Source organism: Humulus lupulus, chromosome 4, assembly GCF_963169125.1.
Source record: "Humulus lupulus chromosome 4, drHumLupu1.1, whole genome shotgun sequence".
Taxonomy (NCBI): Eukaryota; Viridiplantae; Streptophyta; class Magnoliopsida; order Rosales; family Cannabaceae; genus Humulus; species Humulus lupulus.
The window spans coordinates 123,285,605-123,357,693 of NC_084796.1; the positions used below are offsets into that span (position 1 = coordinate 123,285,605).

Consider the following 72,089-nt stretch of genomic DNA (forward strand, 5'->3'; position numbering starts at 1 on the left):
AAAATAATTACGAAATAAATCACTCAGCATGGGGTACAGCTGGTAGACAAGCACATGAAGAAAGTGTACAGATAGAATACCTAGCTAACTCTGGAGTGAAAAACCTGAGTTTTACTTGATAGCTTATGACAACTAGATAATCTTTAGATCACCTATTGCTCCAACAACCTAGTTCGAGATGCGTGATGGCCATATCGCCTTTTTGAAACTCTGAACTTAGACCGTGTCAGGGTAGATTAATTCAGAGGCATCCAGCTCAGAGGAAGTGACCAGCTCGCAGAAGCCTAGTCATAATGCATAGTGAAGGATCCCAAAAGACTCAGAGATTCTTTATACGATCATTTCCCATATTTTATTACGCATTTATTACCCGAGACAATAGATGTAAATTTTATAGGCAGTCATATCCTTATGTAAATGGGGTGTTTATCCAAATTTATTATTTACCATACTTATGTATGCGGTGACCCAAACCTGTCCAGGAAAACCCTCTATACATACTAGGGGATGGATGGAAAAAGTGATCGATTCTTTGTCTACTGAAACTCTGCTGAAATTGTCATTAAAATTTTCTCCCAAAGCCCTAAATAGATAATTATGATTGTCTCATGGACTAGGTGGATTTTAACCACTAGACCTCATAAAAGTGTGAGTATTTGTGATATGTTTCATTTGTTCAATTACGGTTTAGAAAAATCCTAGTATCTCTATTTTCGAATTTCATAATCCATTGCAACCGAGAAACCGCGTCAACAAGATCATAGAGGCAATCCGAGAGAGCATTGTGGATGTGATCATGACTTATGAGTTCATCTTTTTCTTGCTTCTTTTTTTGTTTGCTGACCTCTTGAGAGTCACCCTCCTTTTGTGGATCCATGGCCTTCAAGTCCTTATCCAAGATGTAGGAATCCTTTAAAGTGATACGGAGGAACTTTATTTCTTCTTTCCAATGAACAAAGTTAGAGCCATCAAATCTATCAAGCCACACAAAACCATGAGACATGTAATTGAGTGCCATCGTTGAAGATATTTCTTTCATTGTAGTGAGAATTAGGAACTTTAGAACCATAGGATTTAATGAATTGGAAACAAAAAACTCGATGAGAAGAGAGCTAGAGATTTTGATTTTTGGAAAGGATTAAAAGAATTCACAAAATTTTGTAATAAAAATAATTAATTACAATATAAACAAACAAAGAAGAAAATTTAAAGTAGAATTTTTGGAGAAGTAAATGTAACCCTAGTACATGAATTTGGTTAAGAAAATCAAATTTGAGAAGGCTTGACACAATTGAGATTGTTGTCCACACTCTCTATTCCTAGACACCCTCTATGAATTTCTTGAGGCTACAACAATTGTGGAATGAGAATAGGATTTACAAGCCTTGAAATTCAATAAGTCAAGCAAATCTTGATGTATTTCTTTGAGAAAATTAGCAATCTTGGAGAGCAAGAGAAAGAGATAAAGGTTAGAGAGTGAATGAGAGGTGAGATCAATTCCCGAAATATTCTAAATTAAATTTTATATAGTGTAGGCACTGTCATTTGTGTTCACCAATCAGATTAGAGCATTTTAAATTTAATTTTGGAGCCAAGAAATGGACCTGTACGGACATCATATATAGCAAGAAGAAGTAGCATTGTTATTAATTGCTTTGGAATCAAGAGTATACAATTTTATCATCCCATCACAAGTATACCCCGTTCCCACAAAATTGTTCCTATTGGATAAAATGAGTTTACTAGACATAAACACCACTTTAATAACCAGTTTACTAAACAAGGTACCATTTATAGGGTTTCTACTCATGTCTGACACATAGAGGACATTAGTGAGTTCTAATTTCTTTTCAAAAGTAAAGAAGAGATCTCACGCCCCTATACTTAGACTCCTCAATGGTCTTGAAGAATGACCTATCATAAGTCATACGAATAGTGTCACAAGTATCATACCACAACTCTTGTATTTTGACTTGGATGTCAACCACTTCACTCAAGGTTGCAACAAACTCCTCTTCAATTGCACTGGCCTTTGTTATTGGATTTCTAGAAATCACGCTCCCTAGCATAAGGACCACCATAGTTAAAACCTTGATTCTTTTTAGGGCCTACATTGTTGTTCTTTTTCCATTGGGGCTTCTTTTGATTCTTCCCTATTATTTAAAAAGGCTTATTAATGGCATTAGCGTCGAAGGTCTCTCCATTAGACTCTGCCACACATTTTTCTCTAAAATAAGACCCATCCTCAATTCTAAGGTGGTTTAGAATTTCCTTCAAAGTTATTACTTCATTATTAAGGAGAATATCCTTTCTATAGTCTCTCCAAGATAGGGGCAACTTGGCTATTATAGCACCTATCAAAAAAGGTTCCAACAAGGTTATCTTTCAAGTAGGAAACATGTTCACAAGGATTTATAGATCATGCACTTGAGGGAGTAAGAGTTTCTCATAAAAAAAATTTGAATTCCATGTATTGAGTTATGAGAAATTTCTTTATACCTTCTTCCTTGATTTTATACTTGTTTTCAAGCACTTCCAAAATTTCCTTTGTCGACTTGGTGTTTGTGTAGAAATTGTAGAGGCAATCCGAGAAAGCATTGTGGATGTCCCTACTACATTTGAGCTCATCTTCTTCTCGCTTCTTTTTTTGTTTGATGATGTCTTGAGAGTCACCCTCCTTTGGTGGATCCATAGCCTTCACGTCCTTATTCAAGATGTAGGAAACCTTCAATGTGGTGAGCAGGAAATTAATTTTCTCTTTTCAATGAACAAAGATATAGCCATTAAAATCTATCAAGCCTCACTAAATCATGGGACATGTACTTGAGTACAAAAATGAAGAGCTTTCTGCCATTATACTATGAATTAGAAACATTAGAAGTAAAAAAATCCTAGGAGAAGAGAAGTAGAGATTTTGATTGTTGGAAAGGATTAAAACAATTGACAAATTTTTGTAACTAAAAAAATTAATTACAATATAAAAAAAACAAAGAAGAGAATTCAAATTAGAATTAGTGGAGAAGTAAATGTAACCCACGAACATGAATTTGTTAAATATGAGAACCAAAGGCTGGACACAATTGCGATTGTTGTAAAAATTCTCTATTCCTAGACTCCCGATATAAATTGCCTGAGGATACAACAATGGTATAATAAGAGTACGATTGACAAGCCTTGAAATTCAACATGTCACACAAATCTTGATGAATTTCTTGGAGAAAATTAGTAATCTTGGAGAGCAATAGAAAGTGAGAAAGGTTAGAGAGAGAAAGAGAGTTCTGGTCAATTCACTAAAAACACTAAATGGTCTTTTAAATAGTGTAGGCACTGTCATTAGTGTTAACAAATGAGATTAGAGCATTTTAAATTTAATTTTGGATCCAAGAAACGTACCTATACGGACATCGTATATAGCAAAAGAAGTAGCATTATCATTATTGACATTTGAATCAATGGTACACAATTTTATCATCCCATCATAAGCATAACCCTTTCCCACCAAATTGTTCCTTTTAGACAAAATGAGTTTACCAGACTTAAACAGCAGTTTGATACCCTGTTTACTGAACAAGCTACAACTTACATGTGTTATACACATGTTTGACACATAGAGGACATTAGTGAGTTGTAATTTCTTTCTGGGAGGGAAGAAGAGATTATAATTGCCTTTGCCTGCAAACATGGACCTATGCTCATTGCCCATTTAGATCTCACATCCCTTCTTAGACTCCTCAAAGGTTTTGAAGAAAGACCTACCATAAGTCACATGAATAGTGGCACAAATATGATACCACCATTCTTGTATTTTAACTTGGATGTCAATCACTTCACTCAAGGTTACATGGATGTCCTTTTTCCATTGGGGCTTCTTTTGATTCTTCCTTATTAGGTAAGAAGGTTTCTAGATGACCTTGAAGGTCACTTCATTGGAAACTTCCACACATTTGTCTCTTCCGTATTAGTTAGAAAATTTTCTCGATGGCATTAGCCTTGAAGGTCTCTCCATTTGACTCTTCCACACGTTTGTCTCTAGAACAAGACCTGTCCTCAATTGTAAGGTGCCTTAGAATTTCCTCTAAAGATATTTCCTCATTCTTATGGAGAATAGTCTTTCTATAGCATGTCCAAGATGGAGGGGACATGGGTATTGTAGCGCCTCCCCAAAAAGGTTCCAGCAAACATTTCTTCAAAGTAGAAAATTTATTCACAATGATTTCGAGTTCATGCACATGAGCGATTAATGGTTTCTGATAAAAAAATTGGAATACCATGTATTGAGTGATGAGAAATTTTTGTACTTGCTTCCATTGTCTTATACTTGTTTTCAAGCACTTCCAAAGTTTCCTTTGTCAATTTGGTGTTGGTGTAGAGATCGTTAAGGCAATCCAAGAGAGCGTTGAGGTTGTGACAATGACATACAATCTCATCTTCTTTTCGCTTCTTTTTTTGTTTGATGATGTCTTCAGAATCACCCTCCTTTGCTGGTTCCATAGCCTTCATGTCCTTATCTAAGATGTCGGAAACCGTCAATGTGGTGAGCAGGAAATTGATTTTGTCTTTTTAATGAACAAAGTTATAGCCATTAAAATCTATCAAGCCACACTAAATCATGTGTAACGACCAAAAAATGCAATAGCGTTTAGTGCCTTGATTAGCGTGTCGAGAGGGCATAATTGGATATATATGTGTTTAATTAGTTAACTAAGTGACTATGTGGCATGCATAATTTATATGATTATGTGAGTATATTATATGCATGTTTATTAGTATTAAATATGCATGTGGGCCCTTAATTGTTTATAAGGGCATACCTGTAATTTTGGCCCGTTAGGGCATAAATGTGACAATATTTGTTATATTTGTAGTATATGGCTCGAGGCGATCCTTATTAGTAGATTAGCGGAATAGTCACAATGGGGTTTAATACCTGGCTTGTGGTGAGATTAGGGGTATTTTGGAAACTTAGAAAATAATTTGGGGTTTATTGAGTAACGAGTAAGTATTTGATAATTACTTGGACATGTTGGGATTGATAGGATGATTTATGGAATTAGCGAGAAATTGGGAAAAAACCATTTTAAACTTGGAACAATTAAAGGAGGCTGAGACTTTAGAGGGGAAATTTAGTATTTTTGGGTTAAGAATCATACAAAAACCTTACGAATTTATCAGAACCATCAGGAAGAATTCTGAGCACATTCCATCCCTCTCACTCACGTTTTCTCTCCCTTTCTTAAGCTTTGAAGTTAAGAAAACTCAGGAAGTCAAACTGAAGGATTTAGGCTGGAAACCAGGGTGAATTAGAGCTGGAATTATTTAATGTGCTTGTTGAGGATCCATCTACGAATTGAGGTAAGATTTCAAGTCCCAATCTGCTAAATTATTATTGAATTTAGAGCTTGCATGAATTCTGGGTTTTAACTAGTTTTGCGTGTTTGATGGGTGTAAGAAATTTCTAATAGGTTATTTATGATTGTTGGGATATAAGGACAAGTTTTCTGGGTTCAATTTTGAGATTGTCTGAGGATTGGGGGTGAATTTTGAGGTTTAGGCTCGAGGGAAACGTAGGAAAAAGACTGGATTTTATAGGTTTGGGCATCGCAGCCTGCGTGCTTGAAGAGGCTAGGATGCCTTTGATTTGCCAGGCGCACCACGACCCAGCAGGGGTGCATGTCGCAGCCCGTGTCCTCCAGCAGGGAGGGCTGGGCCTCTGTCTAAGGTGCAAGTCGTCGCCCTTCAGGGCAAGTCGTGATCTTAAATGGAAAATAGAGGGTAACCAAGGTTTTCTACTCGAGGATTCAAACCTAAGCGCTAGGGACAAATTCTACTACCCTGTTTAGTAGAATTCAAGGTCCCAGAGGCTAGTATTTGTTTCCAAAATAGTTATTTCAAATAGAGATTGATAATTTTCCATGGTTATTTGTGACTAGGATTATCCTTAAGGCTCAGGACAGAGGATCATGCTCGGGATGAAACCTGCACCCATGTGGTTGTGAACGAGACTGAGATTTTCTGTGATTGAATGTATGTATTCCTTGATTATATGGTTGTTATGCGTTATATGAAAGTACGATCTAAGGGTGCCCGGGCTGATGATAAGCGTACTGAACGCAGCTTGGCCTAAGCGAGAGCCAGGATCAACTAGTTAAACAGAGGGCTCGACCTATGGGCGCCGACACCCGAACAATTGTATTACTAATTGAGATGTATGCTTTAAAATACATGTTTGTCGTTGTTTAGCTTAGTGCTTGTACTCTGCTAAATAGTTGAAGCAATTGCATTAAAGTTAATTGAATGCTACTATTGTTTTATGTGTTTGTTGTTTATGGTTTCTTGCTAGGCCTTGGCTCACGGGTGCTACGAGGTGCAGGTAGAGGCAAAGAGAAACTGGACCAACTATGAGTTGGAGACCTCTGGCAGCGAAGTGTACATTACCAAATGCTCAACCACCACGACTGAGGGATAGTTACAGGATTAGAGCTCTAAATTGTATTTTGTCATTAGACTAGCTTTTGTTGTATCGACTTTTGAGAGTTGTATTTAGAATCAAATTTATGTTCAAATGATTTTATTAACAAGTTTTGCACTATTTTCAAATACACATTGTAACAGTCTTAGTTATCCAGGGCTTTACCACTTGGTATTATAACGATCTAGGTTTAAGGGTTCCTAAAGACTGGCTGGGCATGTACACTCGCCGGTAAAGATAAGCTTGACTCAGGGTTTGGTAACTACATATATGTGATTGTTTGCTTAAATGTTTAAATGAAATGTAAATGTTTTATCTACATGTTTAATAGGGAGCATGAGATATACTATAGGGCCTGGGCCTTGACTGCTATGTGATTACGATGAGGCATGCTACTGTATTTGAATAAATGTTTAAATGCTTGTTTGTGTCTTGATTGCATATTGTTGGTTGAATTTCAATGTTGGACCATGAAAAGAATGTGAACCTACCGAGTCGTTGATTGCAGATAGAATTGGACAGTTATGCATCCAGGCGATCAATATGACTAGCCGGCTCATGAGTTGAGGCTAGAGATGATGAGCAGGGCCAGAACCCTCCGCTAGTCCCGGAGAACTAGCAATAGATACTTGCTGATATGCAAGCCAGACTTTAGAGTCAGGAAGAACAGATTCACCTTCTGAGGCAATAGGCTCTGTCAGGGAGTGTTGCACCTAATGTCCCACCTACTATGGCACCAGATGTACAACCACCTGAGGTTGCGAATAGGTGGGAGCCACTTTATGAATGATTTAGGAGACAACACCCTCCATCCTTTGAGGGAGGACTAGAACCATGCAAGGCTGAACATTAATGAGTATGATCACCTCCATTCTAGACTTTATGAGGGTGGAAGCTAATGACAGTGTGGTGTGTGCCACTTATATGCTTGGACAAGATGCCCGCATTTGATGGGAGATGGCATCACAGACTTGAGAAGTTTCTACTTTGAGCTAGGATGGGTTCAGAGATTTGTTCAACCAGTTGTATAACAATGTTGCCATCAGGCCAGCAAAGGTGAATGAGTTCTTGGGATTGGTACATGGCAGCATGAAAGTTACTGAGTATGCCCTGATGTTTGATAGGCTAGCAAAGTTTGCATCGACCTTAGTGCCTACAAATGTAGCCAGACAGGACATATTCGTTTGAGGGCTTAATGCTATGATAGCCCGAAATTTGAGGATCACCTTAGTATCTGGGGAGACGACTTGTGCTTAGGTTGTTGAGAAGGCTCTTATTGCTGAGGAGGCAGAGAATAAGATCTAGAGGGAGAACGCTGCGAGATGGGATGTTCGTAGGGCAATGCCTTCATATACAGGGTCTGGTAGGGGTAGAGGCCCTAGTGATCAGAAGAGGAAGTCCCCTGACACCTCAACCACTGCTGGTCCTGATAGGACGGGCTGAGGTGTTCAGAGTGGTCTCCAGGGAGGCGGTGAGACATGGAGAAGTTATCAAGAGTGCACAAGATGCAAAAATTTCCATCCGGGCGAATGTCGGGAAAAAGCTTGTTATTGTGCGGGGTGGTTGGACACCTGAAGAAGGATTGCCCAACATCTATGAAAGAGGAACACGAGAAGGTGGACAACTTGACTTCAATTTGAGTGTTCACCTTGACGCAGGCAGAGGCCGAGGCTAGTCTCTCGGTATTGACAGGTCAGCTTTCTAGCGCTGGCTTTTCATATACTGTATTGACTGACTATGGTGCTACACATTCGTTTGTTTCTAGTAAGGTGATTGATAGATTGTGTAGACCTAGTGAGTATTATATTGTGGGGTTTGGGACTATACTGCCTACAGGGGAGCTGGTAGTTTCTAGGAGATGGATTAGAGCATTACGAGTGATGGTTGATAGTAGGGAACTATCAGTAGATTTGATTGAGTTTGTTATGGATGATTTTGATATGATTTTAGGAATAAATTGGCTAGTCAGATATGGGGCCACTATAGATTTCAGGGAGAAGATGGTGACCTTTGAGCCTGAGGGTGAGGACCCCTTTATCTTCATGGGTGTCGTGCATGGATCCCGCATTCCCATGATATCAGCATTGAGGGCTAGGGACCTGTTACAAGGAGGTTGTATAGGTTTTCTAGCTAGTGCGGTGGATACCACTAGAGTTATACCAGTAGGGTCGAGAGAGACTAGATTGGTATGTGAGTTCTTGGATGTGTTTCCTCAGGATTTACCAAGATTGCCGCCGCACGGGAAGATTCACTTCGTCATCAAGTTTACATCGGGTACAGAGCTAATGTCGAGGGCACCGTATAGGATGGCTCCGGCAGAGTTAAAAGAGTTGAAGATACAGTTACAAGAGCTTCTAGATTTCGGGTTTATCATACCTAGCTTCTCGCCATAGGGTGCTCCAGTTTTATTTGTGAAGAAGAAAGATGGGACTTTTAGAATGTGCATAGACTACAGGGAGTTGAACAAGTTGACCGCCAAGAACAAGTACCCCTTACCAAGGACTGATGACTTGTTCGATCAGTCGTAGGGAAAAAGAGTATTCTTGAAGAATTATCTTTGATATGAGTATCACCAGCTGAGGATCAAGGATGAGGAATTCTAAAGACGGCCTTCTGTACGAGGTATGGGCATTACGAGTTCCAAGTCACGTTGTTCGGTTAGACCAATGCCCCAGCAACATTAATGGATCTGATGAATAGGGTGTCCGAGGATTTCTTTGATAAGTTTGTGATTGTCTTCATCGACGACATCTTAGTTTACTCCAGTTCACAGGCAGAGCACAAACAACATATCCGATAGGTATTACGGAGATTGAGAGAGCATCACTTGTATGCCAAGTTTAAGAAAGTGCGAGTTCTGGCTACCAGAAGTGACATTCCTTGGACATATTGTTAGTGGATTTGGGATTAAAGTAGATCAGGCCAAGGTTGAGGCGGTTAGAGATTGGCCGAGGCCAAGGAACGCCTCAGAAGTTAGAAGCTTCCTTGGACTAGCAACTTGTTATAGGCGTTTCGTGGAAGGATTTTCGAAGATTTCCGCCACAATGATAGAATTGACATGGAAGAATCTAAAGTTCACTTGGTCAGAAAAGTGCGAGGGTAGCTTCCAGGAACTGAAGCGACGATTGATTACCGCTCCTGTGTTAAGTCTTCCTTCGGAGGGAGGAAAGTTTGTAGTGTATTGTGACACATTGAGATTGGGCTTGGGATGCGTATTGATGAAGAATGAGAAGGTTATTGTCTATGTGTCGCAGAGGTTGAAGGAATATGAGCAGTGATATCCTACCCATAATTTGGAACTGGCAGCGATGGTATTCGCACTTATAGTTTGGAGACATTACTTGTATGGAGAGAAGTGTGAAATATACACCGATCATAAGAGCTTGAAGTATTTCTTCACTCAGAAGGACTTGAACATGGGATAGAGACGTTGGCTAGAATTGGTGAAGGACTATGATTGTGACATCCTTTATCACCCAGGAAAAGCCAATGTAGTGGCAGATGCATTGAGCCGGAGGGGCCTGGGACAATTGTTTAGTTCAAAGTAGATATTGAAGGAAATAGGAGAAGAGATGGGCAAAGCGATGATAGAATTGGTTGTGGGCCAGTTTACCAATATTACTTTATAGTCTACCCTTCTAGAGAGGATAAGGGAGGGTCAATTAGATGATGTGCAGTTTCAGGAGGTTAGAAGGATGTCCTAGTTAGAGTGGCTAAGGACTATACCGTTTTAGAGACAAGTTTACTGCGGTACAAGGGTCAGATTTTTGTTCCGATGAATATGGGTATTAGACGAGAGATACTTGATGAATCCCATACCACACCATACGTGCTCCATCCAGGGCCCACGAAGATGTATCAGGATCTATGGACTTTATATTGGTGGCTTGGGATGAAGAAGGACGTAGTTGAATACGTGGCCAGATGCTTAACCTGTCAGCAGGTGAAGGCTAAGCATCAGTGACAAATGGGGTTTTTGCAGCCTTTAGGTATTCCCGAGTGGAAGTGGGATGACAACACCATGGATTTTGTGGGAGGTTTACCCAGGACAGTGGGGCTACATGACTCGGTGTGGGTGATAGTAGTTTGATACACCAAGTCAACTCACTTTTTACTAGTGAGGAGGACCTATACTGTGGATTAGTATGCAGAGTTGTATGTGAGGGAGATTGTACGTCTCCATAGGGTTCCTAAAACTATAGTATCAGACCAAGATCCCATATTTACTTCCATGTTTTGGGGTGGTTTGCAGAAGGATATGGGGACTCAGTTGAAGTTCAGTACGACCTTTCATCCTCAAACAGATGGGCAGTCTGAGAGAACAATTCATGTATTGGAAGACATGCTTCGAGCATGTGTGCTAGACTTCGAGGGGTCTTGGAGTAAGTATCTTTCGCTGATTGAGTTTTCGTACAACAACAGTTATCAATCAACGATTGGAGTAGCTCCATACAAGATGTTGTATGGAAGGAGATGTAGATCGCCCATACATTGAGATGAGATGGGTGAGAGTAAGTATTTGGGACCGGAGATGGTTTAGAAGACTAATGATGCTATTGAGAAGATCCGAGCTCGAATGCTTGCTTTATAGAGCAGACCGAAAGCTGTGTTGATCCTAAGCATAGGGACGTGGAGTTCCAGGTAGGGGACCACATGTTTCTGCGAGTTTCACCATTACGGAGGGTGAGAGGGTTTGGGGAAAAGGGCAAAGCTGAGCCCTAGATTCTTAGGAACTTTTGAGATATTGGAGAGGATCGGGCAGGTAGCCTATAGAATGGCTCTGCCACAATCGTTATCAGGAGTTGATGACGTATTCCACATCTCTATGCTTTGGAAGTACGTCTCTAATACGACTCGTGTTGAGATATGCGTATCTGGAGCTACAGACATATTTTTCGTATGAAGAGTGACCAGTTCAGGTCCTAGACAGGAAAGATAAGGTTCTACTGAATAAGACGATTCCTTTAGTCAAGATATTATGGAGGAATAGCAAGGTCGAGGAACTAACCTCGGAGCATAACTCAGCTATGCGGGATCAGTATCCCGATATATTCAGGTAAAAGTTTTAGGATGAAATTCTCAATAGGAGGGGATAGTTGTAACGACCCACAATTGCTAATAGGATTTAGTGCCTTGATTAGCATCCCAGGAGGCATAATTGGATAAATGTGTGTTTAATTAGTTATTTGCGTGACTATGTGGCATGCATGATTTATATGATTATGTGAATATATTATATGCATGTGTTATGAGTATTAAATATGCTTGTGGACCCTTAACTCTTTATATGGGCATATTTGTAATATTGGCCCGTTAGGGGATAAATGTGACTATATGGGTTAAATGGTTGAGACCATATTATAATGTGTATATATTTGCAATATATGGCTCGAGGTGATCTTAGTAAGTGGATTAGTAGAATTTTCACAATGGGGTTTAATACCCAGCTCGGGGTGAGATAAGGGGTATTTTGAGAACTTAGAATATAATTTGGGGTTTATTGAGTAAAGAGTAAATATTTGTTAATTATTTGGACATGTCGGCATTAATTGGGAATAGATAGGATGACTTGAGGAATTAGTGGGAATTTGGGAAAAGACCATTTTACCCTTGGAACAATTAAAGGAGGCTGAGACTTTAGAGGGGCAATTTAGTCTTTTTGGGTTAAGAATATATAAAAAAGCCTTAGGAATTTATCATAACCATCAGGAAGAATTCTCAGCACATTCGCTCCCTCTCACTCACTTTCTCTCTCCCTTTCTTAAGCACTGAAGTTAAGAAAACTCAGGAAGTCAAACTGAAGGACATGGGTTGGAAACCAGGGGGAATTAGAGATGGGATTAGTTAAAGTGCTTGCTGAGGATCCAAGCTACGAATTGAGGTAAGATTTGAAGTCCTAATCTACTGAATTCTTGAATTTCGAGCTTGCATGAATTCTGGGTTTTGACTGGTTTTGGGTGTTTGATGGGTGTAAGATATTTGTTATAGGTTAGTTATGATTGTTGGGATATAAGGATAAGTTTTCTGGGTTCAATTCGGAGATTGGCTTAAATTTGGGGTTGAATTTTGAGGTTTATGCTTGAGGGAAATGTAGGAAAAGACTAGATTTTCTAGGTTTGGGGGCTCGGGCTGCGACCTTGTTCTTCAGGTGCCACAGCTCGCGTGCTTGAAGAGGTTGGGATGCCTCTGATTTTCCAGGCATGCCGCAACCTAGGGGGGTTGCAAGTCGCGGCCCGTGTCCTCCAGCAGGGAGAGCTAGGCCTCTGTCTAAGGGGTCGGCCGCGACCATAAATGGAAAATAAAGGGTAACGAGGGTTTTAGGCTCAGAGAGGCTTGGGATTCAAACTTAAGAGCTCTAGATGAATTCTACTCCCAGTTTAGTAGAATTCGAGGTCCAGGAGGCTAGTATTTGTTTCCAAAACTGTTATTTAAATTATAGATCGATAATTATCCCTGGTTTTTTGTTACTAGGATTATCGTTTAGGCTCAGGACTGAGGATCGTGCTCAGGACCGCTCATTATGTATTAGTCGGGATTCAAGGTAAGAAAACTGCACTCATGTGGTTGTGAATAGGACTGAGTTTCCATGTAATTGAACGTATGTATTCTATGATACATGGTTGTTATGCGTTATATGAAAGTATGACCTAAGGGTGACGGGGATGATGATAAGCTTACTGAACGTAGCTAGGCCTAAGCGAGCTGGGATCAGCTAGTTAAACAAATGGCTCGGCCTAAGGGCGCTGACACTTAAACAATTGTATTACTGATTGAGATGTTTGCTTGAAAATACATGTTTACTTTTGTTTATCTTAATGCTTGTACATTGCTAACTAATTTAATTAATTGGATTAAAGTTTATTGAATGCTACTGCTGTTATTTTTGTTTGGTGTTTATGGTTTTCTTGTTGGGCCTTGGCTCACAGGTGCTACATGGTGCAGGTAAAGGCAAATGGAAACTAGACCAACCATGAGTTGGAGAGCTGTGGGGCAGGAGTCTACATCGCCAGCAGCTCGACCACCACGACCAAGGAACAGTTAAAAGAATATAGCTCTAAATTGTATTTTGCCGGTAGACTGGCTTTTGTTGTATCGGCTTTTGAGAGTTGTATTTACCACATAAACCTTATTTTTGGGATCCCATTTGTTAAACATATGTTTTAATGAAAATAAACCATTTATGATCAAAATCTTTTAACCCTAACCTGTTAGTGACTTTAGAATCATATTTATGTTAAAATGATTTGATTAGCAAGTCTTGCACTATTTTAAAATACACAGAGTAATGGTCTCGGCTATCCAGGGCATTACATCATGAGACATATGCTTGAGTACAAAAATGAAGAGCTTTCTTCCATTATAGTGCTAATTAGAAGCATTAAAAGTAGAAAACCCTAGGAGAAAAGAACTATAAATTGAAAAATTATTGTAATTAAACCAATTTATTACAATAAAAAAACAAAGATGAAATTTCAAAGTAGATTTAGTGGACAAGTAAATGTAACCCAAGAACATTAATTTGATTAAATTTGAGAATCAAAGGATGGACACAATTGCGATTGTTGTCAAAAGTCTCTATTTCAAGAAGTGAAGAAGAGATTCACATTGCATTTACCTTCAACCTTGGACCTATGCTCATTTTCCTATTAGATCTCATGTCCGACCATAGACTCCTCAAAGGACTTGAAGAAAAACCTATCATAAGTCACATGAATAGTTGCATAATTATCATACCACCACCCTTGTATTTTAACTTGGATGTCATCCATTTCACTAAAGGTTGCAACAAACTCTTCTTTGATTGCACTGGCCTTCGGGTCATAACTATTTGATTTCCAGAAATCGCACTCCATTTCCAAGAGACCACCTTTGCCACAAACAAAACAAGGACCCTTAGTGCCCTTGAATTTGTGCACCATTTTGGCTTCTTTTGATTCTTCTCTATTTGTTAAAAACATGTCTCAATGGCATTAGCCTTGAAAGTCTTTCCATTGGACTCTTCAACACAATAGTCTCTAGAACAAGACCCGTCCTCAATTCTAAGGTGCTTTAGAATTTCCTCCAAACTTATCTCCTCATTTTAATGGAGAATATTCTTTCTATAGCCTCTCCAAGACAGAGACAACATGGCTATTATAGCACCTACCAAAAATGGTTCCAGCAAGGTTATCTTCAAAGTAGAAAACTTGTTCAAACTGATTTGGAGTTCATTCATTTGTAGGAGTAAAAGTTTCTCATAAAAAAAGTTTGAATTCCATGTATTGAGTTATAAGAAAAGTATTGGTACCTTCTTCCTTAATTTTATACTTAATTTCAAGCACTTATCAAATTTCCTTTGTCGGCATGGTGTTGGTGCAATGATCCTAGAGGCTATCGAAGAGAGCATTGTGGATGTGACCATGACATATGAGCTCATTTTCTTCTCAATTCTTTTTTCATTGATGATGTCTTGAGAGTAACCCTCCTTTGGTGTATCCATGGCCTTCAAGTCCTTATCCAAGATGTAGGAACCTTCAATGTGAAGAGGAGGAACTTGATTTTTTGTCTTCCCAATTAACTAAGTTAGCGTATTAAAAAATATCAAGCCTCACGAAATTATGAGACATGTACTTCACTACAAAAATTGATGTGTTTCTTTCATTGTGTTGACGCAGTTTTCGGCCAATAGTATATTATGAAATAAAATGGGTAGATTAGTGCTTGATAGTAAACCGTAATGAAAATAACTTTTACGTGGTTCAGTGGTTAAAATCCACCTAGTCCACGAGTCAATATTATTATTGATTCTCTCTCTATTTTGGTAGAGTTTCGGTATATCAGAATATGGTCCCCTTCCTTATACAATATTCCAAGTATTTATAGGGCAATTCGATGGACAGGTTTGGGTAACCGTGTAAATAAAATGCATAATTATATATGGTATATAACTAATCTAGATTATTCCCATTTACATTGGGATATGATTTGGTAACAGAATAAACACGCTCCTGCTATCTCGGATAATAAATGATATAAATATGATATAGCCTGGTCATTAATGAGCGTATAAAGAATTCTCGAGTCTCTTGGGATTCTTCATTATGCGTTATATCTAGGTCCTCACGAGTTGAATGTCTCACCCGAGCTCGTGCTTGACAACTATCTGACTCTGAGCTCGTAGTAGATCCAGGACCCTAAAAATGGGTCTGTCCATGCTGACTCTTGAGCTATTCACATGGTTAATAACTATATTTTACTAGGTTATCTTTCCACATATTCAACTTCCAGATGTACCCGAGTTGGGCAAGTGAACTCGTGCTAAGTTTAGGGTACAACACATTGTAATGAGAATTAGATACTTTAGAACAATAAGATTTTAGGAATTGGAAATAGAAAACCCTATGATAAGAAAACTAGAGATTTTGAGTGTTAGAAAAGATTAAAACAATTCCCAAAATTATAGTAATTTAAATAATTAATTACAATATAAACAAACAAAGAAGAAAACTAAAAGTAGAATATGTGGAGAAGTAAATGTAACCTTAGAACATAAATTTTATTAGGAAAGTCAAATATGAGAACCAAAGGTTTGACACAATTGGGACTTTTTTCCAAAATCTCTATTCCTAGACTCCCAGTATGAATTCTATGAGCCTACAACAATTGGTACAATGAGAATAGGATTTACAAGCCCATAAATTTCCCTTGATTCTTTTTAGGATCTAGATGGCAATCCTTTTACCATTTGGGCTTCTTTTGATTCTTCCGTATTAGTTAGAAAATTGTCTCGATGGCATTAGCCTTGAAGGTCTCTCCATTTGACTCTTCCACACGTTTGTCTCTAGAACAAGACCTGTCCTCAATTGTAAGGTGCTTTAGAATTTCCTATAAAGTTATCTGCTCATCCTTATGGAGAATATTCTTTCTATAGCCTCTCCAAGATGGAGGCAACTTGGCATTTATAGCACCTACCAAAAAGGGTTCAACATAGTTACTTTCAAAGTAGAAAACTTGTTAAAACTAATTAGTAATTCATGCCTTTTAGGGAGTAAGAGTTCCTCATAAAAAAATTGAATTCCATGTATTGAATTATAAGAAATGTCTTTGGTCCTTCTTCCTTGATTTTATACTTGTTTGCAAGCACTTATCAAATTTCCTTTGTCAACTTCATGTTGGAGAAATGATCCTAGAGGCTATCTCAGAGAGCATTGAGGATGTGACGATGACATATGAGTTCATCTTCTTCTCACTTATTTTCCTCATTGATGATGTCTTGAGATTAACCCTTCTTTTGGTGGATCCATAGCCTTCAAGTCCTTATACAAGTTGTAGGAGCCTTCAATGTGATGAGGAAGAACTTGATTTTTTTTTCATGCAAATGATCTAAGTTAGAGCAATCAAATCTATAAAGCTTGGCGAAATTACGAGACATGTAATTAAGTAGGAAAATTTAGTGTTTCTTCCATTGTAATGAGTATGAGAAACTATAGAACAATAAGATTTTAGGAATTGGAATTAGAAAACCCTAGAAGAAGAGAACTAGAGGTTTTTATTATTAGAAAATATCAAAACCATTCCTGAAATTATTGTAATTAAAAGAATTAATTACAATATAAACAATGAAGATGAAAACTAAAAGAAGAATTTTGGAGAAGTAAATATAACCCTGGAACATGCATTGGATTAAGAAAATAAAATTTGAGAACCAAAGTTTTGATACAATTGAGATATTTGTCCAAACTTTCTATTCCAAGACTCGCAGTATGAATTTGTTGAGGCTACAACATTGGTAAAATGAAAATAGGATTTACAAGCCCTTAAATTTCCCTTGATTCTTCTTAGGGTCTAGATGGCAGTCCATTCGCCACTTAGGCTTCTTTTATTGTTCCCTGTTAGTAAAAAAGTTTACTCAACGCATTAGTGTTGAAAGTATTTCCATTGGACTCTTCCACACATTTGTCTATAGAACAAGACTTGTCCTCAATTCTAAGGTGCTTTAGAATTGAGTCATTCTTATGGAGAATATTCTTTCTATAGCCTCTCTAAGATGGAGGCAAATTGGCTATTATAGCACATACCAAAAATGGTTCTAACAGGGTTATCTTCAAAGTAGAAAACTTGTTCAAACTCATTTAGAGTTCATGCATTTGAGGGAGTAAGAGTTTCTCATAAAAAAAATTTGAATTCCCTGTAATGACTTTAAGAAATTTCTTTGTACCTTCTTCAATGATTTTATACTTGTTTTCAAGCACTTCCCAAATTTCCATTGTTGACTTGGTGTTGGTGTCGCGATCGTAGTGGCTATCGGAGAGAGCATTGAGGATGTGACGACAACATATGAGCTCATCTTCTTCTCGCTTCTTTTTTTCATTGATGGTGTCTTGAGTGTAACCCTCCTTTGGTGTATCCATAGCCTTCAAGTCCTTATCCAAGATGTAGGAACCTTCAATGTGACGAGGAGGAAATTTATATTTTTTCTTGCCAATGAACTAAGTTAGAGCAATCAAATCTATCAAGCCTCACGAAATTATGATACATGTATTTGAGTACCAAAATTGACAAGTGCTGCAAATGTGGACAAAAAGGTCATAATAGGAAGACATGTCGAACCTAACCACCAAGAAGTTAAAAATAATAACACAGCAACACAAAAAAAGATGCTAGTTTATCAAATCACCTTAATATATAACATTGGTTTCAATTTTTTTATTTTAAACACTTAAACATTGGAAGGAAATTAATTAACTCTTGTTGCTCCCTGGTTTTAAAATGAAATATTTTTTATATTGTCTTTAAAGATTTTGGGACATATGCATCATACTAATATTAAGTCATAATTATTGATGACCAGATATTCTTTTTAAAACATAATGGCTTATATTATGAGGATGTTGTTGTCTTGTTGCTTATAGTTGTAATAGTAAAACAAACAAAAATGAGAAAGAATAGAAAGATGAAAGCCTGGAAACATATTGAAAAGGAAATAGGACCTACAAGATAACTGTTACAAAAATAAACCAAGAAACTAGACAATTATCTAGAAAACTGAAATTACATAAAATAAAGTAATAAAACATAATGTTTGAAGTTGTTCTATTGTTGCTAAAAAGTTTTTACAAAGCTGCCGACAAAAAAAAAACACAATCATGAATCCTTCAAACGCAGTTTTTGCAATTTCTTTCAGCTTTTTACTAACTTTTTTAGGAGACTTCTTTCGAAGTTCAAGTTCACTAGCAACGTTCTCTATCTAATTCATTTTTCCATAAGAATAAAGAAGAACATCCAATCTTGAATGGTGATCTTCAACTGAAAAATTACTTGATGGAATTTCCTTGCAATCAGCAAAATACTCAGCAAAGAATGCAACAAAAATACCACACTCACTGCCAAACAGACACCATTTAATGGATTGGTAAAATGTAAACAAGCATTAAAAATATTAAATAGAACAAATAAAAAACATAGGATATTACTTACCTGTCCTCTTGTTGAGGCAATCCATCAACACTAACAACAGAAAAAAAGCCTTGGCATCAAACAAAAATTGCACTAGGGTCCTTTCTAATATTTTAAAAATTCATCTACTCAAAAAACAATGGCAGCAAGACAGAATATGACTCCATAGCTGCCATAGATGCAACTTCATACCACCCAGGTTAATGGGAGAGAAAATGAGATAGATTTCCATGCTTTTTATAAGTTAATAAACTCAGCCTTAACCCTATATTAAAACGATCCCATGTGACAAAAATATCCCCACTTAACCCACTACTCTCTCAACACGCCATAAGGGCAAAAATGTAAATTTCACTCTCAGGTTCCAATCTATACGCAAATTTCCTCAAATAATTCCGCAAAACCCAGAATATTTCTATGTCTTCCAGAATACGACTCACGCAACAATGAGTCCTGGTGACTCTCCAGATCACCCATAATACCCCTTGGCTCGCCCTGAGCCGGGTAGTTCTCCCCATTGTGACTAAACCACTACTTGCTCCCTAGGATTGTCTCGTGCTAGATAACCCAACTATAACCGCATAACAATCTGGTCTCACCCGTACATCACATATATGCACATATATTCCAAATATACTCGTAACGAACCAAATTACAAAAATTTCCCTTCCAATAAGAAACGGGACCACATGAATATTTAATACACCGAAACATGCATATCTAGTAATATTATAATATAACTCATGTAGTCATATAATGATGCACATATATATCACATAAACACATATTTCATAATTAAATCACATATATTCAAATTATTTTCCATAATTTGCCCTTTTGGCCTCCTAATCAATGCCCTAAGCCTTATTAGGTAATTTGGGACGTTACAACTATCCCCTCCTTATAGGAATTTCGTCCTCAAAATTTTACCTGAATTGTAATGTCCCAATTTACCTGATAAGGCTTAGGGCCTTGACTAGGGGTCTAGGATTGCCAATTATGGAAATTATGTGATATATATTTGTGTATAATTATAATATTATGTGAGTTATATTATAATATGACTTGATATGCATGTTTAAGTGTATTAAATATTCATGTGGGCCTGTTTCTAATTGAAAGAGCAATATTCAAAATTCGGCCGGTTATGGGTATATTTAGCATATATCCGATATATGTGTGGAACCACATTATTATGTGGATATATTTGGGTTACTCGGCATGAAGCGATTCTAGGGAGAAAGCTAGTTAGAAAGTCACAATGGGACCAATACTTGACTCGGGGTGAGTCAAGGGGTATATTGGATACTTAGTACATTACCGGAATCGGGTTATTGGGAGATTATTTGGTAATTATTTGAGGATATTTAAGTAACGGGAATTATAAGATGTCAATTATGATTAACGGGATAGGTGGCAAATGAAAAGTTTACCCTTGAGGGTCTGTGAGAGAGGAATTCGGCCCTAGGGGCATTTAGGTCATTTTGTGCCAAAATAGACACTTAAGAAATGGCTTCTTCAGCTGAAGGAAACCTCAAAACAGAGTATTGGCATACTCTCTCTCTCTCTCTCTTGATCATTCTCTCTCTTTCTCTCTACCATTGGTGTTTGAACTTTGGAGGAAAGCTAAGTAAATTCAAGGCTTGGCCTTGGGGTTGTTTAGCTGTAGCTAGGAGGATACAATCCATGCTCTGGTAAGTTTCAATTCTGGATTTAAGTGAATTCTTCCCTGTTATTATAGTATTCTTGAGCTTGAAGTTCAAGGTATTGGATTAGTGATTTGATGAAGGTTTTTGAGTGAGATAAACTTGGGTTTTGATGGTGTTAATGTGATGTTAATGTTTGGGGGTCTGAATTATGGTTTTGGAAATTGATTGGGATGATTTTGGTAAGGTTTTACCTGAAGAAAAAACAGGGATTTATGGGTTCGCGGGGTCATGCTGCAGCCCTGTTCTTGGGCGTCGCGGCCCGTGTAAACTCAGGTAGAAGAGGCGGTTCTATCTGGGAGGCATGTTGTGGCCCTCATAGTCATGCCACAGCCCGTATCTTAAATTTCATATAGGGGAGTTTCTGTTTAGGAGGCATGTCGCGGCCCTTAGGGGCATGTTGCGGCCCGCCTAGGTAGATTTGGCAAAAATGGGTTTTAATGATGGAAACTTAAACCTAAGGGCTCGGGATCGATCCTACTACCAGATTTAGTAGGATCTGACGTGCCGGAGGCTAGGACTTGGTCTGGAAGCTTGTTTTTACTCGTTATTGACAGGATTTATATTATGGTTATGGCTAGGTTATCGCTAGGGGGGCTCAGAACCGGGATCGTGCTCGATGGTCGTTCATTGGTAACCTGTACTTGGATCAAAGGTAAGAAAAATGCACCTAGTATGTGATACATATGATTATGGCTTGGCCTGAATTGTTGAACAAGAACATGAATAGGGCATGAACGTCTGAGTATGTGGATGATTATGAATACGCTTGTGATTGCTGTTTAAGCATGGTAAATTCTTTGTATCTGGATATTTGATATACGATGAATGCATGTTAGCATTATATAATTGAGAAAAGCATTGACTTATTAGTCAATATCAATATATGTTGGTGTGCATTATCTTATTGAGGAAGGGTTGAATTATTAGTCAATGATGACAATACTGCTGAGCGCTGGTCGTAAAGCATTGATTTATCGATCAAGGGTGGCAATAGCGCGCTAAGCGCTGGTCTATATTGTTATGTTTAACCAAGATCGTATCATACATTATACCAACCTTTTTGTCGTGGAAAATTATAGCGCGAGGTACGTTGGATCAACTCCAAGGCTGGTTATATAGAGGATAGGGAAATGGGCCTCGAGGTGACTTACTAGTCTCATATCCTTGGGCTGGGCCCTAGCAATGACTTATTAGTCAACGACGACCCTAGCACATTGACTGCTAGTCGTAAAGCATTGACTTATTAGTCAAGGATGACCTTAGCACGCTAAGTGCTGGTCATAAAGCATTGACTTATTAGTCAAGGACGGCCTTAGCACATTGAGTGTTGGTCGTAAAGAATTGACTTATTAGTCAAGGACGACCTTAGCACATTGAGTGCTGGTCGAAAAGTATTGAATTATGAGTTAAGGACGACAGTAGTGCACTTAGCGTTGGTCGATATGGTTATGTCTAACGAGAAGCACATAATACGATTGATCAACCTATTGGTTGGGGGAAAACTAGAGCGCTAGGTATGTTGGGCTAGCTCCAAGGCTTGTTATATAGAGGACAGGGCAAAGGGCCTCAGGGTGACTCATTAATCCCATATCCTTTGTAGTTGAGCCAGTATGATTTATTAATCTTGTGTTCGGACACTAAGCCCCAGTATGATTCCATAATCATGTATTTTGGGAATTGGATCACGATATGAATCATGGATCGTTTATCTTGGGCTATTGGCCCATATGACGCTGTAGTCATTATATCGACGGTATGTATGCATGAGTAGGGTCATTACTATTGGGCATGCTTATTATGATTTAGATATATGTTATTAACTACTTATGAGCATGTTTAAGTTTTTGCTAAGCCTCAACTCACGGGTGCTATATTGTGCACGTAAAGGGAAATGAAAGTTGGACCATCCTTGAGTTGGAGATCTTAGGTGACGATGTGTACATATGCGGCTGGTCGACCACCACAGTAGAGGGTTTAAAGAGGAACTAGGGTCAAACCCTATTTTGCCACATAGGTCGCAGGTTGTAACTTTTGTCAACGTAGTTAACCTTTTAAATAAAGTTTGGGATCCCATGTATGAAGTAAATGTTTTAAATGAAACGGTGGTACCTTTGGCCAAAAATTTTAACCCTAAACCATTAATCATGTTTAGTTACACGCTTATGACTAAATGGCTCATTTAGCGAGTTTAGCACTATTTGAAAAACACAGTGTAATGGTCCCTAAGTAGTAGGGCGTTACATGAACAACTCGGGATACTGATCCACATGTTTCACTCTAGCTCATAGGTCGCTTCCTCGACTTGGTTGTTCCTCCATAATACCTTAACAAGAGGTATAGTCTTGTTCCTGAGGACCTTGTCATTCTTGTCTAAAATCTGAACTGGCTGCTCCTCATAGGATAAGTCTGTCTGCAGTTCCTGATGCTCGTAACTCAACCCATGAGTGTCATATGATACATACTTCCTAAAATGTAAATATGAAATATGTTGTGCACAGTACATAGTGTCGGGGACAAGGAAAACCTATAGGCCACCTGACCTGTCCTCTTCAGTATCTCAAATGGTCCAACAAACCTAGGGGTCAACTTGCCCTTCTTCCCAAATCTCTTCGCCCCTCTCACTGGTGAAACCCTAAGGAAGACATAGTCTCCCAATTGGAATTCCACGTTCTTCTGCTTTGGGTCTGAATAAGTATTTTTTCTACTCTGAGAAGTGAGCATCCGAGCTCTAATCTTCTCGATAGCCTCCGTGGTCCTCTAAACTGCCTCAGGACCCAAATATTTCCTCTTACCCATCTTATCCCAGTGAATGGGTGATCTACACTTCCTACCATACAACATCTCATAAGGTACCACTCCAATAATCGACTGGTAGCTGTTATTATGGGAAAACTCTATTAGAGGAAAATATTTACTCGAGGACCCTTCAAAGTCCAATACACATGCTCTCAGCATGTTCTCCAATATCTGGATAGTCCTCTCAAACTGACCATCACTCTGAGGATGATAAGTTGTACTAACACGATAGTCCTCAGAGTCCCGTGAAGGTGTACTATGTCTCTCACATAGAGGTCTGCATACTTGTTCACTGTCTAGTTCATCCTCACTATTAAAAAGTGAGTTGACTTCGTATACCGGTCAACGATGACCTCGACTAAATCATGCTGGCCCACTGTCCTCGGCAACCCCACCAAAAAATCCATCGTGAAGTCCTCCCACTTCCACTCTAGGATACCCAAATACTGTAGTAGCCCTACTGGTCTCTAATTCTCTGCCTTGACCTGCCAACAGGTCAGACACTTTACCACGTACTTAACCATGTCCCTCTTCATCCCAGACCACAAATATAAAGCTTTTAGATTATGGTACATCTTCGTGGTGCTCGAATGTAAAGAATAAGGGGTAGTATGAGATTCATCCACAATCTCCCATATGATCCCAGTGTCCATCAGAACATAAATCTGATCCTTGTACCTCAATAAGCCCACGTCTGACACTGTATAGTCTTTAGCAACTAAAACTATGTTGTCCTCTCTAATCTTTCCCAACTGCAGGTCACTTAACTATTTCTCTTTAATCCTCTCTAAAAGAGCAGACTGCAAGGTAATGTTGGCTCACTGGCCCATCGCTAGTTCAATACCTACTCTAGTCATATCCTCTTCCAACTCTCTAGATATCTATCTGACCATATAATCCTTGGACTCTTGCATGTCGATTCTGTCACAAACTCTATCTCCCTAAGTGGTGGTAACCATGGCATATCCTCTAGAAAGACTTCCAGAATACTCACACACCAATCTAGTCTGTCGTGTTTCCACTGGTAATACCTGAGTGGTATCCCCCACACTAGCTTAGAATCCTAAGCACCCCCCTTGCAATAGGTCTCTAGTTTTAAGTACGGTTATCATAGGTATACGAGGTCCATGGATAATGCCAACAAATACAAAGGGGTCCTCACACTTAGGCTAAAAAGTTACCATGTTCTCCTTGCAACCTATCATTGCCTCATACTTTGCCAACCAATCCATACCCAAGATTATTTCAAAGTTGACCCTCACCAACTCTATCAAGTCAACTTACAGATTCCCTACCATCCATTGTCACTGGCAATCATCTAACCCATCTCTTGGAAACTACTGACTTCCCAGTGGGCAATAAGGTTCTGAACCCCACAACATAATAATAAGATGGTCTACACAATCTATCAATAATCCTTCCAGCAACAAAACATTGTGTAGCACCAGAATCGATCAAAATAGTATAAAGGGTCCCATCACTAGAAAGCTGTCCCAGCGAGGGACTAGCCTCGGCCTCTGCCTGAGTCAGGGTGAACACTTGAGCTCACGTCAGGCTGTCCGCTTTCCTTGGTTCTTCTTTCTTTATTCTTGGGAAATATTTCCTCAAGTGACCCACAATCACGAAGAGAAAGCAGACCTTCACTTGACATTCCCCAATATGGTTCTCCATACACCGAGTACACTCTAAGAATACTCTCTAGGTCTCACAGCCACCGTGGGAGCTTATTCGTACGCCCTGTGGCCTCCTATCTTGTCTTGGAGCTGAGAATGTATATGGAGTCTTTCTCTTTTGGTCACTAGGGTCTCCATCCCTACTGAAGATTACAAATGGAGGTCTAGGCCTCCTAAAATCCCTACTGGCTATACTCTCGCGCCAGATCTTTATCTCTGCCGTCTCAGCTATGAGTGCCTTCTCAACAACCTATGCTTAAGTAGTCTCTCCTAACATAGTAGCGATACGAACATCCTAGGCTATAAATAGGTTGTAGCCCCTAGAGAAACCTCTCCCTTCTGGTGCCATTAGTGGGCACAAGATCCCTGGCAGACTTTGCCAATCTGTCAAACTTCAAAGTATAATCAGTCACTCACATATTGCTCTAAACTAACTTGCCGAACTCTTTGGTCTTCACTGCTCCAATTGCGTCATCATAGTATTTATCATTAAAAAGTGTTTTGAATTCTTCCCATTCAAAAGTATTTACATTCCTGGTTTGGGATTCCACCTCCCACCATATTTGGGCATCCCCTCGAAACATATAAGTGGCACTGGCCAGTCTCTCATTACCGCCCACCCTCATGAAATCTAGGATGGCGGTTATCATTTGCATTCATTTCTCAGCCTTCAGTGGGTCTAAACTACCCTAAAAAACCAGAGGGTTTTGTTTTTTTTCTTTGCTAAACCTCTCATACAGGGGTTCCCATCTGTTTTCCACTGCTTAAGACTATACTGCCGCTAGTTGTATCACTGTCGGTACTACGGGTTGTAGGTTCCCTGCTTGGACCTGTTGGTGTCTCAAGAGGCAAATCTCATCTTCTTGCCTCTACAACCTAGCTTGCATATCAACAAGCACCCTTTGCCAGTTCTCTAGAGCTGGTGGTAGGGCCTGGCCCTTGTTATTCCCTTCCTTGGCATGTATCTCTTAGCCAGCCAACCTCTTTGACATTCAATGAAGCATACTGACAAATGTCTCACTCTGCATTGATCAATTCAGTCGTTAGGTAAGAAAAAACTATTCATCTTGCTGCCTAGCAGTTCAAGACATAATATATTCAACCATGGTGCTAATAAGCACTTCTTGATATTCATAAGCGAATAGCGATGCTAATAAGAATTTATAGCATTCCTAAGAAATAATTATACAAATAAGCAAGTTCAAGCATTTATACATATCTAGCAATGCTCATAAGCATGTCAGTTTATATTCATGTTCAATCAGGGTGCTAATAATCACATTATTCTCAATATTCATAATGGTAATAGTGCTAATAAGCACATCTCTTATCATACAAAAAACAGTCAAGGGCCAGTCCCTATCAGTATAACTCATGCTTCCTAATCTAGCATGCAAATAAAACATTCCTATGTCAAATAGGCAAGTAAACAAAATTTAACATAAATAGTTATCGAACCTTGAGTCGAGCTTGTCTTCAACAGCGAGTGTACATGCCTAGCCAATCTATAGGAACCTTTAAACCTAAAGCACTCTGATACAAAGTTGTAATGTTCCCCTAATCCAAGAACGTTACATTGTGTAATTTAAATTGTGCTTAGCCCATTAAACGAGTCATTTGGGCTTAAATCATGTAATTAAAATTAACCACGGGTTTATGTATTAAAAATTGCAGTCAAAAGTCAACCGTTTAAGTAAAAGAGTTTGATTTCCATACATGGGATCCCAACATAGTTTAAATCGGTTATCAACACAAAGATGTATACAAAGTGGGCGAAATCAGGGTCCAACCCTAGATCCAACTGATAACCTCGGCCGTGGTGGATGAGCAGGCTGCTTATGTACTATCCGCCCTTGAACCTCTCCAACTCATGGTTGGTCTAGCACTTCCTTTCCTTTTCATGGACCATTTATCACCCGTGAGCTGAGGCTCAGAAAGAAAGCATAATCATGCTTATAAGTAGTACATTATGAGATCGCAGATTAATAATTTGCATACCTAGAAGTAATAACCCTACTCATGCATGGAATTAACCCAAATGAGTGACCATAGAGTCACACTAGGGTCTATTGCCCATCTTTCATATAACATGCCTCAGTGTTGGTCAAGTAGATCTAATACTTAACATTCCAGATGACCCTAGGGGCGTTCAAGGATATATCTCGCTTTTGGGTTGTCTTAACCCTATTAGCCAGTGTTTAGCACATTAATGCAGCCCTCGACTCTTAAGTCGAGGATTTAGACCCTCGACTTATAAACTAACTTCCTTAACCTTCGACTGATAAGTTAAGCCCTTTAGCATTTGACTAATAAGTCGAGTCTTTAAAGTCTTTATTGACAAGTCGAGTCTTTTAACCTTTGACTGATAAGTTAAGTTGTTAACCTTCGAATGATAAGTCGAGTATGTAGCTTTTGACTTATAAGTCGAGTTCTTAAACTTCGACTGATAAGTTGAGTCTTTTAACCTTCGATTGATAAGTCAAGTTCTTAGCCTTTGATTGATAAGTCGAGTCTGTTGCCTTTGACTGATAAGTCAAGTTCTTAACCATCGACTTATAAGTCGAGTCTTTTAACCTTCAACTGATAAGTTGAGTCAGTAGCCTTTGACTAATAAGTTGAGTCATTAACCAATGACTGATAAGTCAAGTTTGTAGCTTTTGATTGATAAGTCGAGTCATTAACCTTCGATTGATAAGTCAAGTCTGTAGCCTTCGACTGATAATTCAAGTCCTTAACCTTCGACTAATAATTCAAGTCTGTAGCCTTCCACTGATGAGTCGAGTCCTTAATCTTTGACTGATAAGTGTAGTCTGTAGCGTTCGACTGATAAGTTGAGTCCTTAACCTTTGACTAATTAGTCCAGTTTGTAGCCTTCGACAAATAGGTCGAGTCCTTAACCTTTGACTGATAAATCGAGTCTTTTAAAATTTGACTGATAAGTCGATTCCTTATAAAAACAACAGATATGTCCTTGACTATTAAGCCAGGCTCTTTATCAGATAATCATAAACAAATCCTCAGCTTATGAGCTAGCCTACCCAATCAGACATACAGTTAAGTGGTTACTACATAACGCATGTAGACACCATACATTTAATATGTTTAATAAAACATTCTCAACATAGTAATAATCCTGTATTACAACTTGGCCAAGCCCTAAACACAGATAATCACATTTAACATGTACTGGGTGCATTTTTCATACCTCAAGTCCAAGTGCAACATATAATAAGAACGACCCTCACGCACGATCCTAGTTTTGAGTACCTAGTGGTAACATAGTAACAACCATAATATAAAAGCCTCGTCAATAACAAGCGGACAAAGGCTTCCGGACCGAGTTATAGCCTCCTTGACATCGAATTTTATTAAACCGGGTAGTAGAATCAATCCCAAGCCCTTAGGTTTGACTCCCTAACACTCAAACCCCATATTGAGTCGTGGTTCCCCTCACAAGCACCATGACTCTCCATAAGTCAGAGAGCCCAGCCTCTTCTTTCTCTTGACATGGGTCAGGCGCTACCCAGCAGACGTCGCAGCGCGATGGCGGTTCAGGGAACCACCCAGTCTCCTGAGTTCATGAGGGTTGCGGCTCGACCCCGCAAACCCCAACTTTATTCGACCCAAATCCTCCCAAAACTCACCCCAAAATAATACTAAATCCATAATTCAATCCCAATATGTATATCCCAGGCAATAAAACCTAACTTTCAAGCGGATTAAAAATTCGTCAAAACATAAATTACAGTCAAAACTTAAGAAAATTAAGGGAAAAAAAACTCAGAAACGTAAAAGATTAAATTACATCTGATAAGTCATTTTCTAGCTAACTCTCCAGGTTATCAAGCTTCTAATCTTTCCTATAATCGTTATGACTCTAACCTCGCTTGAATCCGAGCTCTAAAACTCACATTTCCTTCAAAATTGCTAACAAGGGTAATTAGAGAATGGGAGAGAGAATGAGAGAGATTTTTGTACTTTTTCTCAATTAATAAACACAACCTTAACCTTATATTCGAATGGTCCCAAGTGACCAAAATAACCCCACTTAACCAGCTACTCTCTCAACACCCCATAAGGGCAAAAATGTCATTTTCACTCTAAAGTCACGCTCTATACACAAATTTCCTCAAATAAATCTGCTTAACTTGGAATATCGCTATTTCTCCCAGAATATGACTCACGCTACAATGACTCCGTGTAACTCTCTAGATCACCCAAAATACCCCTTGGCTCTCCCCGAGTCGGGTATTTTTCCCCGTTGGGACTAAACCACTACTTGCTCCCTAGGATCGTCTGGTGATGGAGAAACCAACTATATCCACATAATAATGTGGTCTCACACGTACATCACATATATGCACATATATTCCAAATATATTCGTAATGGGCCAAATACAAAAATTGCCCTTCCAATAAGAAACAGGCCTACATGCATATTTAATACACCTAAACATGCATATCTAGTCATATTATAATATAACTCTTGTACTGATATAATGATACACATATATATAACATAAACACATATTTCATAATTAAATCACATATATTGAAATTATTTGCCATAATTTTCCCTCCGGGCCCCCTAATCAATGCTCTAGGCCTTACTTTGAGAGAGAGCATTGAGGATGTGACCATGGCATATGAGCTAGGTAATTTAGGATGTTACACTATGAGAGAGAGCATTGAGGATGTGACCATGACATATGAGCTCATCTTCTTCTCGCTTCTTTTTTTGTTTGATAATGTCTTGAGAGTCATCATCCTTTGGTAGATCCATAGCCTTCAAGCCATTATCCAAGATGTAGTAAACCTTCAATGTAGCGAGCAGGAACACTGATTTTTCAAGCCAATGAACAAAGTTAGAGTAGTCAAATATATTAAGCCTCACGAAATTATGAGACATGTACTTGAGTAGCAAAATTGAAGACTTTCTTACAATAAAGTGAGAATTAGAAACTTTCGAAACAACACATACCCCTCACTTTTTGAAGGTTCGGGATCGTCAGGGAGCCCCTAAAAAATAGGATTTTAGGAATTGGAAATAGAAAACCCTAGGAGATGAGAATTAGGGGCTATTTGGTATGCAGGAATCTGGACACGGGAATGGGAATCTGAACACTTTCCCATGTTTGGTACTAAGTTTGAGTTTTTCTAACCTAGGAATCTGTACTCCAGGGGTTTTAACTTTTCCTAATTCTAGGTTCAAGTGAAACACATCTGACATGTGGTTTTCAGATACCCAGGAATGTGAAACACTTCAAAATTATTTTTATTATTTTAAAAAAAAATAATCTTAAACCAATAATTTTTTAGTTAATGACTTATTTTATTTTTGAAGCTTATAATATAAAATCAAATATACATATATCAAACTATAAAATGATAAATAATATTTGTTTATTTAAATAAATTGATTTGTAGAGCCTTTATATCATTACTTTAGTTTAAAATAACAAATTAAATATTATTAAAAATAAAATAAGGGTACTTTTGTAAATTTAAAAATTATTCATGATTCTAGTATTCAATAGATGTATTTTTTTAATTCTGTTAAAAAATATGTAATGAGTAAAATTGTTTATAAATTATTTTGATGAAATATATTATTATATTAATTTTATGAAAATATGAAAAAATATATATATATATCAAACTATAAAATGATAAATAATATTTGTTTATTTAAAGAAATTGATTTGTAAAACCTTTATATCATTACTTAAGTTTAAAATAACAAATGAAATATTATTAAAAATAAAATAAGGGTAATTTTGTAATTTTAAAAATTATACTTGATTCTAGTATTCAATAGATGTATTTTTTTAATTCTGTTAAAAAATATTTCATGAGTAAAATTGTTTATAAATTATTTTGATGAAATATATTATTATATTAATTTTATGAAAATATGAAAAAAAAAACAAATATATATATATATATCAAACTATAAAATGATAAATAATATTTGTTTATTTAAAGAAATTGATTTGTAAAACCTTTATATCATTACTTGAGTTTAAAATAACAAATGAAATATTATTAAAAATAAAATAAGGGTAATTTTGTAATTTTAAAAATTATACTTGATTCTAGTATTCAATAGATGTATTTTTTTAATTCTGTTAACAAATATTTTATGAGTAAAATTGTTTATAAATTATTTTGATGAAATATATTATTATATTAATTTTATGAAAATATGAAAACTTAACAGATTCCTACGCACAACGAAACACAGAAAGTGATATTCCCAGGAATCATAGATAAGATTACAGTGCATTATCAAGCACAATGATGTTAGTTTCTAGACTATCAGATAACCCTCTTCAACTTTCCCAGTAATATGAAAACTGTAAACTCCTCATACCAAACGGCCCCTTAGAGTTTTTGATTGTTGGAAAATGTTAAACTATTCCCAAATTACTGTAATTAAAAGAATTAATTACAGTATAAACAATCAAAGAAGAAAACAAAAAGTAGAACTTGTGGAGAAGTAAATTTAACCCTAGAACATGAATTTGAATAAGAAAATCAAATTTGGGAACCAAAGGCTTGATGCAATTGAGATTTTTTCAAAAATCTCTATTCATAGAATCCTAGTATGAATTGCTTGAGGCTACAACAATGATAGAATGAGAATAGGATTTACAAGCCATTAAATAGAACTTGATTCTTCTTAGGGTCTAGATGGCAGCCCTTTCGCCATTTGGTCTTCTTTTGATTCTTCCCTGTTAGTCAAAAATTTGTCTCAATGGCATTAGACTTGAAGGTCTCTCCATTTGACTCTTCCACACATTTGTCACTAGAACAAGAGTCTTCCTAAATTCTAAGGTGCTTTAGAATTTTCTCCAAAGTTATCTTCTCGTTCTTATGGAGAATTTTTTTTCTATAGCGTCTCCAAGATGGAGGCAACTACCCTATTATCGCTCCTATCAAAAATGGTTCCAACACGGTTATCTTCAAAGTAGAAAACATCTTCAAACTAATTCTGATTTCATCAAGTTGATGGACTAAGAGTTTCTAATAAAAAAATTGAATTCAATGTATCAAGTTGTAATAAATTTTTGGGTACCTTCTTGCTTAATTTTATACTTGTCTTAAAGCACTTCCCATATTTCCTTTGTCAACTTGGAGTTGGTGTTGCAATTGTAGTGGCGATCAGATAGAGCATTGAGGATGTGACAACAACATATGAGCTATTCTTCTTCTCCCTTCTTCTTTTGTTTGAGGATGTCTTGAGTGTCACCCTCTTGTTATGGATCCATAGCCTTCAAGTCCTTATCAAATATTTAGTAAACATTCAATGTGGGGAAGAGGAACTTTATTCTGTCTTGCTAATGAATAAAGTTAGAGCAGTCAAGTATATCAAGCCTCACCAAATTATGAGACATGTACTTGGGTAACAAAATTGAAGAGTTTCTTCCATTTTAATGAGAATTAGAAACATTGGAACAATAGAATATTAGGAATTGGAAATATAAAACCCTAGAAGAAGATAATTAGAGATTTTGATTGTAGGAAAAGAATAAAACAATTCCCAAATTATTGTATGTAAAAGAACTAATTACAATATAAACAAACAAAGAGTAAAACTAAAAGTAATACTTGTGGAGAAGTAAATGTAACCCTAGAACATGTATTTGAATAAGAAAATCAAATTTGAGAACTAAAGGCTTGACAAAATTTAGATTTTTATCCAAAATCTCAATTCCTAGACTCCCAGTATGAACTGCTTGAGGCCACAACAATGATAGAATGAGAATAGGATATACAAGCCCTTAAATAGCCCTTGATTCTTATTTGGATCTTGATGGCAGTCCTTTCACCATTTGGGCTTCTTTTGATTCTTCCTTGTTAGTTAAAAAGTTGTCTCAATGGCATTAACCTTGAAGGTCTCCATTGGAGTCTTCCACACATTTATTTCTACAACAAGACCCGTCCAGAATTCTAATTTGCTTTGGAATTTCCTCCAAAGTTATCACCTCATTCTTATGGAGAATATTCTTCATATACGCTCTCCAAGATGGAGGCAACTTGTCTATTATAGAACCTACAAATTGATTTGGAGTTCATGCATTTTAGGGAGTAAGATTTTCTTATAAATGAATTTGAATTCCATGATTTTAGTTATAACAAAATGTATTTGTCCCTTCTTATCTTATTTTATACTTGTTTTCAAGCACTTCCCAAATTTCATTTATCGACTTGATGTTGGTGTAGTGATCCTAGAGGCTATCCAAGAAAGCATTAAGGATGTGATCACGACATATGAGCTCATCTTCATCTTGCTTTTTTCTTTGTTTGATGATGGCTTGAGATTCACTGTGCTTTGGTGGACCAATAGCCTTCAAGTCATTATTAATGATGTAGCAAACCTTCAACATGATGAGGAGGAACATGACTTTTGTTTTTTGCCAATTAACTAAGTTAGAGAAATCGAATCTATCAAGCCTCATGTAATTATGAGACATGTACTTGAGTACCAAAATTGAAGAGTTTCTTCCATTGTAATGAGAATTAGAAACTTTAGAACATTAAGATTTTTGGAATTAGAAATAAAAAACTATGCGAGAAGAGAACTAGAGATTTTGATTGTTATAAAAGATTAGCACCATTTCCAAAATTATGGTAATTAAAACAACTAATTACAATACAAACAAACAATCAAAGAAAAAAATAAAAGTAGAATTTTTTGAGAAGTAAATATAACCCTAGAGCATGATTTTGATTAAGAAAATCAAATTTGAGAACAAAAGCCTTGACACAGTTGAATTTTTTGAGGCCAACACAATGGTAAAATGAGAATAGGAATTACATGCCCTTAAATAGACCTTGATTCTTATGAGGGTTTACAAGGCAGTTCTTTCGCCATCTGGTCTTCTTTCGATTCTTCCCAATTAGTTATAAAATGGTTTCAATGGCATTAGCCTTGAAGGCCTCTCCATTTGACTCTTCCACACATTTATCTCTAGAAGAAGACTCGTCCTCGATTCAAAGGTGCTTTAGAATTTCCACCAAATTTATCTCCTCATTCATATGGAGAATATATTTTTTATAGCCTCTCCAAGATGGGGGCAACTTGGTTGTTAAAGCTCTAACCAAAAACGGTTTCAACACGGTTGCCTTCAAAGTTGAAAACATCTTCAAACTGATTTGGAGTTGATGCATTTTAGGGAGTTAAACTTTCTAAAAAAAATTGAATTTCATGTATTGAGTTATATGAAATGTCTTTGTAACTTCTTCCCTTATTTTATACTTGTTTTCAAGCACTTCCCAAATTTCCTTTGTCGACTTGGTGTTGGTGTCGCGATCGTATTGGCTATCCGAGAGAGCATTGTGGATGTGACCATGACATATGAGCTCATCTACATCTCACTAATTTTTTTTGTTTGATGATGTCTTGAGAGTCACCCTCATTTTATGGTTCCATAGCCTTCAAGTCCTTATCCAAGATGTAGGAAACCTTCAATGTGGTGAAGAGGAACTTTATTCTTTCTTGCGAATGAGTAAAGTTAGAGCAATCAAATCTATCAAGCCTCACGAAATTATGAGACATGTACTTGAGTACAAAAAAGAAGAACACTAAAAATAAAACTCGTGGAGAAGTAAATGTAACCCTAGAACATGTATTTGAATAAGAAAATAAAATTTGAGAACCAAAGGCTTTACAAAATTGAGTTTTTTACCAAAATATCTATTCCTAGACTCCCAGTACGAACTACTTGAGGCTACAACAGTGATAGAATGAGAATAGTATATATAAGCCCTTAAGTAGCCCTTGATTCTTCTTAGGGTCTTGATGGCAGTCCTTTCACCATTTTGGCTTCTTTTGATTCTTCCTTATTAATTAAAATGTTATCTTAATGGAATTAACCTAGAAGGTCTCTCCATTGGAGTCTTCCACACATTTGTTTCTACAACAATACCCATCCTCAATTCTAATGTGCTTTAGAATTTCCTTCAAAGTTATCTCCTCATTCTTATGGAGAATATTATTTATATAGCCTCTCCAAGATGGAGGCAACTTGGCTATTATAGCACGTACAATTAACGACTTTAGCAAGGTTATCTTCAAAGTATAAAACTTGTTTAAATTGATTTGTGGTTCATGCATTTTAGGGAGTAAGAGTTTCTATAAAAAAAAAATTGAATTCCATGTTTCGAGTTATAAGAAATGTCTTTGTACCTTCTTCCCTTATTTTATACTTGTTTTCAAGAACTTCCCAAATTTCCTTTGTCGACTTGGTGTTGGTGTATTGATCATAGAGGCTATCTAAGAAAGAATTGAGGATGTGACCCAAAATATGAGGGCATCTTCTTCTCACTTCTTTTTTGGTTTGATGATGTCTTGAGAGTCACCGTCCTTTGGTGGACCAATAACCTTCAAGTCCTTATCCAAGATGTAGGAAACCTTCAATGTGACGATGAAGAACATCATTTTTTTTCTTGCGAATTAATTAAGTTAGAGCAATCAAATATATCAACCCTCATGAAATAATGAGACCTTTACTTGAGTACCAAAATTGAAGAGTTTCTTTAATTGTAATGAGAATTAGAAACTTTAAAACAATAGGATTTTTGGGATTGGAAATAGAAAACCCTAGGAGAAGATAACAAGAGATTTTGATTGTTAGAAAATATTACCACAATTCCTGAAGTTATTGTAATAAAAAAAAACTAATTATAATACAAACAAATAAAGAATGAAAAAATTAAAAGTAGAATTTGTAAAGAAGTAAATGTAACCCTAGAGCATAAATTTGATTAAGAAAATCAAATTTTAAAACAAAAGGCTTGACATAATTGAGATTTTTGTCCAATATCTCTATTCTTGGACTCTATTATGAATTTCTTGAGGCTACAACAATGGTAGAATGAGAATAGGATTTACAAGTCCTTAAATAGACTTTGATTCTTCTTAGGCTCTAGATGGCAGTCCTTTCGCCATTTGGTCTTATTTTGATTCTTCCCTGTTAGTTAAAAAGTTGTCTTAATGGCATTAGCCTTAATGGTCTCTCCATTAGACTCTTCCACACTTTTGTCTCTAGAACAAGATCTGTCCTCAATTCTAAGGTGCTTTAGAATTTGCACCAAAGTTATCTCCTCATTCTTATGGAGAATATATTTTATATAGCCTCTTCAAGGTGGAGGCAACTTGGCTATTATAGCTCTTACCAAAAACGATTCCAACACGGTTATCTTCAAAGTAGAAAGCTTTTTCAAACTGATTTGGAGTTCATGCATTTTATGTAGTAAGAGTTTCTCATAAAAAAAAAGTGAATTCCATGTATTTAGTTATAAGAAATGTCTTTGTACCTTCTTCCCTTATTTTATACTTGTTTTCAAGAACTTCCCAAATTTCCTTTTGGTGTTGGTGTCGCGATCGTAGTGGCTATCAGAGAGAGCATTGAGGATGTGACCATGACATATGAGCTCATCTTCTTCTCGCTTCTTGTTTTGGTTTGATGATGTTTTGAGAGTCACCCTCCTTTTATGGATCCATAGCCTTCATGTCCATATCCATGATGTAGTAAACCTTCAATGTGGCGAAGAGGAGCTTTATTCTGTCTTGCTATTGAATAATGTTCGAGCAGTAAAATCTATCATTCGTCACGAAATTATGAGACATGCACTCAAGTACCAAAATTGAAGAGTTTCTTCCATTGTAGTGAGAATTAGAAACTTTAGAACAATAGGATATTAGGAATTGGAAATAGAAAACCATAGAAGAAGAGAACTGGATATTTTGATTGTAGGAAAATATTAAAACAATTCCTAAAATATTGTTGTTGACTGATGATTTAGCCAACGATAAAGAGTGATTAAAATGATAAGAATTTATAAGATGAATGCAAGAACTAAACTATTCAAATGTTTTATAGTGGTTTGACCCCCGAGACTGGTAATAACCTACGTCTACTTTGTGATTTCATTGATGTATACCTTGAACCCTGCAATCGGCTAACTAGGGTTCATTAAGTTTCACAAGCTCCAAAGTGGAACACAAAAATCATGTACAAAAACACTCGTTCTCTCTGAATACCAAATTCTTGCCTTTTAAATTAATTTCATGAGTCATATTTATAGTCTCAAGGATGTACATATGGTCCAATGGGCTGTGTTTAAACTTTGTTACAAGCATCTTTGCATAATAACACATTTCATATAGTTCAACATAAAGAGGGTCAAATATTTTATAAAAATCCAACTTATAACTGTATTTGAACGCTGGCTCTATTTCTACGATCAGACCTGGTCGCATATATCAACATAACTTCTGTCATACTGTTCAGCATCTTTCTTGAATCCATCAAGCAGCTTGCTATCCTAGTTGTTGGTCGACCAGACTATCATCACTAAATAGTCACGTGCTATCCACGTGCACCCCGATCATGCCACGTCAACAAGAAAATATTTTTTGGTTAGACATTTGCCCGAGTTTATTTTAATGCTATCATCATTTAATAAGCTTACTCGACCAGCAATCCATCTGACCTGTCACATATGTCAGTATTTACTTTTTCAAAAAGGCAAGTAATCATGACCTTTGTAGTATCCCAAATTTTTTTTGACGGTTTTTATGATTCCCCATGCATCGAAACCCTATTCCCATTATTACCTTCCACTACTTCCCCTAGTAGTATAAATATAAGCCTCTTCACCTTTTTTTCATATTTTTCCAGAAACTTCTCTCTCTTCAAGAATACTCAGAAAAACCTTCAAGAAAAAAAAATCCCAGAGATTCAAGTGCAATCCGAGACATTTTCGAGCAACTACGAGCAAAATTATCGTGATTTCTCCCAAAATCCGTACTCCAAGTAAGTTTTCGAATCCATCATCTTTTCTTTCTCGCAATTTTCATGTATTCTAGTCCTCATTCATGAGTTTTTGTAACTGGGATTTTACTATTCTTGAGAATTTTTTTGGGTAATTGGGTTTATGGAAAAAATACATCAAACAATTATGCTAGAATAGAGATTTTAGGTAATATATCATACAAAATAATTCTTAGAAGGAATATGGGGTATAGGAACACCGATTTTGGGTCCAAAATCGAAGTGAAAATTCAATTTTGAGTATTTCGGAAAAACTAGGTTTTTCCCTCCTATTTTCGGAGTTCAAAATTTTTTCCGAGAAAACTTTTCACATTCACTTTGCGATCTATTTTGCCAACCTGCTCACATGTTCGCTCGACCAATATTTTTAAATTTACGATCAATATTTTTAGCTCGAACTTCTTTGCGGTAGATAGAAAGTGTAGCAATATTTCTTTAGATAATGTAGCGACCAGTAATAATAGTTCGGGTATACTACTTAGAATTTCTTTTTAGTTTGTTTCTTTATTGAGCCAAACTATTTCATGACATATCTGCTCATTTGTTTTTGTTTTGTAGTCATGTCATCCGATGATGCCTGCGATATCTATGCTTCTGTAGACACTCCAGTGAGCAAGAAGAAGTAGAGTAGAAGAAACCCTGGAGAAGGTAGTGGGGAACCTGCATGAAAAAGGGCTCGACCTGATGCCCCTCCAGCTCCCATTCCTTCTAGATCAACTACATCTCCTCCTCCTCCTTGCACTGATCCCTCCATCGACCAAGCAGGGAAATATTTAGCTGCAAAATTGTTGAGCTATGCCTATAGCTCAACACAAGACAAGTTGCAGAGATTGAGTAAGCACCATCGCAGCCAGGAGGCCTTTGCCTGTCTGGCTTAATTGAAACCCAGCCAGGTCCTTGCTCGTTGGTTCAATGAACTCCTCAGTGTAAGTTTCTTCTGTATTGTGCTTTAGTCGAACAACATTTCCTTTGATTAGCTCTAAAAGCTTCATTATTCTATTTTTCGTAGGGTATCTTGACCATGATTAATGGCTGGTGCCACGTTGAGGAAGTCGATGTAAATCATACCGAGGAGATAAAGGCATTGGAGGCAAGGGTTAAGGTATCTACCAAGGAGAGAAGAAGAGCCAAGACGATCTAACCAAGGCTGTTGCTGCCAAGGAGAAGTTTAAGGAATCCTCCAAGACTAATTACAAGGAGGCAGCCAAGCTTCAAGAGGATCTGGAGGCAAGCATGAAGGAAGCCACTTGCTAGAGGAGCGAGTCAAGCAGCTCGAGGAGAAAAACTCCTAAACTTGGAGAGGTTCCGAGGAGCCACCTTCAACTGCTTCTACATGTTTTGGAAGAACAATCCAAAGGCAAACTTTGAGTACCTTCCCGAATAGATAAAACAAGTTGAACTCACCTAGTGTGCTGCTTGCCTAGAGGAGGCACTATAAGAAAAAATGCTTTTAATAACACCGAAAATGTGTTATCAAAACATACCATAACACTTTTTGATGTGTTAAGACCGACTATGTTATCGTAAGTTAGGGTACTTTACATAACACTTTATCATTGTTATACAAATGTGTTATAATATTGTCAACGATAACACAATTTCTGTGTTATTTTAATAAATAGATAAGTGTTTAATTATGTTATTTATAGTCGATTATATAACACATTTCAATACTTATAAATTTGTGTTATACTACACTTTAGTATAACACATGTGTTATATTAGCTTAGAGAAACATAATCTTTTTCTACTTACACAAAACTAGGAAAACAAATATGAAAGTTGAAGCCAAATAAGGTAACATAAATAGATTTTTATTAATTACTCAAATGTAATTACAATATTCAGTCTACTAGTCTAGGCTTAAGAAATCATATTACAACATAATTTATGCCTAATTCAGATTCCTGTATCACTAAATAGAAAACAAGAAATGTATACAAAAATTAGTGAAATACATTCTTCCATTCTAAAGGCCTCAACTACAAATGTTTTCAAGAATTGCTCCAAAGAAATCATCTCAATATACCTGCACATTGTAAAAAAAAAGTCATTTTATTATTAAGAACACAGACTTAAGCTAGTTTCCACCTGTGAGCATATAAAGTAAATCAACTTGAAAGAAATTATCTAGTTTTCTCCAAACTCACAGGATTAAGACCAAGCAGCTTTTGATTGGCTAGAGGTACAACCTAGAGAGATGAAGGACAAATATAAATGAATGAAAAAAAATGCTTACTAAATCAGGAACAGTATAGGGATTACAAGTACTAAAATCTTACAGAAAACGCTTCATTTATTTCATAGTAATCAATCTGAGAAGCATCTAAACCAACATTTGAAATAGCTTTAGGTATCACAAGGGCTGGAGCAGTTGTAACGAATTCAGGTGCCTGCAAAGACAATCTTCTTTGAGCTATGTTTCAGCAACAGTAAAATAAAACTATGAAGCCAATTCATTGGAGTACCTGAGCTGCATCAGCATAGCCCTTAATCTTTGCAATTACTTGCAATCCAAGTTGAAGTGCCTTCTCTCCACTCACTAGGAGTTACCTCTTAATATTCTAAGCTCAGCTTTATTCTTTGCATCAATATCTCGATGGCTTTGCAGTTTCTTTGAAAGTGTTATGCTTCAAAAACAGGTCAGTAAATGCCACCCTCAAGTTCTTAACCTCTCTTTCTAATTCACTTGGTGTCCTTTGCCTGGAAGATCCTAGAAAATGGAGTAGGATCCACCAAAAACTGAGATAATTCTACAGATCAGTGCTTGAAGTATCATACAAAAATAAAACTGTAAAACCCACATAGCTCTTACCATTTTCTGAATGTTTTTTCAAGACTACAGTATGTATTCCATCTTTTAGATACCACAAATTGTCAACAGCACCAACTAAATTACTTAAGATGTTCTTAGTCTGTTCAGAGGCTCTCTGTTGATCACCTTCCATCTGTTTAGGAAGGTCACATAAAGATGAACTTTCTGTTGCACCAGTTTTCGTAAGACGACTAAGAAAAGCCTCATGAAAAGTAGATTCAGATTCATCTAAAATACAGTATAAAACTTCCTTATCAACAAACACTTCAAACACTATTTCCCTGATGTCACTTCCAGTTTGCAAGCATGGGTTATAGAGCCCTTATAGGTGCAAAACAATTAAACTTGTAACTAAACTATACTAAATTTCTATGACTAGAATGGTAGTAAATGTAGAAGCAAATATTACATCCTTATGTTAATAAAACAGATCTAATGATCCATAGCACAAAACCAATTGTTATCTTAAAAAATAAAAACCAATTGTTATCCACAACTTAAAATACAACAAAAAAAATTTAGTCTCATAAGAAAAAGCATTCACTGCCCAAAATACATATATCAATTCATTATATGTTTTGGGTTAAAGCTTTACCTCAATAAAAACATTCACAATATTCCCCCAGCCGCAGAGCAATCAAAAACATATATGGAGGGTGTCTTCAACCAAGAATCAAGGTCACTGATTGGCAAAAGGATATACTGTGTATAACTCTGCAGTACCAATAACATTGGTGAGAAACCAAGCAAGACTCTAGTGATTGACCTTAAATTAAAGAATCATAAAAGAGTTTCAAAGAAATAGAAGACCTTATTGAAAACCCAAATTTCACCACTAATGTTTCAAATGCTAATTAAATAGAAATTTACAAAGGAACAATGTTGCATAAATATCCAGTTTTGACATTAGACTCCAAATATCATAAAGTCAAATTTATATAAGAGGATTAGTTAAAGCCAATGCTTTACAACCTTAATTAACAATCAGAATACCTTAAAGACAGACTGCTTATTAGCTTTCTGAATGTGAATATTGGCAAGGAGAAGAATTAGATGTTCCCTCTGGTTGGCAACATTGCCTTCCTGATTAGAAAACACATTATCAAAATTTAGAGAAGCATCAAAAGATGAGCAATGCAGAAGAAAGAGCACATAGTCCAACCATGGAAAACAGAAATCAGAAGTACTTGGAAAAATAGCCTGAATGGACATGTAAAGTCATATCTCAACCTTTTTCTAGAGATTGTCTAGTCAGAAGCTATCTCCTTTAACATCTATTTTTTTAAGAAAAAAAACCTTAGAGCAATAAATAGTTTTCCAAACCATGAAATAGTCTTAGGAAGGGTACAATAATCAAATTTAGAGCACCATAACACTAGCTGCGGAAACTATTGTTAATTGGACATTTTTTGCCTTTGAAAAAGAGAGTAATGAAAAAATATTATTTTGTCAGTTAGGGACAAGTGAAGACAACCATCTAATAGCAACAATGAAATAACAAAATAACCATATTTTGCTCTCAGAAATGCAATATGAGTTTTGCTCAATACACCAGAGCATACATTTAGTTCAAATATTGTTAGATATTAGATGTTTCATGATAGCCATATATGTGATAATCAGGAAAACCCCACTCTGAACTTTGTCACAGTTGTCTCAAACAAAATAAAGAAAAATTTATATAAGTTTCATGCAAGTCAATACCTGAAATCAAGAATTTCAACATCTAGGAGTAATTATACACAATTATGTTAGGAAAAGAGATCCTTACCGCCCATGTAAAAAGAAGGTTGACTTTTGCCCTTTCCTTTCCTGTGTTCACCAACTGAAAACAGACAAAGTCTACTAAGTAATTTCTAACAACAATATCAAATTCGTAAATTTATGACTAAAATATCATATTCTAAATCATGCTGAAATATTCACATACTTATTTAAGTTACACTTGTATAGAATTTAAAAATTAATAACAAAATCAATTCACACAGGAGAAAATACAAGGAATGATATTCAGCATATAATCACACCGAACAACATACATGAGCAGGGGAATTAATTTCAATAATAAAGAAGGGCGGGAAGAAGCATCATCTTTTTAAAAACTGTAATCAAAGGACTCATTTAACAATATACCCAAGTAGTAACCTAATACTCGTTTCTCTACTTATGCTTGACATAAACAACTCAGCAGAAATTTTAAGCAACTTACTGATTGTTCAACATGGATCCAATTCATCTGCCATTGATCCCATTTTCTGCATGAAGAAGTAAGCAATCCAATTCATGAATCAAGCTTTTCAAACTCATGAAACAACATTAGTTACTAGTTCAGATCACATCAAACAAATTAGTTTCAAACACTACTATAAATAAGTAAGCAATCCAATTCACCAACATGCACTACAGTAGTCATTATAGCTAATCCACTTACAAAAAATCTGAAGAAACACAGAAAGAGAAAGAACAAAGAATTTATTAATAAAAAGAAAGATAACATCTACCAATAATAAAAGCATCACAAGACGAACACGAAATAAGGCTAGATAAAAAAAATAACATTTATACACTTCTTTGCAAAAGACAAGAAAAACATATAGCCAAGCATAAGACCCTATAATGGTGAACTTCATTTGCACAATACAAAAATATCAACATTCAGGGCATTAAAGTATAGCAGAGGACAAAAAGAATGGAGAACTTACCCTTCCAATAGAGTAGACTATGAGACATAGTTGACCAAGAACTTTAGAGATTACTAGAGACACTCAAGATGACCAGAAGAGAAGCAAGTAGGGGCAGATCTTCAATGGTGAAATAGAGATTTTCTTTTCCTAAAATGTTGATATCGGGAAAATATAAAAAAGAAAAAACCCTTACAGTTACACTATTTATCTCCTTCACTTTACATTTTTTTAAAGAGAGTATTTATTTGGCCCTCAAACTTTAAAATGACACACTTGAAAGTTAAAAGGGCCAAAGGTAGAATGGTAGTGTATAAAAAAACAAGGGGAATGGAGACCCGAGTATATCGACAACAACAAAAAAGCCACAGCCAACAACAGATCATAAAAACTTCTGTAATGCTTTATTTTAATGCAAAATGAATGTCCAAAAAGCAACATGCCACCTTCACAGATCAAAACAGGAAAGGGAAACTTTTCTAGAGCAATTATCATCATATTCGTCATCTATCGCATATAACGGTTACATGAAAAGACTGTAAAGCCAAAGCGGTAATCATAGCTGGTTTGTAGTTATGGTGTTCAGCCAAAGATTGGTGTGTTTTGTGTAAGAAGAATTCTGAAAATGTAGATGGCTTGTTCTTCCACTGGCCGGCCTCAATCCAAGTTTGGTACAAGAATTTGGAAGAATTTAAAATGGTCTGGTGTGTTCCAGCAAACTATCTAGGTGCTTTTTGTTTCAGGTGAGCGGCTCAAAGGCGAAGAAGACTCTTTGGCAGATTGTAGTATCAGCTATCTGTTGGGTTATTTGACTAGAAAAGAATAAGAAAATCTTTGAGGAAATGGAAAACAGGGTGGAGAAATTTGGGATAAATTTATAATGAGTGGTGCTCTTTGGGTCCACTCAAATAAGGACTTCAAAGACTTTTGATTCACAGATTGGTTGAGAGAGGGAATTTTTTGTTGTAATGTTCTGTTTTGTATATCATTGTTGTGGTAGTTAAGCTACCTTTTTATTTTTTCTTAGTTTTTGTTTTTCTTGAGTTTCATGTGGTTGTTTTCTCCACTCACTTGTATTATATATTCTTTTATTAATACAAGTTGTTTTGTTTAAAAAATAAAGAAGAACTATTTCAGCTAAATATTACCTGATTGTGAGAGCACCTTTCATAAATGAAGATAAATTAAATTCCATAGCATACACTAAAGACAATATTATTTATATCTTTTCTGCTAAACTCGTATTAAAAATAAAAATCATCTTTTTAAAATCTTAACATGCATTGCCATCTGATATTAAAGTAGACTCATAAACTATATACCATTGGAAAAAACTCATAAAAGGTGCAGCTGAAAAAATAAAAGTGAAAACTTACCAGAAAAACCAGCATAGATTGCTGCCATTCTGCACTTTGTTGCTCTTTGTGAACCAGGTGGCAAAACAGTACCAACAACTATATCCCCAACTTCACTTGGGTCCAGATTTGTTTTCTCTATCATGGCCTAAATTGTATATTAATCACATATAAGAAAGAAAAAAAAATCAATAATCCTGTGTATATAAGCCAAATCAGAACAAAATCATATGCAGTAATGGTATTACAAGCCAAAATCAATGGGCTCTTTACCTTTTAAACAACTGCAAGTAAATCATCAGCGGGAGTATCCTTATACCCTTCTCACTTAGCTTTGGAAATTGGAGTCCGGTAAGCCCTGTTTGAGAAAATTTTCAAAGGAAAAAAGACTACATAAAAATATTAACAAACGCTTAAAACAAATCAAACGTTCATTTTGTTGAAGCAAGAAATTTACGCCACAATCACTATATCGTCTCCAAGAAATTTTACCTGATTGAACCTGCTACCACATCAAGGGTTGTCTTCATCTAAAGGAAAATTAAAATTAAACTTCATGAAAATTTAATGACTGACAGCATTTAGCTACATTAGTCTCACTGTTTAGTAAGATTTCTTATGTCTTAAAATAAGGTGTCAAAAAAGCAATTAATAAGATTCTTACTGTTGATTTTCTCCTCTAACTCAAAGTTCAAAGAGTAAATTTAAGTAGAAGATGAAAGGAAACTACAAACAAAGAATAAACATTTTTCTGAAACAGAATGGACCACAGTTCAATATAAAAGGCATCATATTGCAACTTCAGTTAATAAATCAGTTGTTAAAAAAACATCAACGAATGAAGAAAATATTGAATTCAACAAAAACATTGTCTAATCTTAAAGCATAAATGATGATTGTTAGAATGATTTAGAGGGATTGAAAACCAAATAATTAAAAAGAAACTAAGATATACCCAATTACATTTGATCAAAATGGAAAGTAATCAAGATATAATATAGAATTTGTAAATAATTTTGACTGAACTCACCTCACCTGACCAAGAGAAGAGATAACAATTTCAGTCTAGTCCACCACCATGAGCAGAATAGAGAAGGTCCCAATTTCTTGTGGTCTGAGCAAATCAAAACTCGAACCTGTACAATAGCCATTTTTTTACTGAACTATTAAATAGAGCATTTAAGAGTACCATAAAAAGCTTACCCCATCCAAGCATCTTATCTTCCACCTTCTTAATTTTTTTTTTCTTCTTGTTGTCAACTTTCTTGGAAATAAATGTATCCCCTGTGTTAAGAAAAAAATGAGATTACATAAAAAGCCTACTCTATTGACTTTTCTCTATTTGATCTAAATACTTTACCAGTGTTGAGAATTACAATGCTTCCAATTCCAACACTATCTACAATTGAGTAAAACAACTTAACAGAAAGCTGATTCTCTAAATTTAGCAGAACCAAGACTCATTCTTCATTGTATAGAAACTTTGGTAATACATAAGAAAACAAACATCCCAGGTATGTTTTGGAATGATACTCAAAAACTATAACATAAGTTGACATGTTTTTTTTTTTTCTTTTGGGGGAAAGTAGAGAGTAGTGCCATAGCCAATCGCACACGGTATCTTGATTCTATATATTTATTTTGCATATAAATGGTTTATAGAGTCCAGTTACCACACCATAGGGGGGACAAAATATGATGTATAGTATATAAATTAATAAAGTAAGAATTATTACGTTCGTGCTCGCCCCATTTGCCATCAGAAGGAGCTTTGTACAGCATCCTGCCTAGTGGGGTAAATTGATCAACTGGCACATCTTCAGCAGGAATACCCAGTTCATCTAACAACTTCCTCTGTGCGGCATTCCTTGCTCCTGGTGATTTAAAAAGATAATTATAAGATTTAGAAGACATAAGATTTGAATGGATAGCCAAATATCTACTTTGCAGAAATATATTACCAAGGGCCTCCTCAGCGATAAGCTCAGATTCACAGTAGAGTGGATGGCTGCAACAGGTGTTTGTCCACACAAGGGGAAACATTACCTTTGTTGCAGAACATTGCTGTACAGATAAACAGACAGAATATCATATCTTGAGACTTATGTTACCGAATAGATGTGCACAACATATACGAATTGGCCTTCAATATAACTAGCCACACACAAGACATTTTGGGGAAAGGGAAAAAACATAGAAAACAAGAAAACATATGTAGACATGGTCATGAGTGCATGAAATTTCAGGAATATAGAAAACTAAAATGGGAAATAGAATATGACACAATTATTCAATTTATGCCCTCCTAATAGATCTAGATCTTGACTTGGTTCTTCACATGACACTTATTACTATAAATGTAAGCACCTAGGAGGGTAGTTCAAACAGTCAGGTCTGTTGTTTGCTCCCACAAGATCTAAGGTTCGGGTACCTAATTGGAAAATCATATAGCTTGATGTCCCTCAAATATTGTAAGCAATGCCTGAAGAAGCAACTCGTATTTCGAGTTGAACAAAAACACACTGAAAGCCCTGTGTAGCAAATTTTCGTTTTCAATCTTTTCCATCTAGTGACCTACAGGGTACAAAAGCATTAGCAAATCACAGAGGTCCAACTGATCCAACAGAATGAACATGATCTATATACAAAATATATGATTTGAACATGTAGTAGAATGGCCAAAACATGAATAAACAGTTCATTTCCATAACATGAAGGTATCCAAAATCAAAAGAGCGTATAAGATTTAGGAAGGATAGAAAACCTTGGAGTATGCAAAATGCAAAGTACCATAAAGACATGACATAATACCCAAAAAGAATTTTGCAGATCAAATTTTACTTACAATTATATTTTGTATCATGACCAACACCCTGGTCATTCTCATCCACTAGAATGCATCTACAGAAAGTTCACATAAAGAAACATAATCAGCTCCACTACAACACAAAGAAAGATATGTAGACCAATATACCAAACAGTAATGCTATTTTTGTAACAGTATACCAATATTTTAATCAAACTGATTTCTTGACTCTTCCTTTCGATAGAAAATTATACATAGGAACAATGTTAGAACAAACAAGTAAAAAGCCAAGGATTTTTGAGATGTGAGATTAGCTTATGGGACACAGTAACAATAAAAATGATATAGTAATTATCATAATATTGTACAAATTAAAGGCACTGTTGACGGTGAGAACTCATCAACTAAGTTGAGTTGGAAAAAATTATCAAGTAAAGATAGTCAATGAAAAAGCTGTAGAAATTTAAGTAATAACTCAAGAACAATGACAGAACAGCAATGGAGAAATCAATCTTTCATTCACTCTCAAGCACTTGCTACAGTAAATTTTCCAACCCCCTCCCATGTGGAAGAGGGGTCCTTTTTATAGTAGGCTCTGATGGCCTGGGATACATGGTGGTCCAGGAGACCAAGTGGTACATAAGTACTCTGCTAGGAGAGTGGTTTCAGAAGCTGAGGTCGTGCACCCAGTACAGGGGCAGGCATCATGAGGATGTCTCCACTACTTGTCCGTACTCATGTCAGTGGAGTGGGGACAGACATAGTGGCGCAGGTGGTAGTGGTGTCGACTCTGACTCCTGGCCGTAGACGTACGAGCCACAACTCTTATTCCAGCACTCCCACTACCTCACTGGTACGGGTGTCCGTACTCGACGTACAGGGTCTTAGCGGCCGTACCCAGTACTAGATCGTACAAGTAGGTTCCATTCGATTCGTACTGGTGCCTCTGATCATTGGGGTCTCAAGGTATAGCGAATGGGACCCTTGGTGCGTGTAATGGTCGTGGCTGAGTGCAAGGCGGGGCAACGATGGGTTCGTGCCTGGGCACGGGCCTTGCTTGCAAGGCGCTAGGACGCCGGGCCTCGCGTGGCCGAGGCTGAGCACAAGAAGGGCCTCGCGTGCATGGCCGAGATGGGCCTCGTGTGGGTGAGGCGCGAAGCTGAGACGGGCCTCGGGCGCATGGCCGAGGTTGAGCACGAGAAGGGCCTCGTGTGCATGGCCAATATGGGCCTCGTGTGGGTGAGGCGCAAACTGAGACGGGCTTCGTGCGCATGGCCGAGGCTGAGCATGAGAAGGGCCTCGCGCGCATGGCCGAGGCTGAGAATGAGAAGGGCCTCGCGTGCATGGCCGAGATGGGCCTCACATGGGCGAGGCACGAAGCTGAGACAGGCCTCGCGCGCATGGCCGAGGCTGAGCACGAGAAGGGCCTCGCGTGCATGGCCGAGATGGGCCTCGCATGGGTGAGGCGCAAAGCCGAGACGGGCCTCACGCACATGGCCGAGGATGGCCTTGCATGGACGTTGTGCGACGCCGAGAAGGGCCTCGCGTGGGGAGGCGCGATGCTGAGACGGGCCTCGCGTGCATGGTCGAGGGTGGTCTCGTGCCTAGGCGCATCTTGGATCTTTTATGGGCGCGGAATATTGAGCGTCCACACTTGCCCCCCAGTCTAGGAATGGACCTTTTGGTGCTCTTGTAGACTATTCACCTTGATTCTTATAAATAGGCCTTCATGCATGGCCTAATATTTTCACCTTACTTCCTTGGCTTAGTGGTTTGGAGAACCCTTCCTTTTTCAAGAGGTAAGGGGTTCAATCCCTCACAACCTGACTTTTGCCATAGCTTCCTTTATATTATTTTTTCATTTCATTTTCATCATTTTTTTTTTTTACAGATGAGCTAATTTTTTGGGGTATCTATTTGGTGGCTAACACATCTTTCAGGTCTATTCTTGCAGACGCGTACCTTCGACCCTTTGGTGCTTTTTGGCCCTCAACCTCCTTTCGACCTCGACAACACTCCATCTTATCTACTTGAGGTATATATATATTTTACATTCATCGGGTCCAAATTAGCATTACTTGGGATGGGATACCTTAGCCTGAGCTTGTAGTGAGTTTCACCATATGCATGCCCCTCTTTTTTATACCCTGTAGTGGGCCATTTAGGACGTTTGCATCTGGAGATATTAAGCCTATTCCTTTGTGTTTTGTAGCCATCCCCTCATTTATACGTGAACCCCTTTTCACTTTCGGGACGAGGTTTCATGGAAAGTGACGGCCCGTCCGACATCCCCCCGGGGGCTGAGTTTATTGACCTATCCTCAGACTCAGAGTCCCCTGAGGGCAACCCTCACCAGGACTATGACTCCTTAAGGCAGGCCCGCATCCGCCACCTTGAGTACATGGCTGAACTTAGGCGTAAAATTTGGGTGGTGGAGAGCGCAATTGACTCGGTGTCGAGAGGAGACGGAGCACCTCCCCCCCAAGACCTTAGTGACCATGTAGCGAGCCTTAGGATGACCCTTTTTGAATTGCAGTGGGAGTTAGAGTTTATGGAGGGACACCTTTCGCCAGAACCTCCCAACCCATCCTCGCCAGATGACGGTCATGGGGCTGCTACTGCTTCTCCTCAGCCCCTAGTCTCAGTTTTTCCTAGCTCAGCACTTCCGCCGCCGCTCCCTCGATGGAAAACTCTGACTAGGAAGAAAAAATGGAGGGTCAAGTGTTCTGTCTCTTCCTCACATTTTTCTTTTGGTTTTGCAGATATGCCGAAGGCACGTCGACAGGTATCTATCCAGGAACAGGACGACACTCTTTTACTGGCGTCCAAGCTGGTGTCGCATGTGTCTGCGAATAAATTGAAGGAAATTGTGAAGCACTATCGTGTTCCCCCAGAATACGCCTTATATGCTCCTCAGGAGGCATGTCGGGCCGACCGCCCCAGGAAGGGTCTTGTGGCTTTGAGCGAACACATTTTGAAGGCGGGTGGCACCATTCCCTTGCACCCGTTTTTCGTAGCGGTCCTTAACTACTTCGACCTCGTCCCCCTTCAGCTGTCGCCCAACAGTTGGTTGACCCTAAGTTGCCTTTTTGTGGCGTTCAAGGAACTGGTTAAACGCACTCCTACAGCGCAAGAGGTGCACTTCCTGTACAACCTCATGGGATCCCCCAAGTCCAAGGGCTTCTACTATCTGCAAAAGGCCAATAACGGGCTCCCCTTGATAGAAGGCTCAGTGTCCAATACGGGGTCTTGGAAGCAAGATTTTTTCTTCGTGGAGGGCCCTCTCTCTGTCCGTGAACACTTCCGCGCCACCCCCAGTAAGTACCCTGGTCCATCTTTTCTTCTTATTAGAACTTACTGTTTTGTACTCACGCTTGCACTGACACTGGCGTGGATCATGTAGAGCAGTTTGCGGTTCCTTCGGTCATTGGGTCGGAGGCGGAGGCTGTGAATGACCTCATTAATGTTGACTCCGCCATGAAGAAGGCGGCATTCTTATTCACCGTGGAAAATCTCAACCGCCACCAGTTGTCCCCAGTCTCAGACCCCAAGCTCCTGTGTTCGATTCCTGGGTCTAAGAAAACAATGGCTGCGCCGGCCGAGCCTTTCCCAGACGAAGGTGTGGCTGAGGAGGAACCGGGGGAAGCCCCCCTTGAATGCGAGGGACCTCACCAGCGATCCTTGTCCCCCGGGGGATGCCCCCCTTATGACTCCTATGACCAGGACATGGCCTTCAAACCTCAAGACCAGCATGTCGCACCGGGGTGTTATGTATCCCCTGGCCCTGAGGGCTACGACGCCTTCCCTCAGGCTCCTCTCGACCCTACGCCGCCCTCTAATCTACCAAAGCCTCAGTTTTACACTTTCACCGCGCCCCCTCCCGCTTCGGCAAATGGGTCGTCTGTCCCCATCCAGCCAGGTGCCCCTGGTACGAATGGGGAGCCCTGGGTGACTCGGATGGCAACGTCTTATGGACAGCGATACACTCAACTTGCCTCGAGCCTCCCTATATCCGACTGGAATGGCCTTGGGAACGTGACCCAGTCGGACCTTGGGGAGAACCTAAGGCACTCCATGACTTGGGTGAGTCCCCGCCTCTCGCGTCGGCCCTATTATGTATAGGTGTTTATGCATATATTTTTTTTTGTCACTTATTGTTGTTGTTGTTAACTTTCTTGTGCAGGCCTATACTGTGGCTTTGCGGTTTGCCGACTCGGCTGGCCATCTCTCCGTGTCGTGCACCGAGAGGGATCGTCTTGCAGCACGGGTTCAAGAGCTTGAGAAAGAGCTTAATGAAACCAAGGCTAAGTTGTCAAGGGTCCAGACCAAATTTTCCAACTTGCTACTAAAGAGGAAGGAAGTAAGGGCCAAGACCAAGGGGTTACACGACAAGGTTACCAGCTTGGAGCGTGAACTCCAGGAGGCCAAGGCCATTGCGGCCGCGTCGCAGCAGAGAGTTACCCAGTTGGAGGCCGAAGTCGAGGCCCTCAGGGCCGAACTTCAATCGTCGCAGGAGAGAAATGCTTCCTTGGAGGCGGAGAGGGCTACCACCGAGCGCAGTTCCATAGACCGTGCCCTTTACAATGTGTGGAGGCAGGATCCTAATTTCGATTTCTCTTCTTTTGGTGAGCACGTCGTTGGTCGAGCGGCCATGTGGAGTGCCCGCGATAGGAGGCCCTGACGTAGTAATTTCATAACATTTGCCAGCTAGCCCTTCGCGGGTATACGCTATCTTCCTTTTTTTTTTTTTTTTTTTTGGGCCTTTGTAATATGACTGTCATTACTATTTTTCTTTGGTAACTCTTGTACTGTCTGCAAGACTTTCTTTTTCAATGTATATATACATGTGTTGCTATTTATCTTTTATTCTACTGCATTTGAGGTCCTTTTGAGCCTGTATGATGGGGTTTGGTTGGTTCCCCTCTTTTATTTACCAGGCTAGAGGTCCTTCGGAACCCATGTGAAAGGGTTCGCCGGGACCTCTTTTGGTGCCTCTTGATTACTTTTATAAGGATATTTTGACCCCTTGGGTCCTAGCTATCCTTTTATATATTCTTGCACGCGCTTATTATTTGTTGCGAGAAGCGTCCTTCTTGTCGTTATTCATAGTACTATTTTTGCAAGGGTCTCTTTCAGGACCCTTTTTTGCTAGACGGCTTGGTGGCCGCACTAGACTTATTATTGTCGTTACCATCTTTTTTGGGGTTCACAAGGGTAGCTAATCCTTGTGATCCCAGGGGATGCCTTGTAAGGACTTCGTTTAAGGCCCTGGTATAAGGGGTCCCTCTGGGATCCCCCATTAAAGGGTTCCCTTTTTTTTTAGGGTCACTTCCTCCTGATGGAGGTAACTTTTTAGGATCCTCTTGGTAGAGGGTCTCTTTTAGGGGCCTCCTTTTTAGGAGGGCAAGGGGTCCTTTTTAGGTTCTCCCTATCAGTTGCATGTTTTCGCCTTCTGTCCTGCCCCCCAAGTGCTTGGTGAAATTTATTTCAGTAGGCACTTTGGTTGATGCCCGCGTAGCGAAGAAAAGTACATACGAAGTTGCAAACAGTTTCATTCATAAAATTCTGGCTGCAGCGATACATATGAGATTTTCATAGAAAATAAAATAAAAAAGACTCACACCTACTCAGGAGGTTATCCAAGTAACCTCTTTGATTCTTCTCTATCATACTAAGAAAGCGTGCAACACTTGTCCTCTTAGCACCGAGCGTGGGTGCCTTACTGGTAGTACTTCCTAAGGTGCTTCGCGTTCCATGCTCGAGGTATGATGGTGTTGTCCATGCGCGCCAACTTATAGGTGTTCGGGGTTATGCACTGAGCAACCTGGTAGGGCCCCTCCCAGTTCGCCCCCAGCACTCCTGCTCCTGGGTCTCGCGTGTTAAGGAGTACCTTCCTCAGCACCAAGTTGCCAACTCTGAAAGTTCTCTCTCGCACCCTCGAATTGTAGTACCTTGCAGCGCGCTGGTGGTATACTGCCACCCTCATTTGTGCTTTTTCTTCCTTCTCTTCAAGCATGTACAGGCTCTCGGCCAGAGCTACGCAGTTGGCCTCGTCTCCATACGCCTATACCCTGAGGGACTCAACCTGTATCTCAACCGGGAGTATGGCTTCGCATCCGTAGGCCAAGGAGAATGGGGACTCCCCAGTAGCCGTGCGTGGGGTGGTTTTGTAAGCCCACTGCACATTCGGTAGCTCCTCTACCCAGGCTCCCTTCATCTTTTCTAGCTTTGCCTTCAAGTTCTTCTTAAGGACCCTGTTTATGGCCTCCACCTGTCCATTGGCCTGCGGGTGTACGACCGCAGAGAAACTTCCCCTTATGCCTCTTCCCCTACAATACTCCTCGAAAGCTCCCCCCTCAAACTAGGTACCGTTTTCAGAAATAATTTTGTAGGGTACTCCATATCTACAAACAATGAATTTGTTGACGAAAGAGGTGATGTGCTTGGCTGTTATCTTCACGAGGGGTTCTGCTTCTACCCACTTAGTGAAGTAGTCCACTGCTACCACCGCGTATTTCACTCCACCCCTGCCTGCAGGAAGAGCTTCGATCAAGTATATCCCCCAGATAGTGAAGGGCCAGGGGCTGGTCATGCTGGTCAGTTCACTTGGGGGTTCCGAGGGTAGTTGGCGTGCCTCTGGCATTTGTTGCATTTCATGGGAAAGTCATGTGCATCTTTTTCCATGGAGGGCCAGTAGTATCCTTGTCTCATGGCCTTCCTAGCTGTGGAGGGTCCGCCCTCGTGGTTGCCACACTCTACCTCGTGTATCTCATGCAACACTTTCAACGCCTCCTCCCCTTCCACACATCGTAGGAGTGGCATTGAGAACCCTCTCTTGTATAGAACCCCTTCTACCAAGGTGTATCTAGCGGCCTTGTACACCAACCTCCGGGGCTTGTTTTTGTCAGCAGGCAGGGCTCCTTCATCCAGGTATCTCTTAATCGGTTCGATCCATGACTCCTTCAGGGCACTAATCATATGCACATACACGTTCCTGATGCTGGGTTTGGGCAAGTACTCCACGGGTATCGACTCCAAGATATCACCGTCCTTGGTGGACGCCAGCTTCGTGAGTGCATCAGCATGGGTATTCCTTTCTCTGGGGATTTGCTCTATGCTATATGCCACTAACCGTCCCAGATAGCCCTTCACCCTTTCCCAGTAGGCTACCATCTTGGGTCCCCTCGCCTGGTATTCCCCCTTTACTTGGTACACCACCAACTGAGAGTCGCTAAATATATGAAGGCGCGTCACTCTCAGCTCCTGGGCCAAATGCAAGCCAGCCAGGAGCACCTCGTACTCCACCTCGTTATTGGAGGCTTCAAAACCAAACCGGATCGTGCAATACATTTTGTGTCCCTCGGGCCCAGTCATCATGATGCCCGCTCCGGATCCTCCCTCATTGGACGCCCCATCAACATGCAAACTCCATTCCTCTAGACCCCCTCGCTCTTCCTCTATAACAGGCTGCTCCCCTTCTTCACTTCTTCCTCCATTCGGCTGATGGGTGAACTCTACTATAAAGTCTACCAACACCTGTCCATTGATGGAAGCTCTTGGCGTATACACAATATCAAATTGACTCAACTCGATCGACCATTTCATCAGCCTCCCTGAGGTCTCAAGTTTATGCAAGACCTGCCTCAAGGGATTATCTGTCAAGACTTCGACCGCGTGCACATGGAAGTAGGGCCTCAACTTCCTCGAGGCCACCACTAACGCATAGGCCAACTTTTCAATCTCTGGGTAACGGTTCTTCGCGTCCACCAAACGCTTGCTGATATAGTACACGGGTTGTTGCTGCTTCTTCTCCCCTTTAACCAAGGCGGCACTTATGGCATGCCCCGACACTGCTAAGTACATGTATAGCCTCTCGCCCTTCTCAGGTTTCGCCAACAGGAGTGGCTTCCCCAAGTGCTCCTTCAACTTGACAAATGCCTCTTCGCATTTTTCATCCCAAGCGAACTTTTTGCTCCCTTTGAGGATGTCAAAGAAGGGGAGGCACTTATCAGTGGATCTTGAAATAAATCTATTAAGGGTCGCCACCCTTCCCGTTAAGCATTGCACTTCCTTCTTGTTCTTTGGCAGGCTCATATCTATTAGGGCCTTTATCTTATCAGGATTGGCCTCGATGCCTCTGGAATTGACCATGAAGCCCAAGAATTTTCCTGAGGATACACCGAAGGTGCACTTGACGGGATTCAACTTCATTCGATATTTCCTAAGTGTGTCGAACATCTCTCCAAGGTCCTTGTTGAGCTCTATTGCATCCTTGGTCTTCACTAACATATCATCCACATACACCTCCATGTTCCTCCCTATCTGGTTAGCGAACATCTTATTCACCAACCTATGATAAGTGGCACCCGCGTTCTTCAGCCCGAAGGGCATCACCTTGTAACAGTAGAGCCCTTTGTTTGTAATGAATGACGTGTGCTCTTCATCTGCTGGGTTCATTGGGATCTGGTTGTACCCCGAGTAGGCATCCATGAAACTCAGTAATTCATGTCCTGCCGTCGCATCTTCTAGCTGATCTATCCTTGGAAGTGGGAAGCTGTCCTTAGGACAAGCTTTATTTAGGTTCGAGAAATCGACGCAGGTCCTCCATTTCCCATTTGGCTTTGGCACGAGTACTAGGTTCGATACCCACACAGGGTAAAAAGACTCACGGATGAATCCATTGGCCTTCAGCTTGTCGACCTCCTCTTTTAATGCTGCGTACCTTTCTAGGTCTAGCGCCCGCCTCTTCTGCCTAACAGGCCTCGCTTCTGGGGAGATATTCAGATGGTGGCACATCACACCAGGTTCTATACCCACCATATCCTCATGACTCCATGCGAATACGTCTAGATTATCCTTCAAAAATCTTATCAACTCCTTCTTCATGTCACTTTGCAGGCTTCTCCCTATCTTCAACTTTCTTAATGGTTCATCCGTCACTGTAACCTCCTCTACTTCCTCCACTGGTTCCGCTCTTCACTCTTCCACGACTTGAGGGTCCAGCTCCTGCGGACCCCCCGTGGGCATACGTAGCTCGTCATGTATCACCATAGCCATTGGTTCCCACGGTTTCACAGGCGCACGGAGTGAGGTATTGTAGCACTCCCTTGCCTCTTTTTGTTCTCCCTTCATACTAGCGACCCCTCCTGGGGTTGGGAACTTGACAACCAGGTGATATATTGAAGTTATGGCTTTCAATTCTCTTAGGGATGGTCTCCCCAATACCGCATTGAAATCTGATGCACAATCTACTACGATAAAGTTAGCCATGACTGTAGTCTGCCGGGGTTGCTCCCCCATGGTGAGTGCTAATTCAATCATCCCTAGGGGTTGCACTGAGTCCCCCGTGAATCCGTCTAGGGATGATTGGCAGGGCTTCAGATGACGAATGCCCAGTCCCATCTTTTCCAAGGCAGGGCGATATAGGATGTCCACCGAGCTCCCGTTGTTCACTAGGACTCGATGCACGCGCATATTTTCCAACTGAACTGTCAACACCAGCGGATCATTGTGGGGAAAGTGTACCCCCTGCTCATCCTCTTCAATGAATGTTATTGAGTCATTTTCCCCCTTGAAACTTTTCGGGGGTCGCTGTTCCAAACTCATGACGTAGGGGGGCGGACTTCACCGAGCCTCTCTTGCATATCTATCTCGCCCCTTCCGAGAGTCCCCCCCAAATCCTGGACCTCCGAAAATGGTTCGGACCTCCCCCTGTATTTTTGGGGGTCGCCCTTGTGCCTGGGGTGCCGCAGGCTCGTCCTCTGGCTTTGGTCTTTCTCTCCTGACATAACGGCCCAGGTGTCCCCGGCGGATGAGCTCCTCAATTTCTTCCTTCAAATGGATACACTCTATCATGGTGTGATCGATATCCTTGTGGTACTGGCAGTATCTACTGGGGTCCCTTTTGGACCAATCCTTTCTCAATGGTGGGGGCTTTTTGAAGGGAACTCGATCTTTGTTGGTGAGGTAAATATGCTCCCTGGTATCTGTGAGGTTCGTATAGTAAGTATAAGCTGCTTGCCTATGATCATTCCCTCGTTTGGTTTTCCTCTGCTGGTCATCTCTTGACCCATCGTACGCCCTTTTCTTCTTTGTTACATTCGACCCATCGTTAGCTGGGGCCTTCGCGTGGGGCTCCTCCTTTCCTGCCTTTAAGTTTGCGTGGCCATCCTCCACACGGATGTACTTCTGCGCTCTCTCGTAGAAGTCATCTAAGTCAGTGACTTCCCTCTTCAACATGTTGTCCCACAACTTGCTTCCTGGGAGCACTCCGGCTGTAATGGCCATTTTTAACTCTCGGCGAGTTAGGCTCCCCACTTTCGCGGCCTCCATATTGAAGTGGTGAATGTAGCTCTTCAGGCTCTCATTCTCCCCATGCTTCACGTTGGCCAGGCTGGTACCTGGCATCGTGTAATCCCGCACGGCATGGTGCTGTTGGAGGAATTCATCAGAAAACTACTGCCAGGACCTGATGGACCCTGGCCTTAATCTTTTGAACCATTTGTAGGCGGGTCCTTTCAAAGTGACAGCGAAGGAGTGGCATCTGGCACCGCTTCCAATCCCTCTCAGTTTCATCAGATCGTTAAACGCATCCTGGTGGTACTTTGGATCCGTGTTCCCTTCGTAGGGGGTCATATTGGGTTCCTTAATGTTGGTAGGGAGCCGGATGGCCTGAATCTCCCTCACAAAGGGCGACTCATTGTCGAATTCTTCCTCACAGACTTGGCCGCCTAATGCGGTGAGGATCTTGCTTCGCAAGCTCCTCATCTCCGTGTCCAGGTCCTACCTCCTCTTGCTTAGAGAGTCCCTCCAAGAGGACGGGCTAAGATCCGCCTTTCCCTTACCCTCTCGGGGCGCCATAGGGGGCGTGGTCCCTTTGCCCGCCCTCTTTTTATTGAGCTCCTCCCGTAAATCTGAGGGTGCTCTTTTAGAGGTGACCTCGTCCTCATTGCGAGGGGCATCGTTGGCCCTTGGCGCTGGTTTCTGGGCCTGCTTAGGTGGTTCAGGGTGCTCGCGTTGCTTCGCTCGGGGGGTGTTACTGGTTTTGGCATGAGCAGCCACTCGCATAAACCGCTGGATATACTCCTTGAGAGTTTCTCCTTCCTTCTATCAAATTTCGACCAGCTGATTATCCTCTTTTTGGATGTATTCGACCAGCATAAAACTGCCTGTGAATCTCCTTCACTAACATCTGCAAGGAAACTATACTGGTCGTAGGGAATTTGAAATACAATTCCTGAGTTGATTTAGTCAAAGTGGCAGGAAAAACCTGCACCGAGCATCTTCGGACACCTTCTAGATGTTTGTTTGTATCTAAAACTTGTTCACACAAGATATTGGATCTTCTCCTCCTGTGAAGTTAGGTAGAACTGGAATTTTAAAATTTCTCGGGATCTCTGCCATAGCAATTCTATTAACGAATGGGGTTCCCTTCCTTTGATCAAACTCTATGTGGGACATTTTATTCCAAACTAGCTGTTCCAAACTAGCTGAGCCTGTACAACATCTGGTATTGCTGGAGCGACTGCTATTGGGGGGAAGAATTCGTCATGTCTTTCTCTTTAGTTATTTAGCACATCCCTTAGATCTTCATCCCTGCATCTCTACTTGTTTGCACCTTGTCAGTCAAAGACATTGGGCTGCTTAGGTTGTCCCCCAGCATTTTGGCTCATCGCTCGGTTCTCCATTGGCGGAGGATTTTGTAGTCTGCCTCTTTCCTCCTGCTGCTAACCATTGTTACTCCTGACAGATTCTGCTTCATTATAATCATGTCCATCTCTTAATTGTGAACTATGAGTGTGCGACCTGCTATACGCATTGGTCCCCTCTCTTCCACCTGGTCTATCTCGATAAACTGGTGGGGTTTGTGTTTGGTCATTATGTCCTCTAACATTACTATGTCGTGGGGGACCCTAGACCACAGAGCCTGAGTCCACTTGCCTCCTGCTTCCTGAGGGACGTTGTCCCTTACCAGGAGGGATTTATTCCCAGTTGTCTGGCATCTAGGGCTTTTGGGACGCTGCTCGGCCCTATTCTTCTTGTGCTATTGAATGTTATCTCGACCAGATTGAGACACTGGTTGTTGCTCACTATTTCTGTAAGGATTTTGGGTTGGTCTTTCCTACTAAGTAGCGAAAGGTAGCTCTAGCCTTTGAGGAATCCTGGGGTGTGGTGGATCATGATGATATTGGGGATGCTGTGACTGTTGATTTTGGTGAGGGTGACAGCTTGGTGGGTGATCAGACTGAGAGGCTGGTGTAGGATGTTCTTGAGCCAACTGAATGGCTTCTTCTTAAGCTGTCGTGGCGTCTCTCTGCCAACGGTCCATGTAAGCCTATCGCTCATTCAGTTCTCGGCGCTGCTGGTCAATCTCCATTTGCTGCAGCACCATTGTTTCAGCCACATTCTGTTGATTAGTTTTCAGAGTACGATTATGAGACATGTAATTGAGTACAAAAATTGAAGAGTTTCTTCCATTGTAGTGAGAATTAGAAACTTTAGAATAATATGATCTTGGGAATTGGAAATAGAAAACTCTGGGAGAAGAGAACTAGAGATTTTGATTGTTGGAAATGATTTAAACAATTCCCAAATTATTGTAATTATATGAATCAATTACAATATAAACAAACAAAGAAGAAAATTCAAAGTAGAATTTTTGGAGAAGTAAATGTAACCCTAGAACATGAATTTTATTAAGAAAATCCATTCTGAGTACCAAAGGCTTGACATAATTGACATATTTGTCTGAAATCTCTATTCCTAGATGTTATCCAGATTTGCGGATAGCGTTTAGATGGATAGCCTCGGGGAAGCAGAATTATCAAAGTCTTTCACGAAGGGTGACCAGGGCTCGCGGATGGACAGAAAGGCTTCGCCTCTCCCGTTTAGTGTCTAGCACACTCTTTCAAGCAACCGCGACCCGGAAGCTCGTCAATTCTCCCGGACTCCCGAAGGGATATCCTTCGGGGAAGGTCCTTCCAGGAGAAGCTCTTCAGGTTACCTTCGCGGATACAGTTACGTGCCTCGCACGGAAGAAGACCAAGCGGTCAAGTCACGGATGAGGCATAGTTGGAATGATACTCACCTGACACAGGATCCCGCCTGACAGGTTGAGGCCGCACACATCCTAGCACGCCTAAAAGTGCCTTTTCGCCTACTGTTCTGCTGACAGCCTGGAAAAGACAGCTGCCTTTTTACATTCCCCATATTTTCATGTAATTATACCTTCGTAGAGCCTTGTAGCCATCCGACTACGGTAATTGTATCCCCTATTTACGGCTGGTGTAATTAAGACTCATGGGGGCAGAGTAAAACCCTAATCCAAAACCCTAGCTATAAAGACCTCCTCATTTTACGATAGGGAGGGGGAGCGAACAGATCAAATAGCAAGAACTCTGCCAAAAATCTCTCTAGCTTCATCTTCTTCAAGAGAACCCGAGAGAAACATTGTGAGTTTGTGAGGTTCTTGTACACCAGCCATTTTACTATAATTCTCTACAAGTATAATAATATCGACTCGTGGACTAGGGCTCGTTAATGCCTGAACCACGTAAAAAACATGTTTGTCTATTTATATTTCTGCACTTCTACAGTTCTTACCTTTTTATTATTTTGTTTGTATTCGTTTCCGAAAAACTCGATAAACATTTTGGTGCTTTCATTGAGAGCTGTTGGGAGTTTTTAGTCAGCTCTTTTTCTGTGTACGTCTTTTGTATTCACTCCGTACTGAAAAGATGGTGACTACGAGAAAATCCGCGGTTGACAAGAATGCTAGGGTCAACCCCGATACTATGATGGAAGATGCGGTACAAAATGAACCCTCGGCAGCCCAGACCGAAGGAGAAAGTACCCATGACTCGGACTACCAAGGTGAAGACCCGACATCCCGCCAGGATCGGGTCAGTACTGAAGATACGACATATTTAGAAAACGAAGAAGAGTATGTCCGAGACGGTTACTACAAAGACGGCTACTACTACGAGAAGGATCCAGAACTGGTCCAAGTAGCCGAAGAACTGGTGACCACTAAGGCCAAGCTTGCTGAACAGGAGAGCGTCTCCGAAAAAATGCAGCGCATGATGGAGCGCCTCCAAAGCAAGTTCGGAGATCTAGGCGACTCGGACGAGGACGCCTCTGTTTTAGGTGGTGCTGATGCCACCATGCCGGATCCCGCCGCTGCTGGACCATCCAAAGCCGCCCCTAACAAGGGCAAATAAAAAGTTGGGGAGCCTGTGCGCACTAACGCCCCTGCACCTCCGAAAGGCGTGAATCACCAGGCCGACTGCCCCCCCCCCCCCCCCCCCCCGCGCGCAGAAGGTCTCTGTGCCTAAAGGGCCCGGTGCTAAGGCACCCAGGCCTAAGGGAAGGAACAACCGCCCCAGTGATTCCGTCAACCAGGACGGTCGGGCTGCAGACACGCACTCCGAAGATAGCTGGTCCACGGTGGACCTAAGAAGAAGGTTGGAGGCCAAGTATGAAAAGGCCAAAGGAGAAAAGGCCCGGCCTCGCGGAGATGACCTGCGAAATCATCTCAACGACAAGCTCCGGGGACGTGACCTCCCGGAGAGCGATACAAAGAGGCTCGAGGAACAAAACGCTGCCTTGACCAAGCTAGTCCGGAAGCAAAGTGGGGCCCTGTCAGACTCTGAGGAGGAAGACCCGGAACCATGTATTCGAAGGATCGCGGAAACGCCCCTCCCGGAGAACTTCAAAATGCCTCATATAGAATTATATGAGGGGAGGACAGACCCGCGCACCCATCTAGCTAAATACAACAAGATGATGCAAGTGGCGCGCGTCAGTGAGGATGCCAAATGCATGTGCTTCTCACTCACCCTTACCAAGTCCGCAGAGGACTGGTGGAAAAGATTAGCTCCCAGATCCATCCACAGTTGGAAGGAGCTACAGTCCGCATTCAGGAGGCAGTTCATTGCTGCCCGGGACCACGACATGGAGGTTGGTTCCTTAACCAACGTCAAGCAGCTACCCAATGAGAGCCTCAAAACTTTCATTCAAAGAATGATGGAAGCTGCTGCTAAGACCAAGGTCAGCGATGACATGAAGCTAATCGCCCTTCAATCGGGGCTTACCGTCGGCTCCCTGCTATGGGGAGAAATGCAAAGGAGACGAGCAGAAACTCTGTCCGAATTCATATCAAAAGCTCAGGGAATCATCAACCTTGAGGATGCCTACCAACAGGCCTTTGGAGTTCCCCCAGCTCCGACGCCCTCCGTGACAGCACCGAGCTTTGCTTCGCAAGCTCCCGCACCAGCCCTCACGCTTCCAGGAGCCCAGTTCACTCCAAGCGTGTATGGGCCTTCCGCGTCTGCTCGGACACCGAGTCAAACCCATTTCTCTGGATACGGAGCTGTACAAACCGGATGTAGTATCGCTCCCGGCCCGTCGCAACCACAAGCGGAAGGCCAAGAACAAAATCTGAGCCAATCGCGGAATAAACGAGGCGGAAGAAACTCCAACCGGGGGACCATTCAAAGAAACCCCGGAAGAACTATGAGCCCAAGTTCACGGAGTACACCAGTTTGATAGACTCACGAGAGAATGTCTATTGGGCGACCTGTAATATGGTCAACTACAGGAAGCCCCCGAAAGTGTCTCACGGAGGAAGGCGCCCGCAAGACTCCAATAAGAGGTGTGAGTTCCACGGAGACGTGGGGCACACCACAAACGAATGCCTTCAGCTGAAGGATGAGATCGAGTCCCTGGCAAGAGCGGGACACCTCGGTCAATGGGTGAGGATACCCATAATCTATCCCAGATAGGGAGTAGTTCACGAAGCTGCATACTATCCGGGACAGAGGGGGACCGCTAGCGCTCCTGGAGCCGGTCACCCCCAAGCTCCTGGATCTCAGTTCCCAGCGCTTCCTGCTCCGACCTCTCTGGCACCCATTGCCATGTTGACTCCAGGACCCGGAAAACCATATCCGCCTGGCCTTGCTCCGCCACCCGTTGACGGACACGTAGCCACCATTTCCGGAGGACCGCACCTTGCCGGAAGCACCCGCAACTCCCAGAAAAGGTACTTGAGTGAGTTAGAACACACCGGGGAGATGTGCGCCTTGGTTCAGTCACCTGCTCAGCGTCCCCGAATGATGGATCTTCCTATCACCTTCACGGAAGATGACGCCCAACATGTGCACTTCCCCCACAACGATCCCCTCGTCGTGGAAGCCCAGATCGCCAATAAGAAGGTGTCACGGATCCTAGTCGATAATGGAAGCTCCGTAAACATTCTCTTCAAAGCTGCCTTTCACGCGATCGGATTAACCGAGACAGATCTGACCCTATGCCCCATCTAGCTTCAGGGGTTCAATGGGGATGCACTCATGCCCTTAGGCAAAATTCAACTTCCAGTCACCCTCAGAGGAGACCACGACGCTTGTGCCTTCAAGCACTGCACATTTGTGGTGGTCGACTGCCCCACGGCGTATAATGCCATCCTAGGCCGACCGGTCCTAATCGATGTTGGGGCCATAACCTCGATACGCCACTTATGCTTGAAGTTTCCATGCGACAACAGGCGTATCGGCACCCTCCGGGGAGACCAACGAAGTGCACGAAGCTGTTATAACGTCTCTGTCTGATCCGTCTACACGGTCCAGGAGGCGATTTTTGCCGCACCTTTGGCGGAGGATTTACCAGAAACTGGGGGTGCCCAAGGGGCATACGTTGACGAACTCGACCCTAGAGTGGGGGTCGAGAGGGCGATAGATCCGATGGAGGAAGTCGAAGAGGTGATCCTCAACTCGGGAGATCCCACCAAAGTCATTCAGGTGGGGAAAAACCTTCCATCGGCCATTCGAGAAAAGATCGTGGCCACTGTGAAGAATAATAAGGATATCCTGGCATGGTGCCACGCTGATATGACGGGGATTAATCCTAATGTTGCGTGCCACGCACTCAACATAGACCCATCTACAACTCCAGTTCGCCAAAAGAGGAGGTCGTTAGACCCAGTGAGGGCCGAAGCAGTCAAAGCTGAAGTGGACAAGCTGATGTCCATAGGCTTTCTCCAGGAGTCACTCTATCCCGTGTGGTTGGCCAACCCGGTTCTGGTCCCGAAACCCAGTGGGTCCTGGAGAATGTGTGTTGACTTCACGGACCTGAACAAAGCCTGCCCAAAAGACTGTTTCCCTCTTCCGCGAATCGATCAGATGGTAGACGCTACTTCCGGGTATGAACTATTATCCTTCATGGATGCATACTCCGGATACAACTAGATCAAGATGCATGTCGCGGACCAGGAACACACCAGCTTCCTCACGGACAAGGGTGTCTACTGTTACGTGGTCATGCCTTTCGGTTTGAAGAATGCTGGGGCGACATACCAGCATCTAGTAAACAAGATGTTCAAGGACCAGCTGGCGAGGAACATGGAGGTGTATGTAGACGACATGTTGGTGAAATCCAAGACCTCCAGGGACCACAGTGACGACCTTGAGGAAGCTTTCGCCGTGATCCGAAAGTACGGAATAAAACTGAATCCGAAGAAATGTACTTTCGGGGTCTCGTCTGGGAAGTTCCTCGGTTTCATTGTCTGCTCCCGCGGAGTGGAGGCCAACCCTGAGAAAATTAAGGCGTTCATAGATATGCCTTCTCCCCGGAAGCATAAGGAAGTCCAAAGCGTTACCGGAAGGATAGCTGCTCTCAGCCGCTTCGTATCTAAGGCCACTGACAAATGTGTCCCCTTCTTCAATGTGTTGCGAGGAAACAAGAGGTTCGAGTGGACCCCCGAATGCGAAGCAGCCTTCCAACACCTCAAGGAACATCTAACTCGAGCTCCCATTCTGTCCAAACATGTCGAAGGAGAGGTGTTGTTCTTGTACTTAGCTGTGACAAAGCATGTCGTAAGTGCCGCTCTTGTCCGGAAAGACGGCCGTCTCCAGCTCCCTGTGTATTACGTGAGCAAGAGGTTACTGGACGCCGAGTCCAGATATTCAATGATCGAGAAACTCTCCCTCTGCTTGCTAATCGCTTCGCGGAAGCTAAGGCCCTATTTCCAAGCGCACACCATCAGAGTACTCACCAACCACCCTCTCCAGCAAGTCTTGCAGAAGCCCGTGTCTTCTGGCAGATTACTTAAATGGGCCATGGAACTGAGCCATTTTGACATCCACTACCAGCCACGTGTTTCCATAAAAGGCCAAGCTCTCGCAGACTATATTGTGGAATGCTCAGGAATGAATGACCTCCCGGAAGATCCTGTCCCGGAACTTCCCACATGGAAGGTCTATGTAGACAGAGCCTCAAATGAAAAAGGAGCTGGAGCAGGGGTTATCCTAATTTCTCCCCAAGGGCATCAGCTCCAGAGCGCCGTCCGTTTCACGTTCCCAGCATCCAACAACGAGGCAGAACACGAAGCCATGCTAGCTGGATTACAACTGGCCAGAGAAGTCGGAGCCCAAAAAATCGAAGTATACAGCGACTCCTTACTTGTGGTAAACCAAATATCCGGAGAATACCAGATGAAAGGCGAAAAAATGGCTACTTATGTGTCTCTCTGCCGCGGCCTCCTGCAGCATTTCAAAGGCTACCAAATCCGCCAGGTCCCCCGGGACCAGAATTCACTCGCGGACACACTGGCCAAGCTTGCAACAGACCCAGAGATTGAACAATATGGCCTAGTGCCCATCGGGCACTTAGAAGCACCTAGTACTGAGACACAGAGGGTAAACACCATCATCGACCATTCCCATTCCTGGATAGGACCCATCCTCTGATTTCTCACCACCGGACAGCTCCCCACTAATAAAGCTGACGCAAGAAAGCTCCAATATCAAGCTCCCCGATACGTGGTTATGGATGGAAAGCTTTACCGCAGGGGGTTGTCCATACCCTTCCTTAGGTGTGTTTCCGGAACCGAAATCAGCACCATCATCCATGAGATTCACGGAGGCTTCTGTGGCGACCATACCTCCGGGCTGAGCCTCTCCAAAAAGATCCTTCGTCAAGGATACTTATGGCCCACCATGAAGAAGGATTGTGTGGATTATGTCAGAAAATGTGAGCAGTGCCAGAGGTACGCCAAGGTTCCGCGAGCGCCGCCTACAGAAATTACCTTAATGACCAGCCCCTGGCCGTTCGCCGTTTGGGGCATTGACCTAGTAGGTTCCCTTCCAACTGGAAGGGGTGGAGTGAAGTATGCCATAGTCGCGGTAGACTACTTCACCAAATGGGCTGAAGCTGAACCTATGAACACGGTCACGTCTAAGAAAGCACTGGACTTTGTCATCAAGAATATAGTGTGTCGTTTCGGGCTTCCCCGTAAAATTGTGTCCGACAACGGGAAGGAATTTGATAGTGAGGATTTCACAGACTTCTGTGCTTTGCATGGAATCATCAAAAGCTTTTCCGCAGTCGCCAGACCTCAAGCTAATGGGCAAGTGGAAGCAGTGAACAAAATCTTAAAGACCACGTTGAAGAAAAAACTCCAAGCATGCAAGGCTCACTGGCCGGAAGAGCTTCCGCGAGTACTTTGGGCCTATCGCACAACAGAGAGAACTTCGACGGGGCACACACCTTATTCCATGACCTTCGGTTGCGAGGCTGCCATCCCAGTAGAAACTATGATCCCCTCTCACAGGTAGGACACCTACGACCCTACCCGGAACCACGCCCTTCTCCAGGAGTCCCTGGACATGATCGAAGAGCTCCGGGAGCAGTCACAGGTCCAACTCAAAATGTACCAAGGAAAGATAGCCCGACACTTCAACACAAGAGTCAAGAGCCGTACATTCGAAGTTGGGGACCTTGTCCTACGGAGAGTATTTCCTGCTACGCAGGATCCGGGAGTGGGAGTCCTCGGACCCTACTGGGAAGGCCCCTATGAAGTCCAAGAAAAAGTGGGCCATGGGACGTATCACTTAAAGAGACTAGATGGATCTAAAGTCCTGCGCGCCTGGAACGCGGAGCACCTCCGCCGTTACTATCAGTAGGCCCTGGACTATCTAATCGAAAGCCCTTGGTGAACGTAGCAAAAATGTAAAATATGGAGATAATCCTCCCAGCTGTAAAACACATGCCTAACAGGCTAATTTAATAAAACACGGAGAGTTTCACTCCGCTTTTACTGCATTTTTTATCCCTTTGTTCCAAGATGCGTTTTAACAAGTGACCACGCGGTCCGGAGACGTCCGGACCCCACGCTCACTTGGGGGGGTATACATGGCTAAGGCATAGCCATACGCCCCTTGAACAAAACATAAAGAGAACACCACTTATGTGCTAGCATTGTGTTTGAAATTTTTAAATTGATTAAGCTTAGGTTGATTTGTTGCCATGAACATATTTGCATTACGTGTCATGTGTGCATTATGTGGTTATGTGAAAATTGCCATGAAAATATCTGCCATTATGCATCATGAAAATTATCTCCTGTGTAGCCCAGCGATGAACAGGACTGGAGGTTGGGGCACATTCAGAGAGCTACGCCGAAACACCCCCAACTTTCTGACCGCTGAATACTCCGCGACCGCTGAAAGCTTTGCTTCGCAAGCTTCAGCTCCGGGTCTCATAAAGTAATGCATGGCAAGATCCGCGACCGCTGAGAGCTTTGCTTCGCAAGCTCCAGCTCCGGGTCCCGCAAGGCGAAAGATGGCAAGATCCGCGACCGCTGTAAGCTTTGCTTCGCAGGCTTCAGCTCCGGGTCTCACAAAATAATGCATGGCGAGCTCCTCAACCACTGCAAACTTCGCTTCGCAAGCTTCAGCTCTGGGAGCAAATATAATCGATTCCCCAATTCCAGCAGGCCTTGCTTCGCAAAGCCCCTGCTCCAGGATCGCACATGGTAGGCGTGACGATTTCCTCGACCGCAACGAACTTTGCCTCGCAAGGCTTCATGCCGAGTCCCTGAAGTCGGCCACCGTGAGGTCCGCAACGACAGTTAGTTTTGCTTCGCAAAGATCTAGCCCTAAGTCTAGTGACGCTCACCAAAAGAACTCCCATTCCGGCACCATCCCGCGGAATCGTATTAAGTGTTGGCCTCGCAAGCTTTGTAAAGATCTCGATGGGAAGATGGAACGGGTCACCTTAGCCATCCCAGCGAACGGTATAACTGCAAGTCCCGGGATTGGCTATTTACCTTAGGAAAGCTGAGTACGATGAAAGAGGGAGTCTGGCCGTTGGAACCAAGAACCCTCCGTAACCTAGAAACTACGTGGGAAAAGTGGAGCTTCAAGATAGAAATGCATAGGTTCTGGCCGTTGGAACCAAAACCTCATGCGCCTCTACAGCAGTTTCTACCGTATAAAAGTCTCTACCCTAAACACAAAATTAAACAAGGAACTCAGCAGAAAAGGAAAGAAGAATTCTACAATTATTACAATGAAGGCCCTGCGGACCAGGCATCTGTAATGTTCCCACAATTAAAAAAGAGTACAGGGAGCTTCGCCCCAAAGGAAAATAAAAAAATAAAAAAATTATACATACACAAAGGATAAGACCCCTTCAGGCACTGGGGGTGGCAGCGGCAGCGGCTTCCACGACCGGGACCTTGGAGACAACGGTTTCAGCTAGGCTTGGCAGAGTCGGCTCGTTGGAAGGTGGAACTTCATCACGGGCAGGTTCAGAGGTCCCCGCCTCTTCGGGATCTTCTGCCTCAGGGGCTCCAGCAGGCTCATCGATGTTATAAGTCTGGACGTACACCTATGGGCTTTGATCCCACACCTGTATCTTTTCCCTCATGGCGGCGGCGTCCTCTCCCAGGTAGCCTACTACCTCTGGATTTATTTTCCAAAGTTGGTGCATGAGGACCACGTGGGATAGATTAATCGTTCTATTCAGCACCACCTCGGCATCTTCCTTCTCCTCCAAGCGCTCCACCTCAGAGGTCGCCAGCTTTGCCTCCACGACAGCCAATTGAGCCCTCAGTTTTTCCAGCTCGGCCTTGGATGCATCCCGCTCTCCCTTAAGGGAATCAATCTCCTTGCGCTGCACCTTATTTTGATCCAGCAAGGATTGCTTCTCGGTCACATGCCCCCTGACAGTGAATTGCAAGGCTCCAATCTGTTTATCCTTCTCAGCGAGCCCCAACTCCTGCATAGACACGAGATCCTTGCTCCTCTTGTGATCTCGCTCCTCCTCGTGCAGCCTATTCTGAAGAGTGGCATATTCCTCGTTCTGCTTAAGGAGAAGATTATTTTTCGAGTGCAAGCGGGCATCCAGGGTATCCTTCTCCTCCCTGGCCTGGGATAGCTCTTCCTGGAGCTTGGAGTTTTTGGCCTTCAAGTCATCCGACCGCCGCTTGAACTCATTCTCCGCACTGGCCCGGTACTCTTGATATTTGGCAAGATATTTCTTGTCCGCCTCTTCTTTAGCCTTGCGCCGGGCCTGGTTAATCTTCTCCACAGCCTCCCCCTTTATGCCCTCGACCTGTTGGGTCAGTTTCTGCTTCTCCGCCTCCAAGGCCTGGCGAGCCACCTGGCTCTCCTCCAGCTGAACCAGAACTGCACCCACCTCCCGGAACGAGCGTTCCGCGATGAGAGAGGCCTGCAAGGGAAGACAACAGAATGAGTTAAGCAGAACCAAATGTACTAAGACAATTGATCCCAGAACACAACAACTGACAGCTTACCCCAGAAAGTTGCTGCTTTACGGCATGTGTCAGCAACAACGGGTCCTTACTGCTACTGATGGCCCATTTCACAGAATTGAGCTCGCACAAGCTCAGGGCCATGTCCTCCATCATCTCCGCTCCGAACGGCGCCAATGCACGTCCGAGCCTAGGCACCAGCCTCTTCTCCAAGGCTGGGCCATCCAAAACCGCTCCAGCCGAGTGAAGGGATCTCACCCCCTCGGCCAGCTCAGCTCTCTTCACGGCAGACAGGTTGTCTGCCCTTCCCTGAATAACAGCCTTCTCGGCCTCCAACCGCCTCTTCAAAAAATTATCAGCCCGTCTTACACCCTCCAGGAGGGCAGCGGGGAAACGGGTTGGTTTCTGAGGGAAGTGGAACTTCAGGCTAGGCTGAGGAAGGCTTGTTTGTTGAGAAAGTGGAAGAGAAGGAGAAGAAGGAGACCCCGAAATGGTGGACTCCCTCTGGACTGGAGGAGGAGGTAGATGGGGTATTAGGGATGGTAGCGAAGACACTACCGCCCCGGTTTGGTGTTGCTGCTGATGTTGCTGTTGTTTTTGCTGCTGCTGTGGCGGTGTTGATTGTCTTTGTTGTTGTTGTTGTTGTTGTTGCTGTTGCTTTTGCTGTTGGGGTTGTGTTTGCTGCTGGGTGGGGGTAGTCTGGCGGGGACTGCGCGCAGCCCGGAGGTCTCCATCACCTCCGGGAGAAGAATGTCTAAGGTGTTTCTTCTTGTCTCCCTCAGCCTCTCCTCCGGGGCGCTTGCTCACCCTGCCCATCTTCGCGGGGAACACAAGACCTTCCCCCTCGCTGCTACTACTCGAGACCACCATGTTCTCGGAAGGCCCCTTGACAGGACGTTTCTCCACCACGGGCACGATTGCCCTCTCCACCACCAGAGACCCTTGCGCCTCGCCACTTGTCTTCTTGGGTGTGGCAGCTTTACCTCCCCTACCAGCTCCGGCCTTTCGTCCTTTCCCCTTGGGCGGGTCTTGGCTGGTGGCGGCCTTCTTGATAAGTGAGGTAGCTCTCCCCAACATCTTTGCTTCGGGATGTTCTGCAAGAAATGTACGAAGCAAGGTTAACCAACCAGCAAGCGATGTGAAAAAAGATAAGCAGAAAACAAAACAAGCCACAACATAAAAGCACAAACAAGTCCACCAGCAGGGAACAAGAAACAAAAAAGAGAAAATTTGAAAAGGACGACCATGCACGAGAAACGTGGATGGCCTTCCCCGAGCAAAACAAGACACCGCTTCCTGCTCCAGGAAGCTCCCGTACTCCTTGAAGTCCGGGAATGACATGCTGAGGGAAGAAGGGTCAAACATGGTGACACCTTCTGGCAGACTACCGTCACTCAAACACCCGAGGAGCTCATCTACCCTATCGCAATATCTGTCAAAGGGTATCCTACACGTATCTAGCCTAAGGAAGCGGGGATCGAACCCCACCTGAGAAGTCCGGGAAACCTCAGACAGGCTGGGGGTGTGGATCAATCGAAAGCTAGTCTTACCTTTCCCGAAGGTACCAGCTCCTGGAGTCCCTTCATTGGGGTAAGCTGCGGCGTGGCGAGCCTCGATTTCTTCTTCCTCCGACTGGGGGTCGGGGAACCTCTCCACCCAACTGGGGGATAAATTATTCTCGTCCTGGGCCGCCTGGCAGATCACCTTGGACAGCTTCAGGGCAATCTGCTCCCGGACGTTAGCTGACACTTGACTTTGCCCCCTGCCACTCACTGGCTCAATATTTTGGAAAGAGGCGAGTAGCCCATACTCCCTCAAAGATTCGGTGGTCACAAGTCCTTCCACCTTCAGCTCTTCCTCCGAGAGCCCCTCGTAGAAGTTTGACCTCCTTATCATCTCCGCACAGCGAGGTGTCCGCGGGACGGCTTCTGCAAAATCCAAACACGAGTGTTAGAGATC

At 41.3% G+C, this 72,089-nt stretch overlaps 1 long non-coding RNA gene across 1 annotated transcript; it reads right to left on the bottom strand.

The window, feature by feature from the left end:
- Positions 1 to 40,142: 40,142 nt before the first annotated feature.
- LOC133829151 (uncharacterized) lies at positions 40,143 to 40,632 on the bottom strand. Its single transcript, XR_009891575.1, has 2 exons — positions 40,393 to 40,632; positions 40,143 to 40,317 (listed from the first exon to the last, which is right to left on the bottom strand). It is a non-coding gene; the product is annotated as an uncharacterized LOC133829151 (long non-coding RNA).
- Positions 40,633 to 72,089: the final 31,457 nt, after the last annotated feature.